General features: G+C 52.6%; 6 protein-coding genes and 1 pseudogene across 13 annotated transcripts in view; 3 read left to right on the top strand and 4 right to left on the bottom strand.

Annotated features, from left to right (window-relative positions):
* The window catches only part of SF3B2 (splicing factor 3b subunit 2), a 17,408-nt gene extending 12,736 nt beyond the window's left edge, over positions 1 to 4,672 (bottom strand). The window contains exons 1-5 of one of the 3 annotated variants that reach the window (XM_058438950.1): positions 4,447 to 4,672; positions 4,245 to 4,291; positions 3,858 to 3,935; positions 1,472 to 1,711; positions 1,202 to 1,249 (exon numbers count right to left, since the gene is read on the bottom strand). In XM_058438950.1, coding sequence (XP_058294933.1) covers positions 1,202 to 1,249; positions 1,472 to 1,711; positions 3,858 to 3,935; positions 4,245 to 4,291; positions 4,447 to 4,579 — 546 coding nt within the window. In that variant the 5' untranslated portion in view covers positions 4,580 to 4,672. Of the gene's footprint in view, positions 1 to 1,201; positions 1,253 to 1,471; positions 1,712 to 3,857; positions 3,936 to 4,244; positions 4,292 to 4,446 lie in introns of all 3 variants that reach the window. The other 2 variants (XM_032153505.2, XM_032153506.2) reach the window with 2 other exon arrangements.
* LOC116470109 (small nucleolar RNA U13) lies at positions 3,734 to 3,818 on the bottom strand (annotated as a pseudogene).
* A 3,096-nt stretch (positions 4,673 to 7,768) lies between the features above and the next one.
* GAL3ST3 (galactose-3-O-sulfotransferase 3) lies at positions 7,769 to 16,180 on the top strand. Its single transcript, XM_032153500.2, has 3 exons — positions 7,769 to 7,955; positions 11,406 to 11,642; positions 13,267 to 16,180. The coding sequence occupies exons 2-3, from the start codon at positions 11,518 to 11,520 to the stop codon at positions 14,435 to 14,437; spliced, it is 1,296 nt and encodes a 431-aa protein (XP_032009391.1). The 5' UTR covers positions 7,769 to 7,955; positions 11,406 to 11,517; the 3' UTR covers positions 14,438 to 16,180.
* Positions 16,181 to 31,431: 15,251 nt separating this feature from the next.
* Positions 31,432 to 41,038, top strand: CATSPER1 (cation channel sperm associated 1). Of its 2 annotated transcripts, none has more exons than XM_032153498.2 (12): positions 31,432 to 32,703; positions 34,813 to 35,025; positions 35,986 to 36,099; positions 36,222 to 36,369; positions 36,680 to 36,771; positions 36,911 to 37,054; positions 37,238 to 37,301; positions 37,475 to 37,547; positions 37,664 to 37,724; positions 38,884 to 38,959; positions 40,617 to 40,731; positions 40,875 to 41,038. In XM_032153498.2, exons 1-12 carry the CDS (start codon positions 31,506 to 31,508, stop codon positions 40,899 to 40,901), a joined length of 2,325 nt encoding a protein of 774 aa, XP_032009389.1. In that variant the 5' UTR covers positions 31,432 to 31,505; the 3' UTR covers positions 40,902 to 41,038. The 2 variants fall into 2 exon arrangements, with proteins under 2 accessions (XP_032009389.1, XP_058295763.1); XM_058439780.1 differs by having other exon boundaries at positions 38,851 to 38,959.
* Positions 41,039 to 44,408: 3,370 nt separating this feature from the next.
* Positions 44,409 to 45,976, bottom strand: CST6 (cystatin E/M). Its single transcript, XM_032153497.2, has 3 exons — positions 45,556 to 45,976; positions 44,913 to 45,038; positions 44,409 to 44,547 (listed from the first exon to the last, which is right to left on the bottom strand). Exons 1-3 carry the CDS (start codon positions 45,817 to 45,819, stop codon positions 44,464 to 44,466), a joined length of 474 nt encoding a protein of 157 aa, XP_032009388.1. The 5' UTR covers positions 45,820 to 45,976; the 3' UTR covers positions 44,409 to 44,463.
* A 7,780-nt stretch (positions 45,977 to 53,756) lies between these two features.
* On the bottom strand, positions 53,757 to 55,470 carry BANF1 (BAF nuclear assembly factor 1). 2 transcript variants are annotated; one of them, XM_032153496.2, is made up of 3 exons: positions 55,386 to 55,470; positions 54,526 to 54,664; positions 53,757 to 54,275 (listed from the first exon to the last, which is right to left on the bottom strand). In XM_032153496.2, the coding sequence occupies exons 2-3, from the start codon at positions 54,646 to 54,648 to the stop codon at positions 54,129 to 54,131; spliced, it is 270 nt and encodes an 89-aa protein (XP_032009387.1). In that variant the 5' UTR covers positions 54,649 to 54,664; positions 55,386 to 55,470; the 3' UTR covers positions 53,757 to 54,128. The 2 variants fall into 2 exon arrangements, with proteins under 2 accessions (XP_032009387.1, XP_032009386.1); XM_032153495.2 differs by having other exon boundaries at positions 55,329 to 55,435.
* A 254-nt stretch (positions 55,471 to 55,724) lies between these two features.
* On the top strand, positions 55,725 to 66,010 carry EIF1AD (eukaryotic translation initiation factor 1A domain containing). Of its 4 annotated transcripts, none has more exons than XM_032153493.2 (6): positions 55,725 to 55,869; positions 57,226 to 57,404; positions 57,546 to 57,654; positions 58,032 to 58,140; positions 58,306 to 58,356; positions 58,963 to 66,010. In XM_032153493.2, the coding sequence occupies exons 2-6, from the start codon at positions 57,318 to 57,320 to the stop codon at positions 59,105 to 59,107; spliced, it is 501 nt and encodes a 166-aa protein (XP_032009384.1). In that variant the 5' UTR covers positions 55,725 to 55,869; positions 57,226 to 57,317; the 3' UTR covers positions 59,108 to 66,010. The 4 variants fall into 4 exon arrangements, with proteins under 4 accessions (XP_032009384.1, XP_032009385.1, XP_032009382.1 ...); XM_032153494.2 differs by having other exon boundaries at positions 57,202 to 57,404; XM_032153491.2 differs by having other exon boundaries at positions 55,725 to 55,999.
* Positions 66,011 to 67,208: the final 1,198 nt, after the last annotated feature.

The raw sequence follows: 67,208 nt of genomic DNA, 5'->3' as shown, positions 1-67,208 counted from the left end.
TTGGCAGGCAGCCCCTGGCAAATGCATTCTTTCAGCCGGGTAACGGGCCCAAGGAGAACAATTACGAACCACTTGGGTGCTGACATCCCCTCCACCCCCACACTTCCAGGCTACTAATCCAAATGGAGGAGCCCTCTCATCACAACGGAAAATCCCTAGAAATAACACCAAGGAAAACCCCAGGAAACTTCTGGTTCCTAGCAGAGAATTTCATATTCAGCCAAACAGTGCCTTCTACTTTTCAGAGAGTTTTCTTCCCCAAAAGATTAAATTATACAGAAGAAACTTTTGAGCTCTTTTATCTACCCCTCAAGATCCAACACAATCTGGGCAAAGACAGTACTTTATCCACAGGTCCAGACTTGTGGCTTTTTTTTTTTTTTTTGAGACAGGGTCTGGCTCTGTTGCCTAGGCTGGAGTGCAGTGGCATGATCTCAGCTCACTGCAACCTCTGCCTCCCCGGCTCAAGCCATCATCCCACCTCAGCCTCCCAAGTAGTTGGGACTACAGGCATGTGCCGCCACACCTGGCTAATTTTTCTGTTTCTGAGAGAGACAGGATTTCATAATGTTGGCCAAGCTGGTCTCGAACTCCTGAGCTCAAGCGATCCGCCCACCTCAGCCTCCCAAAGTGCTAGGATTACAGGTGTGAGCCACGGCACCCAGCTCATACTTGTTGCTTTTTAACACTTACTTTTTAATACTCCTGAGTAACCCCCTGGGTAATGACTGATGCAATGCACCTCTGGGGCCAAACATCTTATATAACATTCCCAGACTTATAGTCCTATTCTGTCTAAATCCAATACAAATAACTCAATTACCCAGAGTCCTATCTAGAATGATGTCATGTAAGGCGAGCAGAGGTCAGCACGGTCTTTTTGTAATAGGTCAGAAGGTAAATATTTTAGGCTTTATGGGTTGCTGTACAGACTCTGGTACATATTTTTGGTCTGGGTTTTCTTATAACCCTTAAAAAATTTTGGAGTTATTTTTAGTTCACAGGCCATATACATGCAGGCCACAGGTCACAGTTTGTCAATTCCTGAACTTCAAGAAAAACTGAAAGCTTTGGAAGATGCTAGAACTTAGTTGAGAACAAAGTAGCCTCCAGGGAAAACTTGAATGGTGCACTCTAAGCACTATAAATGACAGCCAACAGATTGGACCACGAGGTCAAAGGTTAGGGGGAGGGGTATTACCCGCTTCTGCTGCTCCAAGAGCTCATGTTCCTTCAGCGAATGATCTCCCTGCTTAAAAAAGAAAAGAAGTTCATACCGGCGCCAATACCCAACAGGCCAATCTGTCACAACTCTTGTTTCTTGACATCTGCTTCCAGTCAAGGGCCCATGTTCCAATCTTTAGTCCCGACCTTCCCAGAAGCCTTAGTTCTAGGACCCAGCTTTCTCTAAGACTCCACTGCCCCTTCAGGGATGTAATGAGGCCAAGGCCAGGGCTTCCACCTGCCCTACCTGCTTGGCACGCTCCTCCTGCTGCATCAGCAATGCCGCCTGCTGCTGAGCCAACTTCAGTCGCTCCTCCTCTGACAGTGCCACTGGCTCACCCACACGGAGAGGAGGCGGGGGCCCCAAATTTGGTGGGTGGGCCATAGGAAAGCCAAGGCCAAGGCCTGGTGGAGGTGGTGGGGGTGGCGGAGGAGGCTGCAGAGGGGGGAGTCCCAAAGGTGGTGGTGGCATGGGAATTCCGGGGAGCTGTGGAGAAAATATGATCATAAAACTAGGAAGCATTTATCTACTCATTCTGCAAATATCTGGGGGATCTACTTTGAGTCAGGAGCTGGAATTCTAAGTCAAATGAAACATAGTTACCACTCCGTGAGAGAGAATGCTCCACAGCCCTATAAAGATATGAGAATGTTAACTTCTGGCACCAACCAAAGGAAGCTATCCACTCTCTCCAGAAAGATATCCTGAATACAGATTCTGCATACAATTCTAGCAGACTCAAAGACGCCTCTGAGGCCATCTAGGGACTCCTCATCCTACACACAGAGATCAGTAGATGCCAGGTCAGAGCCACCGCTTTAGAGAAAATGAGGCAAATCCTGGATCAGAAGGAACATGGGAATTGAGAGGACTTAAATAAACAGGAACCACTGTATCACGGCAATGCAAACCCCAATGACTACTAAACGCAAGGGGTATGAAATCAAATCAGGGAGCCCTCAATGTCACACAAAAGAACATGGGAACTGTGCCTGGGGCAGGCAAAGAAGAGGGTGATTGCTTCCAGCTGGGTAGGGACAAGTCAGGCTTCCTTGTATTCAAGCTGCATTTTTTTTTTTTTTTTGAGACAAGAGTCTCGCTCTGTCACCCAGGCTGGAGTGCAATGGCGCAATCTCAGCTCACTGCAACCTCTGCTTTCCACGTGCAAGCAATTCTTGTGCCTCAGCCTCCCAAGTAGCTGGGATTACAGGCACCTGCCACCACGCCTGGCTAATTTTTGTATTTTTAATAGAGACAAGGTTTCTTTTTTTTTTTTTTTTGAGACGGAGTCTCGCTCTGTCGCCCAGGCTAGAGTGCAGTGGCGCAATCTCGGCTCACTGCAAGCTCCGCCTCCCGGGTACACGCCATTCTCCTGCCTCAGCCTCTCCGAGTAGCTGGGACTACAGGCGCCCGCCACCGCGCCCGGCTAATTTTTTGTATTTTTAGTAGAGACGGGGTTTCACCGTGGTCTCGATCTCCTGACCTCGTGATCCGCCCGCCTCGGCCTCCCAAAGTGCTGGGATTACAAGCGTGAGCCACCGCGCCCGGCCAGTAGAGACAAGGTTTCACCATGTTGGCCAGGTTGGTCTCGAACTCATGACCTCAAGTGATCGCCCGCCTCAGCCTCGCAAAGTGCTGGGATTACAGGCATGAGCCACCATGCCCTGCCCCTTTCTCTCTCTTTTTTTTTTTTTTTTTTTTCTGAGACGGTCTCGCTTTATTGCCCAGGCTGGAGTGCAGTGGCTTGATCTCGGCTCACTGCACCATCTGCCTCCTGGGTTCAAATGATTCTCCTGCCTCAGCCTCCCAAGTAGCTGAGATTACAGACATGAGCCACCACGTCCTGCCTCTTTTTTTTTCCCCTATTTTTTTGTTTAACTTTATTTTATTGTAAGTTCTGGGTATGTGCAGGTTTGTCACATAGGTAAATGTGTGCCATGGTGGTTTGCTGCACCTATCAACCCACTGCCTAAGTATTAAGCCTGGCATGCATTAGCTATTTTTTCTGACACTCTCCCAGCCCCTGCCCCATCACTCCCTCTTTTATTTTTTTAAAGAAGCAAAGTCTTATTCTGTCACCCAGGATGGAGTACATGGAGTACAGTGGCACAACCAGAGCTCACTGCAGCCTCGAACCCCAGGGTTCAAGCAATCCTCGAGCCTCTTTATAGGGACTTTATAGGCGCGTGCCACCGTGCCCAGCTAATTTTTTAAATCTTTTTGTAGTAACAGAGTCTCACTATGTTGCCCAGGCTGGTCTCGAACTCCTGGCTTCAAGCAATCCTCCCATCTAAGCATCCCGAAGTGGTGGGATTACAGGCATGCGCCACTGCACCTGGCCACAAGCTGCTTTTGGAGAAGCAGACAGTGGAAAAGGAGGCAAGTATCAGCATCAAAGAGAGAACTGAAGAGCTCACAATTCTGTCGTGGCAGTACCTCCCTGCCCAACACTGCAAGTGAGAGGAAGGGCTACCCTGAACGTATGGAATCTTTTTTTTTCCCCACTCAGGTCAGGCGAGTAATGTGCAAGGGTGTCACATCTCACACATGCACGTGAACACCCAATCATCATGCTCATGAACTACAAAAGGATCAGCAGATGGAATCTTAAAAAATGGAAGAACCTCCCTACCTGTGCTGACATGGGAGGTGGAGCGGCTTTGTCCCCATCTTCCCCTCTCAAAACCGGCCGATTCAGCACGATGCCAGTCTGCAAAAGAGAAAGGACTCTAGGTCAGTCCAAAACTAGCTGTTTCACTAAACGACGTTCGCTCCCAATTCATTCAACAAAACGTACCCAGTGTCTGTCTGCCAGCGCTCTGGCTGGGCACTGAAGAGGACCAAGATGGATACAAGAAATTACAACTAAGCTGGCAAACGCAAGAACAAGCCAAAAAGGGCAAGCCTCCGCCTTGCTGTGCCGAGATAAAGAAAGAATGAAGACCGAGCCGTGATGGGGTATATAAGGTCTCCTGGAGAGAAACTCGGCCTATCCTGACGTCCCGCCGCCAACACCTACCTGGCGGGTGTAGGTCTGCAGCCGCTCCACCAGCTCCTCGCGATTACCTGCAGGGCAAAGTACATGATCAATGGGGCAGGCCAGCCCGGCCAGGTCAGGCCCCAGCGGCCCGCCTCCGCCCCTCGCGCCCGGGTCTCCCGGGTAACCAGGCTCCGCTTCTCCGCAGGCCCGTAAAGGCCCCTCGACTTCCCGTGTTCCTCACCCTGGATCGGAGCTCCGATCTCTGCCAACTTGGCCTGAAGCTCCTGGGCAGCCCAGGCACCATAGTGGCCTGGAGGTGGCGGCGGCGGCAGCTGCAATTCCGCTTTGGGAGGCTCGGGATGCTCCGTCGCCATCTTAGCCGCAGGAAGGCGCGCGACCAACCCGGAAGCTCGGGCCAGCCTCAAGTCCCACTTTCCGGAACTTCCGGCGGCGCCGTAAGCCACGTCCTCTCTGGCTGGGAGGCGACGCTCACTGAGGCCCACCCGCTGCCGTGCGCTGGGCGACGAGATTCGCCGCAGACGCACCTTTCTCCAGTGGCCCCTCGGCGGTCTGGTCGCGAGGCCTCCTGGTAGTTGTAGTGCGCAGGTCTCGGTCTCTGCGGGCCCTGCGCCCGGCGACGGCCCCGAAGGCCGGCGGCGGGCCGGAGGGCGGGGCTACGAGGAGGGCTGGCACTGCCCCGAGGGAGTGTTTTCTGCTCCTCACCTGCGGGAGCGAACGCTCTCAAGCTTTCCGACCCGGCTCCCCGGTCAGAGCCTCGGACGTTTACGCTCCCAGGGAGTCCCGAGAGACTCATTTCCCCGGCGGCCCCGCGTTGCGGGCGCCAAGCGGGAGGCTGGAGCCGATGCCTGGGATAAAACAGTGTCTGATTGTCTGCCCGCCCACCCCCGGGCCAGGCCCGGATGAATGGGCTGAAAGGGGATCCGAGCCGGGAGAGCAGCGGGCCTTCCCGGGCTGAGCTCCAGCTGCCGACCTGGGGGAAGGGCGACACTAAAGCCCCCTTTTCCACCTTCCAGGCCGGCTCAAATGTCGTCTTCTCCACTAAGCCTCCTCCCGCTTTCCTTTCCTTTCTTAGAGCTCCCATAATACATTCGAATCTCCACGGTTTAAGTCTTTCTTGCCCTTTCTTCCTACCTCCATCCCAAAAATGCGAGCGGGGACTTGATCTGTTTCAGTCTCGCATCGCCTGGCGTTCAAGAGGCGCCCAATAAATGATTACTGGAAAAAAAGGAACAATGTTTCTGGTGACAGCATTTGTGTCTTTTTTAGTCTCGAAAATAAACTCAGGCCCTTTTCCCTTGGCCGCACCTGCACTGGGGGCCCCACCTTGCCTCCCACTCCCCACCCCAAAAACCCGTGGCCTTTGGAGACAGAGGCAGAGACTGGCATGGATTCTTGCCTGCCTAGCTTCCACCTCTCCCTGTCCCACACCATCAATTCAGTTTCTCTCCCCACCTCTGCCACTAGCTCTGCCCTCTCACTGACAGCTAGGCTCACTGTGTTTTTATGTGTGTTGAGAAAGGGAGTGGGGAGACTCAAGTGAAATGGTCACATTTTCCCCCTACACATCCCCTTCAGATCTTTTCTCCAGCTCCATTTTGCCAACTTCCCCCAGTGGAGAAGCTAGGAACAGGGAAAAAAAAGAATGGGGCACCAGGTCCGGGGAAGGTGAGGTTTGGGAGAGACAGGGAAAAGGACCGGGTTGAGAAAGGTTGGCTCACATCCTAGCACTGGGTGGGAAGTCCTCTTCCTCCTACCCAAACCTTGACCTTTCCCCTTTCCATCAATATCACTATGGCAGGCTCCTGCAGCCACTCCCAGAGGAGAAGCCAAACCCGGAAAGGACAGTAACGAAGACAGAACAACGGCGCCCTTCCCTCCAGCTTGTCAGCCCGCTCAGGCAGAACCTTTCTAGCCCAAGGAAGGCTCTTCTGCTCCCTATAACTGGAGAGCCCAGGGAAGGTCATCTGAGGCTGAAGGCCCCAAGGCACATGCCTTGTGTAGGTGCTAGGGAAGGGGTCGGGGTCTCTGAGGCAGGATAAACTAAAGGCTGATGGTGGAGTCTCATTTTATTTATTTATTTTTTATTTTTTTATTTTTTTATTTTTTGAGACAGAGTCTCGCTCAGTTGCCCAGGCTGGAGTGCAGTGGCTCTATCTCTGCTCACTGCAAGCTCCGCCTCCTGGGTTCACACCATTCTCCTGCCTCAGCCTCCCAAGTAGCTGGGACTACAGGTACCTGCCACCACGCCCAGCTAATTTTTTTGAACTTTTTTTAGTAGAGACGAGGTTTCACCGTGTTAGCCAGGATGGTCTCAATCTCCTGACCTCATGATCCGCCCGCCTCGGCCTTCCAAAGTGCTGGGATTACAGGTGTGAGCCACCGCAACCGGCCTGGAGTCTCATTTTATAACAGCCCTGGGAAGGAGGCAAGGTCTCAAGATCCCCCTCCCCCACGATTTTGTACACAGTGGAAGATTGATGGGCAGAGAAGGTGACATGCCCAAGGGGCCGAACTGGGGCCACCAGCAGTCCTTCTGACTCTGAGAGTCCCTATTTCCTCCTCCTCAACCATAACAAGGACCCTCACACTATTTCCTATGTGGTCCTAGAAGGGCATATCCAGCCCCTTCCAGTCCCACCTTTGGGTGGCTACCCAGCTCCAGGATCCTTGCTTTACCAGGCCCAGAGCAAAATAGAAAGCAGGTGTGCAGGCCAGCCACAGAACCCAGTGTGGGGCTCATGATGTCTGGCAAGGCTTTGGGAGGTGCTGCTGCCCAGCTCCCAGGTGATGGGAACTGAGGACTAAGAAGTTCACATGGAGCCTTCGTGTGTATTATCTCTGCTACCTCAGAACAGCTTCCCATTTTAGAGCTGGAAGCAATAGGGCTCAGGGAGTTGCCTCTTGACTCTGGGATTTAAGAGCAAACCAGGATTGAACTTGGGTTCTTTGATGCCTGGTGGCAGGTGCCTAGGCAGGGGTCCCAGCCTCACTATAGCTCTGGTCAGGAGTGAGTGGGTCTGGAGTCCTAGTGAGGAAGAATGGGTGAGCAGCCAGAAGCTACATCAGAGGGTACGGGGGACACACTGGAAGGGAAGGGGGTGTGTGGGCAGAGATGGGACCAGACAAGGCTGGAGCACTGCTTCTCTGCTGGAGGAGGACAGAGAGGATGTGGGTACCTGCAAGTGTACCTGCGTCTCGCTCACCCAGAAGCCCAAGTATGACCGGTGGTGCCCCAGAATATCCAGCAATGCAGGAGTATCCAGACACCTTCCCGGCCTCGGTTTCCCTGCCTGAGTGAGAAAAGGGAGCTGGCCACATTAGTGTCCAACTCTGCAAGGTTGCCAGAGTAAGACAACTGCATCTGAAGATGCCACCCAGAGACTGTTCACGGCAGCCAGCGGGCAAGCCAGGGAACCCCCCCCCACCCAGCCCGTCCCCCTTCCTTTCCCCTCTCTCCTCTCTCCCCTACTTGCTCGAGGCCTGGCCCCGCCCCTCGCCTTCCCCCGGTGTGCGATGGGGGGCGGGGGGCGGGGGGCGGGCAGAGCCGGGAGGAGCGAGCCTAGCGGACGCCGCCACCTGATCCCATCCAGGCGCTGAGAGGCAAGCCACGGGCACTCGGCGCGCAGGGCCCCGGGCACCCTCGGACCCCGTGCGGATTTCGAGACAAGGGTCCAGAGATAGCGGCGGCCGCCCCCAACCCGGGCGAGAGGCAAAGCCCAGGCGCGCGGTGTGAGTACTGCAGTGGCCAGCATGGGGTTGGGGGGGTGGGAGTGGACCAGACCAGGATGGGGGCCGAGAGGCGGGCGGACGAGTGTCTTGGGGGCCTAGTGCCTGGAAAGCATGAGGAGGGGGGCGCTCTACCCCTGGAAAGTGGGAGAAGATAGGGTGAGCGGGCCAATCTGGCCTAGCCCCTATGGTGATCAGATCCCACTGGCAGGATCCCTGGGGGATGCTGGGATGAAATTGAGGGAGTGGGAGGTATGGTGCGGGTGGGCAGTAATGGAGATAGGAGGATGGAGGGATTTCCGAGGCAGGGATGACGCGGGGGTGGACGAGAGAGAGAGGAGGCTGGGGGGGCCAGGGGCAGACCTGGTGCAAGCTGGTGGGTGGGGGAGGAGGAAAAAGAGGGAGGTGGAAAGATTTGCTCTCCTGGGCCAGTACTTTACAGACCCCCTCAGCCCTTCGCCCCTTCCTCTGGAGCACCCTGGGTCAGGGTCCCTCAACACTGGGCTGTCCCATCACTCAAGTCAGGACAGGATGGAGTCTCCAGGCCATCCAGCAGTCAGGTCCAAGTGGTCCAGTCCAGGACACCCCTTGCTCTGAGTGCATCGGTTTCAGCTCTAGAGCTCAGAGACAGAGGAGAAAGGGCTCCTTTAGGAGGGTGGGCACCCAGGCCCATTTTCAAAGCTCTGGTCGGCTCTACTATTTCTTTGGTTCCCTGGAGAAAAGCTAGCAATTTGCAAAACTGGGCAGCAGCGTGAGGTAGATTGTTCTGACTAAAATTAGCACTGACATTCTGATGAGTCTGGGCATCCTGACCTGCCTGGGATAGCTGGGAGAACTCTCTCTCCATGGAGAAGACACCAGGCACAATGGGGAGTTGTGTGAAGCATCTGAGGGCAGGAGCCAGGGCCACTGCTCTAAAGCATGGCTCCAGCGGCACCACCATGCACCCCACACAAGCCAGAAAATCCGATGGAAACCCAGCCCAGCGGCCCCCTTCCTGAGAGGCACTGCCTTGGCCCCATCTCCAAAACAGGCATCTTGGAGTCATATTGCCAAAGGAAGGCAGGCCTCCCACAATGTCCAAGCAGCACCCTCTCTCAGGACCTGGAATGTTTAGCCTGGCCAAGTGCCCACCCAGAGGAGACAGGGTTACTGCTTCCAAATACCTGAAGGTCTGTCATGGAGAAAAATGTTCTGTGTACTCTAGGAGGGCAGCAATACCAAGAGTGCAGAATGGGAGGTGGAAGGGGCAGGCCGAAGCAGGTGCTACCACTGGCAGTCCCGGAAAGAACCTGAACAGCTCTAAGTTGCTCGGAAATGGACCAGGCTGTATCGGGAGGTGATGAACACTCTGTCATTGACAGTGGCCATACAGAAGCTGGTGCCCACCTTCAGGGGCTGGTGTCCAGGGAATTCCTGCACTGAGGATGCCCTGTCCCCTGTCCTTAAGCAGGCCTCAGACTGGGGCCTGGCTAGCTCCCCAGAGCTCAGCCATGTGGGGAAGTGGGGAAAGGCCCAGGAGTGGGACGGAGGGGGATACCAGGCACCTGTCACTCTCTCTGTGCGGCCAGTAGAAGCTCTGCCCCCGGGAAAGGTCCCCCATAGCTAGGCTTGACTTCCTTGGCTGACCCTGAATCCTCTGAGAAACAGGGTGGTTTCTGCAAGTTTAGCAAAAGTGGATGTAGACTCCCCTCTTCCCATCTTGGGACACTTCTGTCTAACCACCAAGTTCTCTAAGCAGCAGGAGTGACAGAGGAAAAAGGTGTGTATCCTTAGAGGGCCAAGGGCTCTCACTTCCTCCTGCAAGCAGCCCCAGCCAGGCAAGGCCAGCCCTTCTCTGCACCAGCAATCCTTGAAGAGACAGGGAGGGCCTTAGACTTCCTCTGTTGTGCCCTTGGTTGCCCTCTGTGGCTGGACCCTTTACCCTTGGCTCCAGCCGGATTAAGTCTGTCTGCAGGCAGGTGGAGGGAAGCAGCGATAAGGCCTAGAGAGAATGGGAGGCATAAGCAGAACATCTTTCCACCCAAACAGGTTTAAATGTAATCCAGGATTAAGGGAGCAGGGTCAAGAAGAGAGACTGGAAGCCAAGCCCAGGGCTCCCAGAAAAGGTGATGATCAAAAGGTTTTTCACATTACCTCACCCCTCCTGGGACCCAGGTGTCCTAGTTCCACATGCACATGCCCATCAGGTTCCAGGCTCCCCCTCCCCCGTGGAGAAGGATATGTGTGAGGGCTGAAGCTAGAACCTGGAGACTGAGGCCCCACCCTAGCTTGGGGACAGGCATCACTGCTGAAGTGGAGCTGCCCAGGATTGGGCTGCCCTTAAGCCAAGGCATTACTGTGGGGAAAGGAGACTTGTGCGAGACCAGGCCCTCCTCCCTTCTCTTACTCCTGGGCTTACCTGGGATGGAAGCGCACCTTCTCCTGGAGATCCTCAGCAGGGCAACGAGCAGGAGCCACCTCTTACCCGACCCACACCCCGCCCAGGCTGCCATCCCATTGCTTTGGTCAGGCACTTTTCCCTTCAGTCAGCTGATGGGGCCGCCTGGGTTTCAGGTGTCTGGGGATGGAATCCAGATAGGGCTCCAGGATTTCAAGACCTTCCTTTCCCTCATGAATTTCTCAGTCTTGGGCCCTCAGGGCAGGAGCCCAAATAGGAGCGCTCAGGACTCAGAAGCATGCAGAATTGCCAGAGTCTAGGGCAAGGTTGGGGAAATCAGTTCTCTACAGAAATAGCATATACAGTGTCTAAGGGCATGAACTTTGGAGCCAGAAACAGCAGGTATGAATCTCATTTCTACTGTTACCAGCTGTGTAGCTATGGACAAGTGATATAATCTCTTAGAGCCTCAGTTTCCTTATCTGTACAGTGGGAATAATACCTAGGTCAGGGCTGTGGTGAGGACTAAATGGGATTAAGTATGTAATAATATAGTACATAGAGTAAGCCTGCAGTGTCGACTCAAAGCCATATCGATCCAAGGAGGTGAAGGCCTGATCAGTGTTTCTGAGGAGCTCGGTTTCTCTGGGGAGTCAGGACCAACCCTGGGCTAAAGCAATTGGGCAAGGAGTCCTGGGGGAGAGGAAACTTTGAGTTGAGACCTCTATGTTCTGAGCCAAGCCCTGGCGCTGAAGCCACTCCACTGGGGAGACATGTACAAATGACCATGAGACAAAGACGAGTTAGGAGCAGGCAGACAGACAGAGACAGGGCTGAGGGGTGGGAGTGGCTACAGCCTGAAGGGCTGGCTACACCCCAGACCCTGTAATTCCACCCAAGACTAGGTTATCTGGAGCAGCGAGGAGATAGGGTCTTGGTAACGGGAGGTAGGAATCCGATCTGCCCTGGCCTCTCTGCTTACCCCACCTCTTGGAGCTCTTTGCATCAGACCTGCTGGGGGCCAGATCCCATCTCCTCTGCCCACTGCAAACCCGTCTGCCTTCTTCTGCCAGGCTTCTCAGGAACACTGGCCCTGCTACCAGAGCCGCAGGATCCCCCATGAGTGCCTGTGAAGGGAGTCCTGGATAGTGAGGCCCTGGCTGGTCCAGGGGTAGGTACTCCGCCATGCCACCCATCCTCCAGCGCCTGCAGCAGGCCACCAAGATGATGAGCCGCCGGAAAATCCTGCTGCTGGTGCTAGGGTGCAGCACCGTAAGCCTTCTCATCCACCAGGGAGCGCAGCAAAGCTGGTAAGGGGGCGTGGCGCCGGCGAGGGGGCGGGGCCCCAGGGGGGCCAGAGCTCCCCTCCCCATTCTTCCATCTGTCAGAAGGGTCCCGCTAGGCTTTGCTCCTTCCCTCTATTCTGAAAGTGCTTTCCCTTTAGGGCCACACGGCCTCCCTGGACAGGGACTGCTCTTCAATGAAAGGATTGAGTGACTTGCTCAAAGTTACAGAATCAGCTGAGATCCGAATCCAGCTCAACTCCCCACAGCATGCAGCTAAGCATTTCCCCAGTGGAAACAACTTCTCAGGACTTCCCTAGTGCTGGGCAAGGCCAAGTCCCCTCACTTCTCTGACGCCCAGTTTTCTCATCTATAAAGTGAGACATGATATGTGTGACACAGCCAGTCACCCTCATACAGGACACCATGTGATTCATGGGAACCCCGAACCTATTCCTGACTCACTGTGTGAACCCAACAAATCCCTGCACCTCTCGGGGACTTCATGTTCCCATTTTCTACACTGTCTTCCCCTGAGAATGGTGTGAATGCGCCCAGCCCCCCTTGCCAGATAATTTGGTCTGAAATCCCAAACACCCATGTTTTAAGAATGAAGCAACACAAATGAAAGCTTCACGAGGGCTAGGATTGTTTTTGTATATTACTGTATTTCTTGAACCTAGCATAACCTGGCACATAGTGGACACCCAAAAAATATTTGATGACTGAATGAATGAGGCTTTAGAGGCCTCAAGAGAAACATAACAATGGGTTGCTGCAAAGCCCAGTGCCAACCATCTACAAAGTGAGAGCCAGTTAAAGAGTAAAAATGAGAAAGAGTAAAAGGATTTAGTGACTATGTGAGTCATCTCCAGACTTTGTGTAAGTGATTGTTCTCCTTTTGGCCCTCAGTTTCTACATATACAAAGTGGGATTCCTCAAAGATCTCCAGGGGTCTTTGTCCCTTATTTATTACTGCATAAACAAATTATCTTAAAGCTTAGCAGCTGAAAACACAAACATCTGTTATTGTGGGTCAGGAAGCCAGGTGTGGCTTACTGGTAACTTCTGGACCAAGGTCTTTCATGGGGTTGCAACCAAGGTGTTTGCTGGTGATGCAGCCTCATCCCAAGGCTTGATTGGAAGGGATCAGCTTCCAAGCTCACTCACGTGGTTTTAACACGCTTCAGGTCTTCAAGCGGGCTGGTGGACTGAGGGCCTTAGGTCCTTGTGGGCTTTTCCCACTTAGTGGTAGCTCCCTATAGGGCTGCCCACCATATGGCAGCTTGCTTCCCCCAGCATCTGTCATCCCGGATTGAGTGAAAGACACCAAGATACTAGCCAGCCAGTCTTTCTATGATGAAATTTAAGAAGTGACATCCCATCATTTCTGCCCTCTTCTCTTCTTTAGATGCAATGATATGTCCAGCCTAACTCAGGTGAGGGGAATACTTAAGGGCGTGACTATCAGGAGGCCAGCAGGGATCACAGGGGGCATCTTAGAGGCTACCAAGAATCGCCCTCGACCTTTCCATGAGTGCAGCCCAAGCGAGGCCGCGCTGTGGGGCATCCCACAGTCCTTGGGTAAGGGCAGGGGTCAAGCGGCAGCCCCCTCACACCCTCCTCTCCGCACACCCCCTGGGCCCGGCAGGTACCCCAAGCTGTTCCCCCTGAGCTGCCCTCCTCTGCGGAACTCACCGCCACGCCCCAAGCACATGACCGTGGCCTTCCTGAAGACTCACAAGACGGCAGGCACGACGGTGCAGAACATCCTGTTCCGCTTCGCCGAGCGCCACAACCTGACGGTGGCCCTGCCTCACCCGAGCTGCGAGCACCAGTTCTGCTACCCACGCAACTTCTCGGCGCACTTCGTGCACCCGGCCACGAGGCCGCCGCACGTGCTGGCCAGCCACCTGCGCTTCGACCGTGCGGAGCTGGAGCGCCTCATGCCGCCCGGCACCGTCTATGTCACCATCCTGCGCGAGCCGGCCGCCATGTTCGAGTCGCTATTCAGCTACTACAACCAGTACTGCCCGGCCTTTCGGCGCGTGCCCAACGCCTCCCTCGAGGCCTTCCTGCGCGCGCCCGAGGCCTACTACCGCGCCGGCGAGCACTTCGCCATGTTCGCACACAACACGCTGGCCTACGACCTGGGCGGAGACAATGAGCGTAGCCCGCGCGACGACGCCGCCTACCTGGCGGGCCTCATCCGCCAGGTGGAGGAGGTTTTCTCGCTCGTCATGATCGCCGAGTACTTCGACGAGTCGCTAGTGCTGCTGCGGCGCCTGCTGGCCTGGGACCTGGACGACGTGCTCTACGCCAAGCTCAACGCGCGCGCCGCCAGCTCGCGCCTGGCTGCCATCCCCGCGGCAATGGCGCGGGCGGCGCGCACCTGGAACGCCCTGGACGCCGGCCTCTACGACCACTTCAACGCCACCTTCTGGCGCCGCGTAGCGCGCGCGGGCCGCGCGTGCGTGGAGCGCGAGGCGCGCGAGCTGCGCGAGGCCCGCCAGCGCCTATTGCGGCGCTGCTTCGGGGACGAGCCAGTGCTGCGGCCTGCCGCGCAGATCCGCACCAAGCAGCTGCAGCCGTGGCAGCCCAGCCTCAAGGTGGACATTATGGGCTACGACCTGCCCGGCGGCGGCGCCGGCCCGGCCACCGAGGCCTGCCTCAAGCTGGCCATGCCCGAGGTCCAGTACTCGAACTACCTGCTGCGCAAGCAGAAGCGCCGGGGCGGTGCGCGCGCTCGGCCCGAGCCCGTCCTGGACAATCCCCCGCCTCGGCCCATCCGAGTGCTGCCTCGCGGCCCTCAAGGTCCCTGAGCTCTGCAGGCCTCCAGGAGTATGGGTCCTGCCCTGCCCTCCCAGGAGTCCAGCCAGGGGCTGCCTCCATGTCCCGTCCCATGAGAGCCCTTTCTTTTCAAGGGGCTTGAGTCCCTCGCTGAACTTTGGGGTACGCCTCCCCACCTGAGCCCCCGTTCCCGATCGTGGGCTGAACCCCGCCTTCGGGCACGGCGCTGATAGGCTGGATCCAGCGCTGGGCCACCCTCTCCTTCCCAGCTGGTTGGTGATTTTGACGAGAGGCCTGAGGGCTGTCCAAAACTGCTCACCCTGCCTTTTTCTGGGGGCTGAGTCCCCCCAGCCTGTGTTTTCCAAGTGGATAAGCCCAGGCCCCGCGGAGAGAGGCTGAGCCCTAGGGAAAGGCTGCTGCTCTTGCTCTCCCTCCCAGGGCTTGAGGTTCCCTATACTTTTCTGTCTTCCAGGTTCTACTCTCCCCACAGACCTAAGCTGCCCCCAGTATTTCAGAACCAAGAGTTCTTGGGTTGGGATTTTTGTTTGTTTGGTTTTTCTTTTTTTAATAAAACATCTTTAAAATGTGCGAGTTGTATGTCAGTCATAGAAGCCGGATTCCCCACATTTGAGGATGAAACGGATGCCCAGGCGGAGCTGTGGCTGGAGCCATGAGAATGGGGGCCTGGACTCAAGGTCCCCCCCCCCACCTGGCATAGGCCCACAACCCTCCTCAACCGCTTGACTGACTGGGCCACCAACACAGACTGGCCACCTCAGCCCCACTCACTTTCCACATCGTTCTTTTTCACAAAATTCTGCGACATTTACTGAGCATCATTTCTGTAACTTGGGGATACAGGTGAACCAGATAGATAGGGCTTTATTTTCGTGGAGCTTATGGGGAAACATTGGAACAGGAGCAAGGCAGGTAAGCAAAGAGGAAGGACTGGAGGGGTTAGAGCAAAACACCTCCTTGGGTGGAAGGAGTATCATTTTCAGTTAAGAGCTGCCTAACTCAGAATTTGACCTCCCCCTGTGAATCAGTGACTTCGCTAATCGCCTGCTTTCTTCACAAGAAGACAACTTGGACTCAGATGAAGACCAGTCCCTTTCTGCAATTTCCTTTAACACAGCAAGATAGCCAGCACTTCCAGGTGAAATCTCCCTTAAGACTAGCAGAGAATCGGAACTTTTCTGTTGCTTTCTTCAGAGCTATATCGACATATCTGGACAAGTGATAAAAACAATAGCTATTATGCTCTACGGTGTGCCAGCCACCGTTTAAGGGCTTTATGTATATTAACTTTGGAGATGGGTGCCGTTTTCCAGGCGAGGGAACTGAAACTTGGGGGAAATTAAGTCAGGGTTACACAGCCAGAAAGTGGCCACTAGGATCTCAACCAAGACAGTGCGGCTTCAGAGTCCGTGCTCACAAGTGCTATCTGTAGCGCCATTCAAATAAAAAAGGTCACATGCCACAAGCTAGGCTGATTCCCAGCACCTTCCCCCAAAAGAATGTAAAGGGAAGAACCAGGACACTGCTATCAGCAACTCTTTATCCAGTTTTTCATGGAGACAACGGTTGACCTGTTTGGACAATGGACATTACAGTGATTGATTGGCAGGATGCATGACACACTGGGCTTGAAAGGGGACTGTTTGTATGGCACCCCACTTTTTACCAGCAGAGCTCTGAAAAAGGCAAATAATTAGAATCATGCAAAAGCATAATTAAGTTTATGACATTAAGCAACAGTAAAGAATTGTACCAGACTCAAAGTGATCTATCCAAAAACAGGTGTCCTCTGGCCCCCAGCCAATAAGGTGCTTGCCATTGTCTCCATCTGCACCCCCAGCCCTAGCCTCTGGTCATACCTCTGCCAGGAACATCCTTCACCTTGCCCTCAGTTGGCCTGGAAAATTCAGAAGTGCCTTTAATTCTACTTTTTTTTTTTTTTTCTGGACAGTCTCACTCTGTCACCCAGTCTGGAGTGCAGTGGTGCAATCTCGGCTCACTGCAACGTCCACCTCCTGGGTTCAAGTGATTCTTCTGCCTCAGCCTCCTAAGTAGCTGGGATTACAGGTGTCTGCCACCACGCCCGGCTAATTTTTAGTAGAGACGGGGATTGGCCATGTTGGACAGGCTGGTCTCGAACTCCTGACCTCAGGTGATCTGCCCACCTCGGCCTCCTAAAGTGCTGGAATTACAGGCGTGAGCCACCATTCCCGGCCAAGTCTACTTTGATAAGTGTCCTAGTTCATTATGTGTTGCCATAAAGGAGTGACTGAGGCTGGGTAAAGAAAAAGGTTTATTTGACTCAATCCTGATGACTAGCAAGTTCAGGATTGGTATCTGTATCTGGCAAGGGTCTCAGGCTGCTTCCGCTTGGGAGCCCAAGTATGCAGAGACCACAGGGTGAGAGAGGAAGCAAGGGGGTCAGAGGAGGTGCCAGGTCTTTTTAACAACCAGCTCTTGGAACTAAGAGTGAAAAAACTCACTTATCCCCCAGGAAGGTCATTAATCTTTTCGTGAGGAATCCATACCCATGAGCCAAACACCTCCCCCCATTAGGCCCATCTCCAATATTGGGGATCAAATGTCAACATGAGGTTTAAGGGACAAACAGCCAAACCACTGCAATAGGCCTCCCCTGGCCTCCCTGGCTCTCAGGCAGGCGGGCCCTCCTTTAAAAACCTTGCCCCGCTTCAGCAGAGAGCACAGCTCTGGCCTCAGAAAAATCTGGAATCAGGGGCAAATGGAATCATCAGGCACTAGGAGAGGGTTCTCTGTTTGACTCAGGGGCAAGGGCAAATCCTAAAGCTGAGCAAGGGCTCTGGAACTCTTTGGTGGGAATATCTCCAGCTTCAGCCACAACCCAGAGGAACAGGCCTCAGCCCCTAGGACTCCTGCAAAGAGTCTCCTTCCACCAACAAACACTTGGTGCTGCCTACCTCTGTGCCTATTCCGAACAGTCCCAGAGCTTTGGCAGTGAGTGAAACGTGGTCCCTGCCTTGAGGAGCTCACTCTAAGGTCTAGAGAAGATGTGGAGGCAGCAAACCTGGCCAACAATGACTCGATGGGGATGATCTTGCCTAATGATTAAACACTGGGGCTCTGGAGTTCAAACCCTGGCTCTGCCATCTACCAGTTACATACTTTGAACTTAGCCTTTGAGCCTCACTTTCCACACCTGTGAAATAAACAGGCCCCTAGTACAGAGCCTGGCACACAGAGGTTCTCCCAAGATGGCATCTCTGGTTTCATCAGGACTCCTCCGGAGTCAACACCTTTCATGTTACAGATGTTATAGTTTGACACATCTATTACAAGAGTTTTTCAGCAGATGGAAGAAAGAATTTTGAGGAAGGAGTGACTTCTTCTGCTTTCCCCACAGCCATGGTATGGGCTATGAGCAGCCTTGATTTTTTTTTTTTTTTTGAGACAGGATCTCACTCTGTTGCCCAGGCTGGAGTGCAGTGGCATGATCATAGCTCACAGCAGCCTCAAACTCAAGCGATCCTCCCATCTCAGTCTCCCAAGTAGCTGGGACTATAGGCTCATGCCACCATACCCAGCTAATTGTTTACTTTTTTTGTAGAGACAGGGTTCTCAGTATGTTGCTCAGGCTGGTCTCAAACTACTGGACTCAAGTGATCCTCCTGCCTTGGCCTCCCAAAGTGCAGAGATTGCAGGTGTGACCTATCGCACTCAGTCCAGCCTTGATTTTCATGAATGTAGGAAGCATAAAGTGTGTAAGGAGCAAAGAGGAGGACAGGAATGCCTGCCTGAGGTCAAGAGAGGCTCTCTGGAGAAGAGATGTCCCAAATGAGAACAGGGATGGAGGAAGGGGCTCCAGACAGAGGGAACAATACATATTTTAATATGAGAAAGCCTGGGCCCCGTGAGACAGGGATGCTGGGGCATCTGGTTGGGGAGAAATATGCCAGTGCCAGATTATGAAAGGCCTTGAATGTCAGGCTTAGAAGTTCAGATTGAGGCCAGGCACGGTGGCTCATGCCTGTAATCCCAGCACTTTGGGAGGCCGAGGCGGGCAGATCATTTGAGATCAGATCACTGCTCAGGGCTGAGGAGCAGCAGGAGGTGGGAGGGAAGGGAGCTGAGGGATGGACATCTTGTCAGTTTTTTCTTTTTTTCTCTCTTTCCTTTTTTTTTTTTTTTTTTGGAGACCTAGTCTTGCTGTGTCATCCAGGCTGGCGTGCAGTAGTGAGATCTCACCTCACTGCAACCTCTACCTCCCAGGTTCAAGTGATTCTCCTGCCTCAGCCACCCGAGTAACTGGGATTACAGGTGTGAGCCACCATGCCTGGCTAATTTTTGTATTTTTAGTAGAGACGGGAGTTTCACCATGTTGGCCAGGCTGGTCTCAAACTCCTGACCTCAAGTGATCCTCCCGCCTCAGCCTCCCAAATTGCTAGGATTACAGGCGTGAGCCACTGCACTCAGCCTTGTCATTCTTTTCTTTGAATAAATGTGACTTTTGAGGCAAAAAAAAAAAAAAAAGGAACAATGAACATTTAAGACACTTTTTCTCTTTGGGTGGGGGTGGGCTCTTGCCCCAGATGCCATCTGTTATCTCAAAAAAACATTTATCCATTTCTCCTGATCCCAGTTGAATTCCTCTGAGAATGATTCAAAAGGCCATACTATGTCAGTCAGTCTTATTTGCTGGGCCAAATCAGGAGGGAGATTTAAAAATAATTTTTCTAAAAGTTGGGATTGTTTTGCATGGGATGCTGGCATAAGTGGAATGGCCAGAGACGACCAGCAGGGGAGGCCAGGCTGTCCCCAGAGCTGAGGAAGTCACTGTCTCTGTCCATCTGCAGCCGTGGCATGTAAGGACAGCTCTCTTGTAGGTGATGGGGAGCCACTGAAGTAAGCAGGAGAAAGGCCTTTAGTAACAAGCTGCATGGCCAGGTGCAGTGGCTCATGCCTGTAATCCCAGCACTTTGGGAGGTCAAGTAGGGGTGGATCCCTTGAAATCAGGAGTTTGAGACCAGGCTGGCCAACATGGTGAAACCCCATCTCTACTAAAACACAAAATTAGCTGGGTGTGGTTGCACGCACCTGTAATCCCAGCTACTCAGGCGGCTAAGGCAGGAGAATGCCTTGAACCCAGGAAGCAGAGGTTGCAGAGAGCCGAGATCGCGCCACTGCACTCCAGCCTGGGTGACAGAGTGAGACTCCATCCAAAAAAAAAAGCTGCAAATGCCACTGAGAGAAGGCACGTTAATAAGAACAATGATACTAACTTTTACTGAGCACTTACTCTATTAGGCTGTTTTTGCATTGCTATGAAGAAATACCTGAGTCTGGGTAATTAAAGAAAATAGGTTTTATTGGGGCTGGGTGCAGTGGCTCACGCCTGTGATCCCAGCACTTTGGGAGGCCGAGGCGGGTGTATCACGAGGTCAGGAGATCGAGACCATCCTGGCTAACATGGTGAAACCCCGTCTCTGTTAAAAATACAAAAAAATTAGCCAGGCGTGGTGGCAGGCACCTGTAGTCCCAGCTACTCGGGAGGCTGAGGCAGGAGAATGCCGTGAACCCAGGAGGCGGACCTTGCAGTGAGCTGAGATCAGCCACTGTACTCCAGCCTGGGCTACAAAGTGGAAAAAAAAAAAAAGAAAATAGTTTTGATTGGCTCCCAGTTCTGCAGGCTGTACAGGCATGGTGCTGGCATCTGCTCAGCTTCTGGGGAGGCCTCAGTAAGCTTACAATTGTGGTGAAAGGTGAAGTGGAAGCAAGCTTATCACATGACAAGAGCAGGAACAAGGTCAATGCCCTCTGAGGGGAGGTGCCACACACTTTCAAACAACCAGATCACTGTGAACTCACAGCAAGAACTCGCTGATCACCAAGGGGATGGCACCAAGCCATTAATGAGGGATCCACCCCATGATCCAAACATCTCCCACCAGGCCCCACCTCCAGCACTGGAGATCACATTTCAACATGAGATCTGGGCAGGTGAGGGGACACACAGCTAAACCATATCACTTACTATATGCTAGGTCAGTGGTCCCCAATCTTTTTGGCACCAGGGACTGGCTTTGTGGAAGAGAATTTGTCCATGGTGGGAGGGGTTAAGGGGGATGGTTTCGGGATGAAACTGTTCCACCTCAGATCATCAGGCATTAGATTTTCATAAGGTGTGCGGAACCTAAATCCCCCGCACATGCAGTTCACAATAGAGGGTTCACGCTCCTAAGAGAATCTAATGGTGATCTGACAGGGGGCAGAGCTCAGGTGGTAATGTCCATGGCCTGGGGGTTGGGGACCCCTGTGCTAGGTGCTCTTCTCTACACTTTATGCATTTTAACTTATTTGATTTTTTTTTTTTTTTTTGAGATGGATTTTCGCTTTGCCGCCCAGGCTGGAGTGCAGTGGCGTGATCTTGGCTCACTGCAACTTCTGCCGCTCAGGTTCAAGTGATTCTCCTGCCTGAGCCTCCCGAATAGCTGGGATTACAGGCACCCACCACCACACCTGGCTAATTTTTGCATTTTTAGTAGACACAGGGTTTCACCATATTGGCCAGGCTGGTCTCAAACTCCTGGCCTCAAGCGATCCACCTACCTTGGCCCCTCAAAGTGCTGGGATTACAGACATGAGCCACCAGGCCCAGCCAACTTACTTGATTTTTACAACACCCTAAGAGGTAGCTGTTACTCTTCTCTCCCTGTTTTATTTATTTTAGAGACAAGGTCTCACTTGTCACCCACGTGACAAGTCTCAGCTACTCGGAGGGGACAGTGGTGCAGTTGTGGCTCACTGCAGCCGTAAACTCCCAGGCTCAAGCAATCCTCCCTCAGACTCCTGAGTAGCTGAGATTACAGGCAGGTACCACTAAACACCCAGCTATATCCCCTCTTGTAGAAGAGGAAACTGAGATACAAAAAGTTGAAGTGCCCAGGCTCATACAGCCGGGAGAAGCTGAGCTAGGACAGAAACCACACTGCTCAGGCTCCAAAACCCAGGTCCTCCCACCACAATACGTTACCCGACCCGGTGAAACACACTCCCAGCCATCCCTGCAGCCTCCTTATTAAAGAGCCTCATTATAAAAGCCTCCTGGGAGCAGGTTTGAGTGGGAGGGAGAGGCAGAGAGCCCAAGTTCTTTGGGAGCCCAAGGTGAGGTGGGGCAAAGAGAGAGAAGCTGGTGCTCTGCCAACACCACCGGGCAGCTTCCCAGAATGGGCCAGAGGCGTGGAGAGGGGCTGTGGGGCAGAGGTGCCTGAAGAAAGGGGCTAGACAGTCAGTTCCAGCCAGAGAAGGGCATAGAGAAGAGGAAGGGGAGCCCCTTTCTCAACCTCGTCGATTCTAGATTAGCTCCTCTGGCCCAGGAGGGCTACAGAAATCTGAGGATCTCTGCCAGCCAATCTTCTTCTCCCCAGCAAGAGTTCCCCTGGTGCCCTCCAGTGGGCAAAGGACAGGACAGGATCACCCTCTGCCACCCCCATCCTCCACCTTCATCCTGATCTCCTGGGATTGCTACAACACCCAGGCAACAGAGGGCGAAGGAGTCGGGCTGTCATACCCCATTACAAATGGGAAGACTCAGGCCGGGCATGGTGGCTCACGCCTGTAATCTCAGAACTTTGGGAGGCCGAGGCAGGTGGATCACTTCAAGTCAGGAGTTTGAGACCAGCCTGGCCAACGTGGTGAAACCCTGTCACTGCTAAAAATACAAAAATTAGCTGGGCATGGTGGTGCACGCCTGTAATCCCAGCTATTCGCAAGGCTGGAGCAGGATTGTTTGAACCTGGGAGGCAGAAGTTGCAGTGAGGTGAGATCGTGCCACTGCACTCCAGTGCACTCCAGCCTGGGCAACAGAGTGAGACTCCATCTCAATAAGAAAAAAAAAAGCAAAAACAAAAACAAAAACAAATGGGAACACTGAGACCTAGAGAGGGAATGTGGCTCCCAGAGGTGGCCCAGAGCCAGGGCAGAGCCCTGAGAGTGAGGACACCCCCATGAGCTGGGGCCACAGGGGCAGGACCCTGAGTCCTGTATCCCAACTCTGTCTCCAGCCCAGGGCTCCCTGCTTGGGTGTCCCCCAGCTTGATCAAACCCACTATTCTCACAACAAAACATCTCATCTTCTACACAAACTGGCTCCATCTCCAGTTTGTCAGTTTCCATGACTGAAACCCCCCAGTCAAGTTGATGCTTGAGCCCAAACCTTGGCACCTCCCAATGCCTCCTTCCCCCTTCCCCCAGTGCCACCTGTCACCATGTCTGTAGATTCTGACTCCTGCATTACTGTGACTCTGCACACCTCTTTCCCTACAACATCTGCCTTAGTCCAACAATTTGCCTCAGAGTTTCCCCACACCAAACATGCTTCCCACACCAAACATGCTTCCCACTCTATATTCAGGGTGATCCTTGTTAAAGCAATATGATCCTTTCACTCCCCTGTTTGAAACCACCTCTCCCCACACCAACCTAATCTGACCCCCAAAACCTTCCACCTACATCTCCCATTGCCCCCTACACCATCATATTCCAGCCACACTGGATTACATTCCATTCCCTGAACACAGGGATGGTATGCCAGGTCAGCCTCTTATTGGCTCTTGAAAGCTGAACTGTGGCCGGGGGGCGCAGTGGCTCACGCCTGTAATCCCAGCACTTTGGGAGGTGGGGGTGGGCGGATCACAAGGTCAGGAGATCGAGACCATCCTGGCTAACACAATGAAACCCCGTCTCTACTAAAAATACAAAAAATTAGCCAGGTGCGGTGGCGGGCACCTGGAGTCCCAGCTACTGGGGAGGCTGAGGCGGGAGAATGGCGTGAACCTAGGAGGTGGAGCTTGCAGTGAGCCGAGATCACACCACTGCACTCCACTGCACTCCAGCCTGGGCGGCAAAGCGAGATTCCATCTCAGAAAAAAAAAAAAAAAATAGAAAGCTGAATTGTGCAAGCCAGTTTTTGGACACAACCATTATTAAAAATTAAATTGTAGGCCGGGCACGGTGGCTCACACCTGTAATCCCAGCACTTTGGGAGGCCGAGGCGGGCGGATCACGAGGTCAGGAGATCAAGACCATCCTGGCTAACACAGTGAAACCCCGTCTCTACTAAAAAAAATACAAAAAATTAGCCGGGCAAGGTGGTGGGCGCCTGTAGTCCCAGCTACTCGGGAGGCTGAGGCAGGAGAATGGCGTGAACCCCGGGTGGGGCGGAGCCTGCAGTGAGCCGAGATCGCGCCACTGCACTCCAGCCTGGGCGACAGCGAGACTCTGTCTCAAAAAAAAAAAAAAAAAAAAAATTAAATTGTAATTGGGCACGGTGTGGCTCACGCCTGTAATCCCAGCATTTTGGGAGGTCGAGGCAGGTGGATCACTTGAGGTCAGGAGTTTGAGACTAGCCTGGCCAACATGGTGAAATCCCATCTCTACTAAAAATAGAAAACTTAGCTGGGCGTGGTGGCATGTGCCTGTAATCACAGCTACTCAGGAGGCTGAGGCAGGAGAATTGCCTGAACCCGGGAAGTGGAGGTTACAGCAAGCCGAGATTGTACCACTGCACGCCAGGCTGGGCGACAGAGCAAGACTCTGGCGCAAAAAGAAAAAAAAAATTAAATCGTATAAGATTACAATTAAATAAATTGTATTAATAATAAAGACATTAGGCCGGGCTCAGTGGCTCACACATGTAATTCCAGCACTTTAGGAGGCTGAGGTGGGCAGATCACAAGGTCAGGAGTTCGAGACCAGCCTCACCAACATGATGAAGCCCTGTCTCTACTGAAAATACAAAAATTAGCCAGGCATGGTGGTGTGCACCTATAATACCAGCTACTCAGGAGGCTGAGGCAGGAGAATCACTTGAATCCAGGAGGCGGAGGTTGCAGTGAGTCAAGATCGCACCACTGCACTACAGCCTGGGTGACAGAGTGAGACTGCATCTCAAAAAAAAAATAATAAATAATAAAGACAATAAATACTCAAAACTCATCACTTACTAATTAGTTTACTACAATTTACTTTTTTTTTTTTTGAGACAGGGTTTCACTTCTGTTGCCCAGATGACTACAGTGGTGCGATCTTCGCTCACTGCAGCCTTGACCTCCCTGGGCTCAGGTGATCCTCCCACCTCAGCCTGGCACCCCTGGTGCCACTGTGTCAGGCTAATTTTTTTTTTTTTAATAGACAGAGTCTTACTATGTTACCCAGGCTAGTGTCAAACTCCTGAGCTCAAGCGATCTGCTGGCGTTGGCCTCCCAAAGAGCTGGGATTACAGGTGTGAGCCACTGCGCCCAGCCAGTGGTGTGCTATTTACTGCCTATCTCTCCCAGGACAGCACTTGGTGGTGTTACATTGGTAGCCTGAAATCAGCCATCGTGAGAGTATTTATACTACAAATCAACAAACATTATACATCAGAGGTTTTATTGATTTGTTGACTGTCTAGACTAGGGATGAGCAAACTACAAGCAAATCTGGCCTACTACCTGTTTTTGTAAATAAAGTTTTATTGGAACACAGCCACACTCATGCATTTACTTCTTGTCTAAGGCTGTTTATGCACTACACTGGCAGAGTTGAGTAACCGCAATAATATCACATGGCTCCCAAAGCCTAAGACATTTACCACTTCATGGAAGGAGTTTGCTGACCTCTAGCCTGGATTTAAGAAAACACTGGAGGGGCCAGGCACGGTGGCTCATGCCTGTAATCCCAGCACTTTGGGAGGCCAAGGCAGGCAGATCACTTGAGGTCAGGAGTTCGAGACCAGCCTGGCCAACATGGTGAAATCCCATCTCTAGCAAAAATACAAAGATTTGCTGGGCGTCGGGGCAGGTGCCTGTAATCCCAGCTACTTGGGAGGCTGAGGCAGGAGAATTGCTTGAACCTGGGAGGCAGAGGTTGCAGCAAGCCAAGATTGTGCCACTGCACTCTAGCCTGGGCAACACGATGAGACTCAGTTTTTTAAAAAAAAAAAGAAAAGAGGCTGGGCTTGGTGGTTCACGCCTGTAATCTCAGCACTTTGGGAGCACAAGGCAGGTGGATCACCTGAGGTCAGGAGTTTGAGACCAGCCCAGCCAACATGGCGAAACCCCAACTCTACTACAAATACAAAAATTAGCCGGGCGTGGTGGTGGGCACCTGTAATCCCAGCTACTTGAGAGGGTGAGGCAGGAGAATTGCTTGAACCCGGGAGGTGGAGGTTGCAACAAGCTGAGATTGTGTCATTGCACTCCAGCCTGGGTAACAAGAGCAAAACTCCATCAAAAAAAAAAGAAAAAAAGAAAAGGAAGGAAGGAAGAAGGAAGGAAGGAAGAAGGAAGGATGGACAGACAGACAAGACAAGAGCGCCAGGCATGGTCACTTATGCCTGTAATCCCAGCATCCTGGGAGGCTGAGATGAGAGGATCGCTTGAGCCCAGGAGTTTCACACCAGCCTGGTCAACATAGTGAGACCCAGTCTTTACAAAAACAAGGTTTAAAAATTAGCCAGGTGTGATGGTGCATACCTGTAGTACCAGCTACTTGGGAAGCTAAAGGGGGAGGGAGGATTGCTTGAGCCCAGGAGTTTGAGGTTACAGACAGTGGTGAAGGAAAATTCTCCCAGTGGATGGAACTTTGGGGCAATACATCTATGGATGCTTTCTGTGGAGGAAAGGTGGCCTAAGGTACAGATTTACGTGGACTGGTGAGCAGCATCTGATAGGCTGGCCAGCTGCAGAGACTTGGAAAGAGCACAACTGGCAATCTGATGGCCTAGGAGACAGGACTGTGGCCAGCTTCTCAAAATAGTCACAGGGTGGGAAGATTCCCATATGAAATGCCCATCAGAGAGCAATCGGTGGAGGAGCCCTCAGTGATGAGATAGGATGACTCATGCTGTAGATTGTGTCAGCCTCTTTACCCGGCCAGAGCCATGCTTTCCCAATGGTCCCATACAGAGTGCTCCACCACCAGATGTCTGCGTGTGCTAGAAAATGGCTGTGCTCAATTGGCCGGGCACGGTGGCTCACTTCTGTAATCCCAGCACTTTGGGAGGCCAAGGCAGACGGATCACTTGAGGTCAGGAGATGGAGACCATCTTGGCTAACACGGTGAAATCCCGTCTCTACCAAAAAAATACAAAAAATTAGCCGGGCGTGGTGGTGGGCGCCTGTAGTCCCAGCTACTCGGGAGGCTGAGGCAGCAGAATCCCTTGAACCTAGGAGGTGGAGGTTGCAGTGAGCTGAGATCGTGTCACTGCACTCTAGCCTGGGTGACAGAACGAAACTGCGTCTCAAAAAAAAAAAAGAAAGAAAGAAAAGAAAAGAAAATGGCTGTGCTCAGGCCAGGCGCAGCAGCTCATGCCTGTAATCCCAGCTACTCGGGAGGCTGAGGCAGGAGAACCACTTGAACCCGGGAGGCAGAGGTTGCAGTGAGCCAAGATCGCATCATTGCATTCCAGCCTGGGCAACAAAAGTGAAACTCTATCTCAAAAAAAAAAAAAAAAAGAATGCGTTTGTCTATGTTTTTATACAGTGCTTTTAATTCGTTTCAGTTTTCCTAAGTTTTTTTTTTTTTTTTCCAAAACAGAGTCTTGCTCTGTCACCCAGGCTGGAGTGCAGTGGCACGATCTTGGCTTACTATAACCTCCAGCTTCTGGGATCAACCAGTTCTCAGGTCTCAGCCTCCTGAGTAGCTGGGACTACAGGCTCCCACCACCATGCCCAGCTGCATTGTTTTTGTTTTCATATTTTTAGTAGAGCTAGGGTTTTGCTATGTTGGCTGGGCTGGTCTCAAATTACTAGCCTCAAGTGATTCACCTGCCTCTGCCTCCCAAAGTTCTAGGATTACAGGCGTGAGCCACCATGCCAGCTTTTCTTTTAGTTTTTAAAATTAAAAACAAATATATTGCCACGCTTGGTGGCTCACGCCTGTAATCCCAGCACTGTTGCCCAGGCTGGAGTGCAGTGGAACCATCTCGGCTCACTGCAACCTCCGCCTCCCGGGTTCAAGCGATTCTCCCACCTTGGCCTCCCAAGTAGCTGGGATTAGAGGCGCCCGCCACCACACCCAGCTAATTTTTGTATTTTTAGTAGAGATGGGGTTTCACCATGTTGGCCAACTGGTCTCGAACTCCTGACCTCAGGTGATCCGCCTGCCTCGGCCTCCCAAAGTTCTGGGATTACAGTCGTGAGCCACCACGCCCAGCCTGCCTGGCCACATTTTTTAAATTTTATTTTATATATATTTTTGAGACGGAGTCTCGCTTGGTCACCCAGGCTGGAGTGCAGTGGCGCCATCTCGACTCACCGCAAGCTCCACCTCACGGATTCATGCCATTCTCCTGCCTCAGCCTCCGGAGTAGCTGGGACTACAGGTGCGTGCCACCACGCCCGGCTAATTTTTTGCATTTTTAGTAGAGACGGGGTTTCACCGTGTTAGCCACGATGGTCTTGATCTCCTGACCTCCTGATCTGCCCGCCTCAGCCTCCCAAAGTGCTGGGATTACAGGCGTGAGCCACTGCGCCCAACCTGCCTGGCCAGTTTTTAAAATATTTTCAAGTGAGCTAGTCTTTGTCGAATAAAGGCAAACATTTTGCTCCATCATTACTTTTCATCTCCAAGAGTTTCTGACACCAGTGCCTTTCTGTGAAGAAAGCAGTGTGCTGTGACAACATCAAGTTTTTGTTTGTTGGTTTTGTTTTTTTCCAAGAACAGTAAAAATTCTTATGGAGCTAACCATTGATTTGAACCATCAGTATAAATGCCAAGGTAGTTCTTCCAAGACAGACTTTTCGGTGATTCCTGATATGAAATGACATTAAATCTATCTTGACTTTTTGTTTGTTTGGGAAAGCTGAAACATTTTTTTGATGATCATGCTGACCATTTACAGATCTTACTAGTGCTATAGCGTGGTAAGCATTCACCATTTTATTGGTGAAATCAGTTGATTCATCAGCCAGGATAAAGATCAAGTTGTGGCCGGGCACAGTGGCTCACGCCTGTAATCCCAGCACTTTGGGAGGCCGAGGCGGGCGGATCACAAGGTCAGGAGATCGGGACCATCCTGGCTAACATGGTGAAACCCCGTCTCTACTAAAAATACAAAAAAAAAATTAGCCAGGTGTGGTGGCGGGCACCTGTAGTCCCAGCTACTCCAGAGGCTGAGGCAGGAGAATGGCGTGAACCCGGGAGGCGGAGCTTGCAGTGAGCCAAGATCGCGCCACTGCACTCCAGCCTGGGCGACAGAGCAAGACTCCGTCTCAAAAAAAAAAAGAGCAAGTTGTTTTTCAGTTTATTATCAAGAAAACAAAAACGAAAACCTGTTCAGTATCAGAGATCATGTCATCAACATGTGAGGTTGTTGTTCTCTCTCAGGGTTTTTTTTTTTTTTTTTTAGACGGATCTCCCTGTCCCCGAAGGATCATAGACTCGGCTCACTGCAACTCCCTCCGGTTCACCCATTCTCTGCCTCACTCGAACTGGACTACAGGCCCCCACCACCCCGGGTAATTTTTGTATTTTAGAGATTGGGTTTCACCTGGTCTCGACTCTGACCTCTGATCCCCCTCCCTCGCCAAATCTGGATTACAACGGCTGACCCCGGCCCACTTTTTTTTTTTTCTTTTTTTTTTTTTTGAGACAGTTTTGCTCTTGTTGGAATGGTGTGATCTCGGCTCACTGCAACCTCCGCCTCCTGGGCTCAAGCAATTCTTGTGCCTCAGCCTCCCAAGTTCCCAAGCAGCCGGGACTACAGGCGCACACCACCACATCCAGCTAATTTTTTGTATTTTAGTAGAGACAGGGTTTCGCCATGTTGCCCAGGCTGGTCTCCTGAGCTCAGGTGATCCACCCACCTTGGCCTCCCAAAGTGCTGGGATTACAGGTGTGAGCCACCATGCCTGGCCCACACAAATTGTCTGCTACTGGCAACAGATGGTGAGCTCCTTAAAACAGGAGCCATGTCTCTTTCATCACTGGGAACCCAGTAGCCACCATGGACATGGCTCTGACCAAGCACTCAAGAAGCTGAGACCCATAAGCTTCCAGAAGAGCTGCGCTGTGCGCAAATGAATTCAGCATACAGGGCAAGCTCTGCAGTGGATTCCAGGAGGAAGACATGACAGCATGAAGGTTACAGATACAGACTTGGAGTGAGATAGCACTGACGGTAAGTTTTCATTCATCAAGCAACTCATTTATGTTCTCTGAGCCACAGCACCTTTGTCTGTCAAATGGGGATAAACAATATCTACCATGTGGGGCTATTGTGAGGATTAAATTAAATGTGTATGGGCCGGGCACGGTGGCGCACGCCTGTAATCCCAGCACTTTGGGATGCCAAGGCAGGCAGATTGTTTGAGGTCAGGAGTTCAAGACCAGCCTGACCAACAGGGTGAAACCCCGTCTCTACTAAAAATACAAAAGAAATTAGCTGGGAGTAGTGGTGCATGCCTGCACTTTCAGCTACTTGGGAGACTGAGGCAGGAGAATTGCTTGAATTCAGGAGGTGGAGGTTGCTGTGAGCTGAGACCATGCCACTGCACTCCACCCTAGGCGACAGAGCAAGACTCTGTCTCAAAAAAAGAAAGAAAACAAAATGTGTATGAAGCAGTCTTCAATAAATGATGGCTGATAGTTTTATTTTGGTAATAACCCTAAAAGGGAGTTTCCACGATCAAGAAGAGAATAATAATGCCAATTAACATGTATTGGCCAGGCATGGTGGCTCACACCTGAAATCCCAGCACTTAGGGAGCATGAGGTGGGTGGATCATTTGAGGTCAGGAGTTCGAGAGCAGCCTCGTCAACATGATGAAACCCCGTCTCTACTAAAAATACAAAAATTAGCTGGGTGTGGTGCGCACCTGTAGTCCCAGCTACTAGGAAAGCTGAGGCAGAAGAATTGCCTGAACCTGGGAGGCAGAGATTGCAGTGAGCCGAGATTGCGCCCCTGCACTCCAGCCTAGTGACAGAGTGAGACTCTGTCTCAAAAAAAAAAAAAAAAAAAAAAAATTAGCCAGGGTAGGGTATGGTGGTGGGTGCCTGTAATCCCAGCTACTCAGGGGGCTAAGGCACGAGGATCACTTGAACCCGGGAGGCAGAGATTGCTGTGAGTGGAGATCGTGCCGCTGCACTCCAGCCTGGGTGAGAGTGAGACTGTCTCAAAAAAAAAAAACAAAAAAAACATAGGCCGGGAGCGGTGGCTCATGCCTGTAATCTCAGCACTTTGGAAGGGCGAGGTGGGCGGATCACAAGGTCAGGAGATCAAGACCGTCCTAGCTAACACGTCTCTACTAAAAATAGAAAAAGTTAGCCGGGCATGGTGGCGGGTGCCTGTAGTCCCAGCTACTTGGGAGGCCGAGCCAGGAAAATGGCGTGAACCTGGGAGGCGGAGGTTGAAGTCATTCGAGATCATGCCATTGCACTCCAGCCTGGGTGACAGAGCAAGACTGCATCTCAAAAACAAACAAAGACACAAACAAACAAACAACAACAACAACAACAAAAACCATGTATTATGCTGTTAATATAAGGCTTACATATCTTAACTTTTTTGATCCTGTGGGCTAGGTGTTATTATTCCCATTTTACAGAGGAAGAAACTGAGGCATGGGAAAGTTCAGCAACAAGCCCAAGGTCACACACCTACTTATGAGGGAGTCAGGCAGTCTTCACCCCAGAGCCAGCTGATCTCTAGATGGGACTGGAGACTGGACCACTTGGATCATTTTCTTTCCAACAACAGGGCTAAAGTAGCTGATGAAGCCATGGCGCCCCCATGGACTTCTTTGTCCAGCTTTGCCAGTGACCTGTGGGGTCACCTTGGTCCAGTCCTTCCCTTTTCTTGACTTCGGTTTCCTCATTTACAATGAAGGAGTTTGACACAATAATTCTTGATTCCGAACTGTAGCCCAGGAAGAGGCATTTGGGAATGAGGCCCTGGCCTGCTGGTGACATCATAGAGGGGAGAGTTCCACAAGAGTAGTTAGGCCTTTCTGGAAGCCCAGTGCCACAGTCTGCACTGAGCTCGGCTCAGGAAAGAAGGGAAATCCAGGCGGGACCTGTTGGGCCCAGGTCTTGAGCTCTGTTCGCTCCAGAGTTCCCAGCACAGTCATGGATCAAAACTCAGTGCCTGAAAAGGCTCAGAATGAGGCAGACACCAATAACGCAGATAGGTTCTCTTGCTCTCACTCATCACCCCCACACCACAGGCCAGGCCACAGCAGAGCTCTCCACCATCACGAGTTGCACCATCATGGCGTGCCCCACCAACGTGGTGAATCTCGCCACCCTCCGGAGTTCCAAGACTTCCACGACCAAGCCTTGTCCTCCCCTGTCCACCAATCTCACCACCACAGCGAGGCACGGAATCATGGCAGAGCCCATGGCCCCACAGGCTTTGGCCTGGCTCCCTCTCAAGGCGCCGTCCCCTCCCACCATTCCTACGGTGAGGACTACCATGATGAGCTCCAACGTGATGGCAGGAGGCATCATGATGGGTCCCAATACAGTGCGTTCCATCAGCAGAGTGACTCCCATTACCATAGGGGGTCTCACCATGGCAGACCCCAATATCTCGGTGAGAATTTATCCCACTATTCCTCTGGCGTGCCCCACCACAGCGAAGCTTCCCACCATGGTGGGTCCTACCTGCCCCATGGACCCAATCCCTACAGTGAGTCCTTCCACCACAGTGAGGCTTCCCACCTTAGCGGGCTCCAACATGATGAGTCCCAGCATCGCCAAGTCCCCCACCATGGCAGGTCCCGTCATCATGAAGCCCACCAGCATGGAAGGTCTCCTCATCACGGAGAGACACTTTCCCCTCATTCCTCCGTGGGGTCCTACCAGCGTGAGATATCTGACTATCACAGCGAGTACCACCAAGGTGATCACCACCCCAGTGAGTACCACCATGGCGAGCATCCCCACCACACACAGCACCACTACCACCGGGCCCACCGGCACCGAGACTACCATCAGCACCGAGACCACCACGGCGCGCATCATTCCAGTTACCTCCATGGTGACTACCAGTACAGGGACTACGTCCAGAGCACTTCCCAGCTCTCTGTCCCACACACGTCCCGGAGCCTGATTCACGATGCCCCCGGCCCTGCTGCTTCTCGTACAGGAGCCTTACCCTCTCACGTGACACACCCACGGGGCTCGGCTCCCAGCATGACTCAGTTCGCAAGCACAATCCGCTCACGTGTCACCCAGATGTCCAAAAAAGTCCATGCCCAGGATATTTCCACCAAAGATTCAGAAGACTGGGGCAAAGAAGAGGGGCAATTTCGGAAACGCAAAAGTGAGTCTTTGCTGGGGCCCCCATGCCAACTTCTGCTGCCTGGCGCAGGATCCAGACCTGATCTCAGCCCCTCACTGACCTTCCGCAGATCGTAAGGCCCAACCCTCCTGCACAGGTCCCCCACTGGCTATTCACTCTCCTGAATGTTCATGGTCCCATCTTTTATTCCTTGAATTATGCACCTCTTTAGGCCATGAGGTGTTTGTTCATTCAGTCACTGCCTTATTTATTCATATGTCCACCAGTCAAACATTGATACTCATCCAATGTGGGTGCGTGGCCTGCCTGGGCCATGGCAGCACAGGGAAAAATTCAACACAGTCGCTGCCCTCGAGGGACCCAAGACTAGGGGTGGTCACTTAGCTGACCACAGATCATCCTGTGCTCGGGGCCTGCCTTCCTCAGAACATTTACCACAGTGGATCCTATCTGTCCAGATTTCTTCCACTCACCTGTGAGCTGCTTGAGGACAGAGATTAGGAACTAATGCCTGAATGAGGGCCTTATTGGAGGGCAAGGAGGGACCATGGCCTTTAGCTCATACTCCACCAAACTTTCTTCCTAGTAGTTCAATAAACATGACAACAGGCCAGGCGCGGTGACTCACGCCTGTAATCTCAGCACTTTGGGAGGCCGAGATGGGCGGATTGCTTGAGGTCAGGAGTTCGAGACCAGCCTGGCCAACATGGTGAGATCCCGTCTCTATCAAAAAAATACAAAAATTAGCTGGGCGTGGTGGTGCGCACCTGTAATCCCAGCTACTCGGGAGGCTGAGGCAGGAGAATTGCTTGAACCCAGGAGGCAGAAGTTGCAGTGAGCCAAGATCCTGCCACTGTACTCCAGCCGGGGTGACAGAGCAAGACTCCGTAGAAAAAAAACAAAAAACAAACAAACAAACAAAACAAATAGGCCAGGTGCAATGGCTCACATCTGTAATCCCAACACTTTGGGAGTCCAAGGTGGGTAGATTGCTTGAGGTCAGGAGTTGGAGACCAGCCTGGCCAATATGGCGAAACCCTGTCTCTACCAAAAAAATACAAAAATTAGCTGGGTGTGGTGGTGCGTGCCTGTAATCCCAGCCACACAGGAGGGTGAGGCAGAAGAATCACTTGAAGTTGGGAGGCGGAGGTTGTAGTGAGCTGAGATCGCAATACCGCACTCCAGCCTGGGCGACAGAGCGAGACTCCATCTCAGAAAACAACAACAACAAACAAAATATGACAACAGTCTCAGGAACAAGCAGAGAGGAGCAAGTGTGTTACTGAATGGGGACAGGAAAGGCAGCCCAGAGGAGGGAACATTTCATCAGGACCTAAAAGGGAGAGGATAAGTTTACCAAGAGGATGGGATGATGAGGAGGGTGGGTTTTCCATGTGTAAGTTACCACGTGAGCAAAGAAAGGCATGGAGGCATAGGAGTGGGAGCCCTCAGGATCCCCAGAAGCCAACTCCAAATCCCCAACAGGCTGGCCTCTGCCACAGAAGGCACAGGATCAGCCTGTTGGGGATTTGTTGGCCAGGCTGGTCTCGAACTCCTGGCCTCCAGTGATCCGCCCACCTCAACCTCCCAAAGTGCTGGGATTACAGGTGTGAGCCATTGCTTCCGGCCACAGTTATCCCCATTTTAAAGACAAGAAAACTGAGACACAGAGCAGTAGTGAAGTCGCACAGCTGCTTACGCAGAGCCAGGGAGAGCCTGGGAATACGGGCTTGTGTGAGGCTCATGCTGGGGAGAGAGAGGGCACTGGGTGCTGGGGACAGCCCTAAGCGCACCCCTGTGTCCCTGCAGAGTGGTACTTTGTGGCCTTGGACTCCATATTCTTCTGCACCTATGTGGTGGAAGCTCTGGAGGCCAGGAGTTTGAGACCAGCCTGGCCAGCGTGGTGAAACCCTGTTTCTACCAAAAATACAAAAATTAGCCGGGTGTGGTGGCAGGCACCTGTAGTCCCAGCTACTTGGGAGGCTGAGGCACGAGAGTTGCTTGAACCCGGGAGGCAGAGGGCCGGCAAGAAGGCAGGAGTGACCGTGGACGCTGAGCCAGGCTGAGGGGTGCCTAGGACCTCGTGTCCCCCCTTGCACACACTTGACTTTCTGGCCCTGTTCCTTTCAGCCGGCCGGCTCCAGCGGACCCACAAGAAGGGACACTCTACCAATCTCTTCCAGTGGCTGTGGGAAAAGCTAACCTTCCTCATTCAGGGCTTCCGGGAAATGATCCGGAACCTGACCCAATCCCTGGCCTTTGAAACTTTCATCTTCTTCGTCGTCTGCCTCAACACCATCATGCTGGTGACCCAGACCTTCGCTGAAGTCGAGATCCGGGGCGGTAAGAGCCAGGGAGTCCTGTTCCCATGGAGAAGCCATCGATGCTGTTCCAGGACCTTCGTGGGCCTGATCCAGTGCCAGGCGGTTTATAGGACTCAGCTCACTTGATCCTCACCCCTAGGAAGTAGATGGCCTTGCCCAGTGTTAGAGAGCGTCTCAGAAACACCCCGCTGAGGTCTGCCGGCCCGAGACAGAAGGACCAGCTAGGCGGGAGGCGGTGCTGTTCGCGCCGCAGCCACTAGGGGGCGCATCTGCTCCAAATGTGCGGCTGAGGGCGGGCGGGCACCTGGAGCCCGAGCCAGGAGCCCGAGTAAGCCCCGGAGGGGCGAGGGTGGAAGGCCAGGGAAGGCTGGTCCCTCCAACGCCATGGAGCAGGGTGAAGGACAGGAGCTGCCCGGCTCGCTGTCTCAGGCTCCATTCTAAGCACTTCGCTTGTGTTCATGCATTTAATGCTCACAACTCTATTGAGTGGACTTCAATTATCCCCATTTTATTGTATTTTATTTTAGACGGAGTCTCGCTCTGTCGCCCAGGCTGGAGTGCAGTGGCGCGATCTCACTGCAACCTCCACCTCCCAGGTTCAAGTGATTCTCCTGCCTCAGCCTCCCAAGTAGCTGGGACTACAGGTGCCCACCACCATGCCCAGCTAATTTTTGTATTTTTGGTAGAAACAGGGTTTCACCATGTTGGCCAGGCAGGTCTCAAACTCCTGGCCTCCAGTGATGCGCCCGCCTCAACCTCCCAGTGTGCTGGGATTACAGGTGTGAGCCACTGCTCCCGGACACAATTATCCCCATTTTAAAGACAAGAAAACTGAGACACAGCAGTAGTGAAGTCGCGCAGCTGCTTACGCAGAGCCGGGGAGAGCCTGGGAATCCGGGCTTGTGTGAGGCTCATGCTGAGGAGAGAGAGGTTACTGGGTGCTGGGGACAGCTCTGAGCGCACCCCTGTGTCCCTGCAGAGTGGTACTTCATGGCCTTGGACTCCATATTCTTCTGCATCTACGTGGTGGAAGCCGTGCTCAAGATCATCGCCCTGGGCCTCTCGTACTTCTATGACTTCTGGAACAATTTGGGTGGGTGGGGCCAGGGCCAGGCTGTGTGTGTATAGTCTGGGGGAGGCTCGGGAGGAGAGAAGGATGGTGAAGGGGGCGCTGGCGTTGGGAGCCCGCCAGGCTCAGGCACCCCGTGCCCTCAGACTTCTTCATTATGGCCATGGCCATGCTGGACTTCTTGCTGATGCAGACCCACTCCTTCGCCATCTACCACCAAAGCCTCTTCCGGATCCTCAAGGTCTTCAAGAGCCTGCGGGCCCTGAGGGCATTCCGGGTCCTGCGGAGGCTCAGGTAGGTGGCCACGGCTCCCACCTGGGGTGGGGACTCCAAAGGAAGAGGGGACACAGACAGGGGCCCCCAAGAAATCCACTGTGACCTGCTCAAGGGATGGGGGCGCAGGGGGCTGCTGACCCCAGCCTGCTTCTGCCTCCTGCCATGCGCTGGAATCAGCCCCTTCATTTTTCCAGAGAGGGGCCAGGACTCACCCAAGTCACCAACAAGTCAGGAGCCTCCTGCCTTCAGCACCAGCTGTGGCTGCTGGGCACAGACACACACCCCCGCCCCCCACTGATGACTCAGTCCCCACTCCTTCTGCCCACAGCTTCCTGACCAGCGTCCAGGAAGTGACAGGGACCCTGGGCCAGTCGTTGCCGTCCATCGCAGCCATCCTCATCCTCATGTTTACCTGCCTCTGTATCCTGGTGCCGCAGGGGCTGGGGTGGGGGCCTGGGGGGCTGCGGTGAGAGGGGTGCGGGGAGCAGGGATGGGGCAGGACGACGGGCCCTGGGGCGGGGATAGCACCCGAGAGCTGAGTTTGGCCCTGAACAGCCAGTCCTCTTCTCCGCGGTCCTCCGGGCACTATTCCACAAATCTGACCCCAAGCGCTTCCAGAACATCTTCACCACCATCTTCACCCTCTTCACCTTGCTCACGCTGGATGACTGGTCCCTCATCTACATGGACAGCCGTGCCCAGGGTAGGGCAGGCCCCAGGCTGCAGGGAGGGCTGGGGATTGGCGGGGTGGACCGGCCAGGGCTCAGTGACCCCATCGGCAAAGTGGGGCTTCTGATGCCTGCATGTCGGGGTGTGGGAAGGGAGCAGGTCGTGGTTGGGGGTGGCGAGCACAGCCTGACTGTGCCCTCTGGCCTGCTTCCCCTAGGCGCCTGGTACATCATTCCCATCCTCATAATTTACATCATCATCCAGTACTTCATCTTCCTCAAGTGAGGACACGCCCCTGCTCTGCTGCCCAGCACCACCCGCGCTTCCTCCTCCCCCGGGGACCCTTACCCCAGCCCTCTCACCCTGGTCATGCCATGCTGAACCCACAGGAAGTACAGGGTGCCCCTCTCCTCTGGCCTCCTTGCTGAGGGCACACCCCTGTCCCCCTCCCCAGCCTGGTGATTACCGTCCTGGTGGATAGCTTCCAGACGGCGCTGTTCAAAGGCCTCGAGAAAGCGAAGCAGGAGGTACCAAGCGGGGTGGGACAGGTGGACCAGATCAGGAAGCTGGAGGAGCGAGGCCAGGGGGCTCCAGGGTTGAGCAGGCCTGGGACTCTGGCAGATCTGAGGCCTCTTCTTCCCAGAGGGCCGCCCAGATCCAAGAGAAGCTGCTGGAAGACTCACTGACGGAGCTCAGAGCTGCAGGTATGGGCCTGGCCCGCCCTGGCCCCACCTGCCGGTCCTCAGTGGGGACCAGTCTCTCCATCCCCCTAACCTCCTTCCACAGTCACAGAATTCCAGACTCAGTTTTAGAGTTTTAGAACTTGAGACTCAGGAGGACTTTAGTCCAGAGGACTCTAGAACAATCCTCCCAAAGCCAAAGCCATTTAAACTGCTTGTCAAATCTTTTTTTTTTTTTGAGATGGAGTCTTGCTCTGTCGCACAGGCTGGAGTGCGGTGCTGCCATCTCTGCTCACTGCAACCTATGCTTCCCAGGCTCAAGTAATCCTTCCATCTCAGCCTCCTGAGTAGCTGAGACTGCAGGCGTGCGCCAGCACACTCGCCTACTTTTTTTTTTGTTTGTATTTTTTAGTAGAGATGGGGTTTCACCATGTTGGCCAGGTTGATTTCAAACGAACTCCTGACCTCAGATGATCCTCCCACCTCAGCCTCCCAAAGTGCTGAGATTACAGGCGTGAGCCACCACGCCTGACTGTGCTTGTCAAATCTTAAAAGACCTACTTGGGGCCAGGCACGGTGGCTTATGCCTGTAATCCCAGCACTTTGGGAGGCCAAGGAGGGCGGATCACCTGAGGTCAGTAGTTCGAGACCAGCCTGGCCAACATGGTGAAACGCTGTCTCTACTAAAAATACAACAATTAGCTGGGCATGGTGGTGGGCACCTGTAATCACAGCTACTCGGGAGGCTGAGGCAGGAGAATCACTTGAACCTGGGAGGCAGAGGTTGCAGTGAGCCGAGGTTGCGCCACGGCACTCCAGCCTGGGCGGCAGAGTGAGACTCCTTCAAAAAAAAAAAAAAAGAAAAAAAAATGTTCTAATTGGCCAGGCCTAAGTTACCTGTCCTTGAAGCTGGGGGTGGGGCTAACCTCAGCCAAAGGACATGGACTGAAAGGGGATAGAAGTGATTTGTTCCTCAGGAAAACTGGGGCACTTCTTCCAGAAGTGGGGTGGGTGCTGGACGGGCAAACAAAGGGAACTGCATCGTGCTGCACGCCTGGAGAAGCAACCTCCTGGAGCAGCCTGGCCAGAAACTCCTTTAGCCCTTATCGTCCTGACACATGGGGTTCCTCTGCCTCCTCTCCAAATCCAGGCCTTGACCTCACCCTTCATTCTCTACATCCAGAGCCCAAAGAGGCGGCGAGTGAAGGCACCATGCTGAAGCAGCTCATCGAGAAAAAGTTTGGGACCATGACTGAGAAGTGAGGAGACAGGAAGGGAGCGAGGCCTGGGGTCTAAGGGTGAGGCCTAGGGGCCTGGCTGGAGGGCTGGGAGAGAAAGAGACATTGCCTGCCCCTCTAGAAGGGGATGGAGCGCTGATGCTTGTGGATGAATTTGTGGGTGCAACGAGGAGACCCTGGGTGGCTTCTGCACATCCAGAGGTGTGTGTGCCACCTGGCTAATCCCAGCAGCAGGGATTCCACCCATTCCTTCATCCCAGAACCATCCCCAACCTTTGTCAGGTCTGGGCCCTGTGAGGGCTCCAGGGACCCAAAGAGGACACAGATTCAGCCCCTGCCCATGAGGACCCCACCTCTAAAGACCTGTGTTGGGCCATGGAGAATGAGTAGACTTCAGCCAAGTGGAGGGATAATGAGGCTGTTGGAGGAACAGCTTAGATCAAGGCCTGGAAGTCAGATGCTCAACCTCCATTCCTGTCCACTTGAGTGGCTAGCTGGGCCAGAACATCTGGGGACTCATGCTGTCCCCATGAGAAGGATCTCTGGGGAGCCAGGCCTTGGAGCACCAGGCGCCCTGCCCGAGCCTGGTAAACCCTCATGCATCTTTCTCTTTCTTTTCTTTTTTTTTTTTTTTTTTTGAGACAGGGTCTCACTCTGTCACCCAGGCTGGAGTGCAGTGGCACAATCTAGGCTCACTGCAACCTCCGCTTCCTGGGTTCAAGCGATTCTCCCACCTCACCCTCCCGAGTAGCTGGGATTACAGGTACATGTCACCACACCCAGCTATTTGTGTGTGTGTGTGTGTGTGTGTGTATTTTTTTAGTAGAGACAGGGTTTCACCATGTTGGCCAGGCTGGTCTCGAACTCCTGACCTCAAATGATCCACCTGCCTCGACCTCCCAAAGTGTTGGGATTACAGGCTGAGCCACCGTGCCTGGCCTCTCACTTATCTTTCAAACTCAGCTCATTGCTGCTGCCTCTGGAAATCTTTCCAGGCCCGCAGCACCGGGCAAGGTTTCCCTCCTCTGGGCCCCTCAGAACCCAACTTCACGACTCAAAGTGTCAGCAGCTGTCTGGCTCTGAGGGCAAGCTGTCTCTCGTTCATCTCCGTCTCCTTGGAGCCCCTTGCTGTGTTCATTGTTTCCAGTGTTCTTTGATGAATGGGTTGACAAGATGGTGGGGAGGGTGTGAATGGGACAATGGGTAATGTGGTGGGCAGATGAGTGGGTGGAGGGACAGGTGGATGACTGACTACACAGCACGGGTGAAGGTGTCAATGGGTGGGCGGGGGGTGGCTACAGGGAAGAGCAGGTGGATGGAGGGGGAGGTGAGTTGTGAGTGGCTGGAGGGCCAGTTGGGTGAGTGACTGGATAAGGAGGTGGGTGGATGGATAGGCGGATGGTAGAGTGGGCGTATGGGGAGGAATGGAGCAGACAAATGGGTGGGTGGAGGGATGGGTGGTTAGGAAGATAAAGCCAGAAGCCCCTGCACTACAGGCAGACTTGGGCGCTTTCTCGTATCTGGAAAAGGAGACCTCCTGGAAATGGAGGTCTGCAGTCATATAAATTTTGTGGGGAGGAGGTAGGCAAGAAGAGCCTCTGGGTGGTTCTGGGGTCCAGTAGGCCCAGCCAGCAGGTCAGCCCAGCCCCTATCTCTGTGACCCTCCCTCCACCCACAGGCAGCAGGAGCTCCTGTTCCATTACCTGCAGCTGGTGGCAAGCGTGGAGCAGGAGCAGCAGAAGTTCCGCTCTCAGGCAGCCGTCATCGATGAGATTGTGGACACCACATTTGAGGTGAACCAGGCAGGAGCGAGAAGGGGCCGGTGAGGGGAACCCCAGGGGCTTGTAGCCAGAAATGTCTCCGAGTAACTCCCATGGGGATTGGGGAGGGCAGAGTCTGGCTCATTCACCCACCCGTGCCCCACTAACCCCTGCAGGCTGGAGAAGAGGACTTCAGGAATTGACCCCAGGAGAACAACAGATACAGACTTCAGCCCCTGGCAGTCTGCCCACCTGGGTGCACTGGGACAGGTCCCCAGATCTGCTGTAATGATTTCCGGGCCCTGCAGAGCAGGGGCCCCAACAGAGTTTTTAAACCCCAGGAGGCTCCACGTCCTCACTGGATAGGCCAAGGCGCAGGGAAGGGAATTGGTGCACACGCACGAACGAGTGTGTGCCAGTGTTGCATGTCAAAGGGGCTGCTCTTGAATCCCCTCCAGTCCTACCAATGCTAGCTCAGCCCAGCAGGGCATTAGCAGCAGCTGGAGGGATGAGGCAGAACGTGGGCTGAGCTCAGGTGCCGGCGGTGCTGGGAGGGCTGAGGAGGCAGTAACCCTGCTTTGGGGAGGAAGGCCCATCTTGCCCAAGTGTCAGGAGAAAAAGAATAGGCCTGAACACCCCAGGGTTACCAGGGCCTGGGGGCCCAATGGGCTCTAGGAATGGGGACTCAGAGCCCAGGAACTCAATCCTGCCAGGACCCTCAGCTCCAGTAGAAGAGCACCAACCGGATGGGGATATCATGAACCCAGAGGTCGGAGGTCATTGCCATATCCTGCCCTTTCTGGGGTCAGACTCTAGAGCCCCACTGAGGGGAGGTGGAGTCGGGGCTGCTCAAGTCCTTCTGGCCTCAGGGCAAGGGGCGGGCAGGGATGTGTGGAGGACCCTGCTGCTGGGAGAGGGAAGCAGGGAATGAGGCTGAAGGCTGTGCCCCACTGCCTGCTCTAGGACTTAGATGACCTCCCCGACTGATAGCCTGAGCCTAGGCTGGATGTCCAGAGCCCCTGTCCCCATGACTGGGGGTGACAGTAGGACACTGGCCTATGCTGGGTGCTGGAGACCTAGCACTGAGTCAAGTTCAAGCCTCACCCTGGCCCCAGGGGTCTCTCGTTGAGTGGAGGGTTTTCCATGATCTGCAACAGCCATCTCCCCTCTAGTAGAGGCAATCCAAGGTGCAGTTCAGGCCGGAGGGAGTCAGGAGCGGGAGCTGAAGGGCCATAGTTTTTTGCCAACCCTCCCATCTCTGGGCCAGACCAGTCAGTGCTGGAGCTTCCAGGGTCCCAGGACAGAAGAAGCACCTCCCCTCCCTGGTCTGGCGGAAGGCACTGGCTGGCCCAGGGCCCAGGAAGAGACTATGCAGAGGAAATGCCATCTGGGATTCGGGCACAGATTCCAGGGGCGGAGAGGTCACCGGGCAGGCGTCTCTGGGCCTTGCTTCTCTCCACCACCTCACACATTCATTCAGCAGGCATTTCCTGCCACCCACCCTGTGCCTGCCCCATGCTGGGAGCCCCTGCTTGGTGGCACATGGGAGCCCTTCCAAGCAGCAGGCCCCACACACACCCTCGGCTGTCTGAGCTGCCACATCTGACAAGCTTGAGCAGAAGCAGGGCTGGATGTCATCTCCTGGGTCCCCAGCTCCTGTCAAATGCCACCCCTCAGCTTCTCACTCCCAGGTGGGACCCAGGATCTACTTCCCGTTTCCCTGTCTCTACCCCAATCTGGCCTCCGAAGGCCGACGGCAGGGCCTGGGAGCTGGGGCTGCTGCTTATTAGGCCCCAGCCTTGGGCAGGGGACCAGGCAGGCACAAGCAGGGTGTGAGGCCTTGTCAGAAAGGAAGGGCCATGGGATGCTCTCCGCAGCCACTGCGGTGCTGCCTGCCTGGGCCTGATGGTGCCGACACCTAGCGCCCCCAAGGCCCATATCCCAAGTGTGGGTGTGTGCTTGTGCATCTGAGGAAACTCTGGGTGTGGCATGTGGGTCCTTGGGTTGTGTTTGAGTTTTGTATGTACATCTCCAGGTTGTTTCTCTAGGGTGTGTGGCTTCTGTGCTTGTGAGTTGCTAGGCTGTGTTTCTCTGGGTATGCATGTGATATCTGCCAGCACCTGAGTGTGTGCTGTGGGTGTCTGTGTGTGTATGTCTGGCGTGTTGTGCTTTGGGTGTGTGCGTGTGTATATGTATGGGGGGGTATGAATTGCAGCCACAAATTCAAATGTGCAAAAGTTGCGATGCTGTTTTCTTCTTCTTTTTTTATTTTTATTTTTATTTTTTGAGATGGAGTCTCACTCTGTCTCCCAGACTGGAGTTCAGTGGTGCGATCTCAGCTCACCGTAACCTCTGCCTCCTGAATTCAAGCAATTCTCCTACCTCAGCCTCCCAAGTAGCTGAGATTACAGGCACCCGCCACCACACCCAGATAATTTTTGTATTCTTAGTTGAGATGGGGTTTCACCATGTTGGCCAGGCTGGTCTTTTTTTTTTTTTTTTTTTTTTTGAGACAGAGTCTGGCTCTGTCGCCCAGGCTGGAGTGCAGTGGCACAATCTCAGCTCACTGCAAGCTCTGCCTCCCGGGTTCACGCCATTCTCCTGTCTCAGCCTCCCGAGTAGCTGGGACTACAGGTGCCCACCGCTATGCCCAGCTAATTTTTTGTATTTTTAGTAGAGACGAGGTTTCACTGTGTTATCCAGGATGGTCTCGATCTCCTGACCTTGTGATCCGCCCACCTCAGCCTCCCAAAGTGCTGGGATTACAGGCGTGAGCCACCACGCCCAGCCACCAGGCTGGTCTTGAACCCCGACCTCAGGTGATCCATCCACCTCAGCCTCCCAAAGTGCTGGGATTGCAGGCGTGAGCCACTGCACCCGGCCTCAATGCTGTTTTCTTTAAATGACATTACGTTGAATCTGTCCCCTCACCCCTCCTGTGGGCTGTAGACAAGCTCTGTCCCTCCAGGGCTCCCAGTCTAGCCCCTTTCAGGCGTCTTGCCCAGGGCAAGGCATGAGAGGCATCCTTGTGGTGTGGAGCCCACAGCGTGGACTGAGAGGCACTGTCCTAGCCCTCACGGTCTCTTGGCCTGCAGGGACTCTGCCATCGTTGGGCCACATGCAGGTGGAGGAATCTTTATAGGCTGGGAGCTCAGTGTCCTGGGTGAGGACACTGCCTGGTTGAAGCCCCACATGCCACCCATGAGCTCCTCCTGGGGCTGAGCGGGAGCAGAGCACAGACTCCTCCTCAGAGTGCTCCCAGGCAGCCGGCCCTGTTCTTATCTCAGGCCATCACCCCTCCTCTGTGAGTCTGCCCCCAGCCCTGACCTCTGAGAATATTGGGAGTCTCTGGCTATGTCGGGGGGCTCTAAGGTTTGTTCCTCTATGCCTGTGATGCTGGGGTGTTTGGGGGGCTCCACATTTGGAGGCTCAGTCCTGCACCTTCAGCACTGTCTGGGCTGGGACAGCAGCAGCTCTGCTGCAGGTGGCAGGGTGACCTCTCAGCTTGGGCTGGGGAGCTGGGAGCTGCCAGAAGTGGGAGTGGGGGATGGGGGCGGAAGCGAAGCACTTAGAAGAAACCAATGCAAGAAGCAGCACTGGCCATTTATTGTGACAGATATGGCCCATGGACCTGAAGTGCCCTCCACCATGGCCCCAAACCCAATGGCCTTCACCCTTGGGGACTTATCACATCTGCACACAGTTGTGCTTTATCACATCTGCACACAGTTGTGCTTTATCACATCTGCACACAGTTGTGCTTTATCACATCTGCACACAGTTGTGCTTTAGGAGCTGAGAGGAGTTCTGCCAGGGAACCACAAGGACCTCAAAGTCACAGCGCAGCTTCTGTAGAGAGAATATGGGAGAGAAGGAGGGGTGAGCCCAGCCTCGACCTGTCTCCTCCCAGCAGCCAGCCCTCTGCCTGCCAGGCCGCTCCAGGTCAAGAGAGGGACAATCACTGACCCAACGGATGTCAAGCCACATGTCTAGGGCTAGACTCCAGATCTTGGTAGCCAACTTCCCCATTCCTGAGGGAAGCCCCAGCTTCCTTTCTGCACCCCATCTTGGCCCAGAGGCTGACTCATCCAGAAGGACGACAGGTTCAGCCAGACATCTAGACATCTACGTGTCCAGCCAAACCAGTTCAGGATGGACAACCTGAGTGCTTGAGGCTCTGGGGAGGGCTAGGGCTGGAGGAGCCCAGCTGTTACCTCCTGCTGCGCCCCTGCCGCCAGGGGGCAAGTTGTGAGGTCGACGTGGTCTCCAGTGACCCTGGTCTTGCGGCAGTCTGTGCTACCCATCTCCATTGTCAGGAAGTACTTGATGCCGGCCACCAGCTGGGGACATAGGGTAGGGGCAGGTCAGGGGTCTTGACCCTTGATCCTCATTTCTCACCTCCTGACATACTCTCCTGTTGCCCCCAGGCACTCAGGTGGGGAGAGAGGGAGAGGGGATGACTCAGACCCGGGGTGGGGGGTGGGGGAAGTTCTGGTGGGGATGGAGGGTGGAGAGGCCTGGAGGCTGAGCCCCACCAGCAGCCTTGGCAGACATCAGACATGCCCCATCTAGGCAGCTGCCCACTGTCCCCACCTGCCTTCCCTCCTCCCCGATCCACCCCAACAGGGCAGAGACTAGGACCAGGCAAGCCAGGAGGGCAGGTAGTGCAGTACAGGGTTTAATTATGTCTTTCCTTGAAATTTAGATGGTTGTCCATGGTGGAGTTTTAGCATTAATTCGATTTTTAAAATATTGCATGAAAATATCCCGATTGCGCTTTCAGGCCCCCTTCATGCACGCCCGGGCAGCGCCTGTGGCCTCCCCCGGTGTCCCCTCCCAGCACCCCGCCCGCCGCACCTGGCTCTGCGCCTTGATGATGTGCGTGTCTCGGAAGTAGTAGAGGCTGTTGCTGCCCATGTTGTAGCTGGCCACAGCCGCCTGCGCCGCCTTCTGCACCTGCGGGTCGTCGGGCGACAGGTCCCGGAGTTCTCCGACCATGCGCTCCTGCGGCCGGGCCCGGGCGTCGCGGGGCAGCGCCAGGAGGCAGAATGCGACCAGGGCCAGGCCCAGCGCCAGCGAGAGGTTCGAACGCGCCATGGCCGTCAGTGCCATCGGAGCCATCAAAGCCGTGAGTGCCGAGCCCGCGGCCGCGCAGCTTTTACCTGCTGGGCCGCCCCGCCCGACGCCCGCGGTGTGCCCCCGCGGCCCGGAGCTGGGGCGGGGCTTCCGGGGTCCTGCGAGGTTCAGGGAGCCCAGGAGACCGAGGGGGCGGCGCGCACCCGCGTGCCAAGACACTTCCCTGCCCTCCAGGACACACCTGGCCCGGGGAGGAAGAGGACAGCGACGGTCCCCAGCAACAAGTGCCAGTACAGGGACGGTTCACGAGAGGGCTGTCCAGAATGAACTACCAACCACAGCTCTTCGTGGGCTCTTACTGTTGCCACCATTTCCTAGCTATGTGAACTTGGAGAATTCACTTAACCACTCGCTGCCTTAGTTTCCTCTTCTGTACAATGGCTGTTGTGAGGATTCAGTGAGCTGAAACAGGTAAGGTTCTTAGAAGAGGCCTGGTGCTGCATAAACAGCAGGTGAGTAGGACACATTACTGCTCAGCGCTGCCTGACAACCTTCCTGGAGCGCGAGTGACTAATGTTTCTACCTGGCCAGGTGCCTAGGCATGCTTGTAATTCCAGCACTTTGAGAGGCCAAGATGGGAGGACCACTTGAGCAAAGGAGTTCAAGGCAGTGAATCGTGATCTCAGCACTGCACTCCAGCCTGGGCGACAGAGCTAGACGCTGACTCAGAAAAAAAAAAAAAAAAAAGGCCGGTCGTGAGGGCTCACACTTGTAATCCCAGCACTTTGGGAGGCCTAGACGGGCAGATCACTTGAGGTCAGGAGTTCAAGACCAGCCTGGCCAACATGGTGAAACCCCGTCTCTACCAAAAATACAAAAATTAGCCAGGCATGGTGGCGCGCACCTGAATTCCCAGCTACTCAGAAGGCTGAGGCAGGAGAATTGCTTGAACTTGGGAGGTGGAGGTTGCAGTGAGCCAAAAGGGCACCACTGCGCTCTAGCCTGGGTGACAGAGACTCTGTCTCAAAAAAAAAAAAGAAAAAAAAGTCTCCACTTTACAGAGAAGGGAAAATGGATTTGCCCAAAGACACTGGCGGGAAATAAATGGTGACACTGGCTTGTGTGTGCTGGCAGTCTAAGTCAAATCTGTGGTTTTAAACTAGACTGAGCCCACAGGACACAAACTGCCCAGAAGGAGGGGGTGTCAGTCATGTCAGCTCTGCCATCTTACTGATGGCACGGCTTTGGGCAAGTCCCTCAACCTCCCAGACAGAGCCTCCGTGCCCTCGTCTGAAGGACACCTTATCTCCTAAGTTTGTTCTGATATTGATGTTTCGAATCTGGCTCTCCCGTGGGTACAGTGAGCATGTGCTGGAGGTACCAGCAAACAAGGCCCATGACTGTTTTTAAAGACTCCAATAATTGCCAGGCACGGTGGCTCATGCCTGTAATCCCAGCACTTTGGGAGGCCGAGGTGGGCAGATCATTTGAGGCCAGGAGTTCGAGACCAGCCTCGCCAACATGGTGAAACCCCGTTGTAGCCCGCACGGACCTAGTGGGACTGAACAAAGCCGGGCAAACGCGGGAATAAAAGACAAGAGACAAAAGAGTATATTTGGAAGAAGAGGTCGGGGGCACCTTGCCTCTAGTGGACAAGGGCCCTGAGCTTTACACAGCCCTCTATATTTATTAGGCAAAAGAGATAGCGAGAAAGGGGGGGTGATTGTCGGGTATGTCACATAATTGTCAGTCAGCAGTTTGGTCAAAGCAGGCTTGTGAGACCGCATCCTTTCAACAATAGGCACTAATTTTCTCAGTAGATAACTTCGGGGAGCCCAGTGCCAAGGAGTGAGGCCCTCAGCAAACCTTTTGGTGGCGGGGCAGTGGGAGTTTGCCCACATCCTGCATTTGTGATAAACAGGTGGCTGTTTGATCACATAGCCTTCAGCGGAATGCTGAGTTGGTCACAATCCCTTTGGCCCTTTCAGCTCCCAACACCCTATCTCTACTAAAAATACAAAAATTAGCTGGGCGTGGTGGCGCACACCTGTAGTCTCAGCTACTTGGGAGGCTGAGGTGGGTGAATCACTTGAACCTGGGAGGCAGAGGTTGCAGTGAGCTGAGATGGCACCCACTGCATTCCAGCCTGAGTGACAGAGCAAGACTCTATCTTAAAAAAAAGACTCTAATAATTAATAATAGATTATTAATTAGTAATCTATTATTAATTATTAATAGGTGGTGATCTATTAATCACATGGTAGCTCACACCTGTAATCCCAGGACTTTGGGAGTCGGAAGCAGGAGGATCACTTGAGGCCAGGAGTTTGAGACCAGTCTGGGCAACATAGAGAGCCCTCGTCTCTACCAAAAAATCTAAAATAAATTAGCTGTGCATGGTGGTGCACGCCTACCCAGCTACTCAGGAGGCTGAGGTGGGAGGATTACTAGAGTCTGGGAGGTCGAGGCTGCAGTGAGCAGTGATGGTGCCACTGCACTTTACCTGGGTGACATAGCAAGACCCTGTCTCAAAAAAAAAAAAAAAAAAGGAACAGACGAAAAGCAGTGTTGAAGTAGTCAATGCGAGAAAAGTCTGGATTTTGTTGAATTTTTTTTTTTTTTTTTTTTTTTTTTGTGACAGAGCTCTGTCAGCCAGGCTAGAGTGCAGTGGTACTATCATAGCTCATACCTTGACTTCCTGGCTTCAAGCTATCCTCCCATCTGAGCCTCCCAAGTAGCTGGGACCACAGGCACATGCCCCCATGCCTGGTTAATTTTTTTTCACACCTGGCTAATTCTTAAATTTTTTTGTAGAGATGGGATCTCACTGTAGTGCCCAGGTGGGTCTCAAATGCCTGGCCTCAAGAGATCACAAGATCCTCCCACCTCAGCTTCCCAAAGCGCTGGGATTACAGGCAGGCCTTGGAATTATTTGTCTGCATTTTAGAGTTCAGTGTAGTTTGTATTTGTAATTCCATGTTGCTGGCGGGGCAGGGGCTTATTGTCCCTGGGGCACTAAGATGTTGCAGTGCTTAGAGCCTCCAGGGGCTTCACTGGGGCTTGGAAGAGGTGCCAGGTCACAGTACGTAAAGAGCAGCTGGCAGCCGTCACTGTGATGGATATTGTTTGTAGGCATCCAGAGTGTCACCGTGATGGATATTGTATGTGGGCATCCAGCGTGTCACTGTGATGGATATTGTATGTAGACATCCAGCGTGTCACCCTCCCTTCCTGATTCTGGGTCTTAGAATCCCAGGACCACAAAAGGAAGTGATTTCCCACACAGGGACCTAGACCAGAGCAGTCACTCACTGCCCAGGGCAGCTGGCAGCCTGCTACCCACATCACTTCCTCAGCCCAGCTGTGGAAAACCAACTCTGCCATCTTCCTGGGATTCCAAGGAACCGTCACAAGTTCCTGGAGGCCTCAGGGGTCTGGCTTAAAGGGACAGACTCCAGTTTGTGGAAGTGCTGGCCGAGCTTGAGTTGATCAGGAGGGTGACGCCTGGCCAGGACTCTGAGCTGAAAGCCTGGGAGGGGTAGAGGAAGAGGCCCAGGATTGTGCCACAAGGGCGAGGTGGGAGAGGCAGCTCCCCTGGGCCTGCTGTCTCATCACTTGGAGCTTAGCCATGGCCACAGGTACCTCCAACAGCTCTCTCAAAAACTAGCCAAGGCCTGTCTGCAACTCACCAAGGGCGCTCACTCCACCTGCCACTGCTTCGTGCTGATGCCAAGGACTCTTTTGCAGTACAACCTAGCAATTTCTGAGCACTTTTCACCCACTGATTCTCACAAGCACCCTAAGGGAGTACACATTATCCTCACTTGGCAGATGAAAAAGTTAATCAGAGAGGTCAGGACACTTGTCTAAGGTCACATAGCTAGAAGTGGTATCTTGGTGAGAAAAGGTGGGGGGGAATAACAATGGTAAGAGCTCTTGCTGTGTGCCAGGCCTTGTGCCAGGGATTCAATATATGTTCTTTCATTCCCATAGCAGCTCTGCACAATGATTATTACCTCTTCCTACAAGGAGGAAATGGGAGGTCAAAGGGGAAGGGTTAGTTGTGGGTCCCAGTGCATGAGTCTTGGGCTGCCCCACAGGGGTATGAGGTCTGCTGTTCATGGTGGGGTTGTTCCTTGCAGGTGGGGTGTCCCTGAGCAGACTTTCCCAGCGCCTGACTCCATCCCGTCTGGACCACTCTGGCTTCCAGGAGGTTCGGGCCAAGCATGAGCTTGAGGTCAGTCAAATGTACTGGCCACAGGGCAGAGCCTCCAGTTTTGCAGTGGCCCAGACATCCCACCCCAGGTTGTCCACAGCACCCCTCTCTTGCCCCTGGCCCGATGGGTGGAGATGACCAGGGCAGGTTCTTGACATCTCCTTTCCTCTGGGATCAGGCTCTCCAAGGCATTGATGCTTCCCCCAGAACCCTCTTCCTTGAACCTTCAGTTGGGCAGAGGATATTGCCCTCCGCCCAGGGCTCTGTAGCCCCATATCCTGGAAAGGAGATCTTTTGGCAAGGAAACCTGTAATCCTACAGGGATTAAAGCTCCCCTCTGGGGAGGAGCGCTCCTAAGTGCTGCTGATTCACTGGTTGAATCTTCACAACCCTGCACCAGCTGGCAGACGAGGCTGTAGCTCAGAGGAGTGAAGCAACTTGCTCCAGATCGCATGGGGAGCAAAGGCCCAGAATTGGGCCTGGCTGGCTCTTCAAGGCTGCCACCAGTCAAGGTTGGGAGTGACAGGAAACAGCCCTGGTCCCCACAGGGAGGGGCCAACCTGGAAAGGGATCAACAGTCACAAGCACCTGCTGGGAGCCTTCCATGCTCAGCAGGCTGCCGCGGGGCAGGGCTTGTGGTGGTCCAGGTAGCCTCCCCCTCTTCCTTTCTGGGGGCAGCAGGAGCCCTTCGGGGCCCCGGAATGCATGGGCTGGGTTCACACCAAGTTCTAGGTTGGCTCTGAGCACTCATAACTAGACCGGCTGAGAGGGTCAAGCTCTGGCTGGGTGTGATGGGGGGATGGGGTCAGTATTTGCTGATTTCCGGGCCCACCCATGTCCCAGGCTAGTGGGTGGCCAGGCATGTCCTGTTGGACACCACAGGCTGACACTTAGACAACCTGACTCCTACCCCTCACCAGCCAGGTCTGCTTTCTGCGCCAGCATTCCAAGCCGTGGTCCCTTTGTCCTGCTGGCTGAGTCGGGCTGGATCCGAGAGGCCACATTGTCACAAGGTACATTCTAGATGCCCTTTGTCTACTGCTGTCCCAGGACAGAGCCAAGAACTTGTGTGGGATGCAATATGGAGTCCTGATAAAGGGTTTGTGGCCTGCCACCTGGTATATGCACTGCCTGCGCCCCAAGGGAGAGGTGAGAAGGCAGGTTCCAGCCCCTTCTATGGCAAAGCCTGTGGGCGAGCCGGGAAAGGCAGATGACAAGGAAATAAAGCAGAGAGCATGAGCCACAGGCTTCCAGCAGGGTCCCAGTGCCAGAGCCAGGCGAGGCCAAACCAGGAGGCCAGCATGGGCAGGAGCCCAGGGAAGGGCTTCGTGAAGGAGGAGGGAGTCTCCATGACTTCACAGAGCACCAGCAACAATCTGGCAGCATCAGGGCTGAGGTGTGGTGAGGCTGGAGCCCTGCAAAGCCCCCACCTAAGCACACCAGGCCTGCGACAGCATCACAGCATGAGGGTCAAGGGTGAGGGGACTTATCCAGGAAGACATCAGAAACAGTCTGAAACTCAAGAGAGAGCCCTTGTGACCACCTCAGCCGGGCCTCAGACCAGCAGCCTCCCAGGAAGCGGCTTGAAGCACAAGCTGGGCCCTGCTGCAGCCAGCCGGTGTCCCTTTCAGGCTGTGCACTTCCCGGTCCCAGCCTTGCCCAGAACTCTCATCCCTACAAATAACAATTTAGTTTCTGACCTTTCACACAATCGTTCCAGCCTCATGTCTTTATTTTTGGTTTTCCTTTTATCTTTCTTTTGTTCTGAGATGTAGCTAATACATAGAAAAGGGCACATAACATACACTTTTGGTCAATGCCTGAATCACCACCCCATAGGTCAGAAACACAGGTCAGGGTAGGCAAAGCCTACCCTTAAGCCCTTCCACACCCTACCCCAAAGATAATCCCTGTAGACTTTTTTCCTTTACTATTTACCATAATCATTTCCCTTGTTTTCCTTCTAGTTTTACCATCTATGTAGGAATTCCTAAGAATTTGTTTGGCTTCATTTGCTATTGAGATTCGTGTTGTACACAACTATCATTTGTTCATTTTCACCTCCGTCCAGTGTCCGGTGGCACGAATGCCTATTTATCTACTCTAGTATTGACAGCCGCTAGTGTTGCTCCCAACAATGCAGCTTCAAACTCATCTAGGTCCTGCTGCAGGTGTTCGGGACTTTCTTCAAGGCACAGTCCTGAGAGTGGAACTGCTTGGTCACAGGGCGTGTCAGTTTTACTAAATAACACCCAACTGTCTTCCCAAATTGTTTAGACCAATTTATACTCCCACCAGCTGGGTATCAGTTCCTGTTGCTTCATTATCTCATCAATACTTGGTATTGTCCAACTTGAAAGTGTTTGCCAGTCAGGTGGGTGTTAATGGCATGTGATGTCTTATTACTAGCAATATGCAGCACCTTTCCTGTGTTTATTTACTGGGAGGGAACCTTCTTCTGTGGCTGTCTTAGGTCTTTTACCCATTTTTCTGTTGTGCTTTTTTTTTTTGAGACAGCGTTTCTTTGTCACCCTGGCTGGAGTGCAATGGCATGATCTCGGCTCACTGCAACCTCTGCCTCCCAAGTTCAATTCTCTTGCCTTAGCCTCCTGAGTAGCTGGATTACAGGCGTGCACCACCACACCCAGCTAATTTTTGTATTTTTAGTAGAGATGGGGTTTCACCATGTTGGCCAGGCTGGTCTTGAACTCCTGACCTCAGGTGATCCACCCACCTCAGCCTCTGAAAGTGCTGGGATTACAGACGTGAGCCATCGCGCCCAACCAGTCCGCCTTTTTCTTGATTGCAATTCTGTATGTGCTATGGAAATAGTCCTTTGTTGTTTATACTGCTGCAAATATCCTTTCCCTACAACCACCTCATTTTCCAAGTGGGGAAACTGAGGTTCAGAGAGGCTAAGCCACATGACCAAGGAACACATGGCCGGGTCCATGGGTTTCCAAGCTAGTTTGAGTTCCAGTCTGACTACTTCCCAGGAGCAAGTCCATGGGCAAATTAGCCTCTCTGAGCCTCAAGTTTCCTCACCTGTAAAAGAGAGAATTATTATTTATTATTATGAAAGAAAAAAATGTTTGCAAAGATCTTAGCTTTAGGCCTGGTTCATACTAAGTGTGCAAGAAATAATAGGGCTGGCCGGGTATGGTGGCTCACACCTATAGTCATAGCGCTTTGGGAGGCTTAAGGATCGCTTAAGGCCAGCCTGGGCAACACAGCAGGGCCCTGTCTCTATTAAGTTAAACAGTAAACAAAAAGAACAGGACTAAAATGTAATGAGGTGTACTCCCCTCATATCCTTCCAGCTGTGATGCCTGTGCTCCTTCTCCTCCCTAAGAGATCACGGAAGATGGCAAGCACCCTACCCTTGCAGAGGCTGGGAGAGCAGATGATACGATAACTGGCAGGTGAACTCTCACCCACATCCGGCCCACCCTGTCTGGTACCTCTGACTCCCACTGACTTTTCCACCAGGTGCTGCCTAGCCCAGCTGTTGACTTAACTGACATCTGGAGCACAGTCCATCTGGCTCCCAGGAAAAGATCCACCCACACCCTCTCCCACATCACTTGGGGATTGAGACACAAGTCACCTGCCTGAGGCCTACATGGCTAGGGTGGCTGCCCTCTGGGAGTGGAAGGGAAGCTGCCAGTTTCGGTCTCTACTGATAAGGAGTGAGGCAAACATGGTCAGTCCCTGGAGGAGAGGCAACTCCCAGTCCACTTGCTTTTCAGTGCACAAAGCCCAGTCATGAAAGCCACTGACTTTATTGATCTAAAAAACTTTACAAGAACAGTGACTGTTCTGCCAAAAAAGGAGCCAAATGGTATCAAACGGACTGAAAGTGAGGGTGGGGGTGAGGGACGGGGCCAGGAATCCATTCAGGAAAGCTGGTAACTGTCACCAGGGAACTGGCAAGGGAAAAAGGACGGGGGAGGCATGCAAGAGCGAGAATCCAAAAAAGTTGAAATGGTTAGGGGAGAAAACTCCCAAAAGACCCCGGAGTACGTCGGAGGTGAGTACGACAATAGCAATCTTTTCCTTCGTAGAGGACAGGGGAGGAGTCCCTACTCAGCTGCAAACTCTGGATGAGGGCTGGGGATTGAGAGCTTCCCAGAGAGCATCACAAGAAGGCGTCGCACCACTCTCGAAGACATCCGAAGCAGTCCCGGGACTGCTTGGCGTTGGCACCACAAGTGTCCTTCAGCCATTCCCGGAAGAGGTCTTCATCTTTCTTTAGCACCAGAAACTGGCCAAGGACAACATAGGCCTGCAAAACAGGGAAAAGGAAAGGGTGTGCTGCTCAGTGCTCAGTGAGGGATAAGAGCAAGACAGCCATTCCTGTGCCATTCAGGGCACACAAGCCCAGGAAGCAGCGCGGGTTTTGCCCCCTCTCCTCTCCACCAGGTGCCCAAGCTCTGGCAGCCTCTTCAGATTATACCCCACTGTCCATCCCCCAGCAGATGGACTCACTTTCCTCCCACCCCCACCTGCACCAGGAACACGCAGCCACCCCACACCTTGTCAAAGCCCCTTTCCTCCAACTTTTTGCCCAGGACTTCACCAATCCCAGCCAGGCTCCCCACTGGCTTCTCCCCCATGGGCTCTGCCACGAAGTCTCGGTGCTTTTGGGAGGTTGTCATCTTGATCAGGCTTAATCTAGGAATCCCAAAAAAAAGGTAGATTAGGGCTGAAGACCTGGAACTCCTAAGGGCCCACTAGCAATCTCGTAGTAAGAGGAAGCCAAGCCAGAGGTTACGGTGGCTTGCTCGATCCCCCTCATCCTGAAAGGAAAAAACAGGTCCAGGGAGACTCTTCCCCACTATTCTAAGAGGAGTTTCTTCCTGCAGGACCTGGATTTTGATATTGCCCCAGAGGAAACACGATCCTGCCTAACAGGTGGCGCAAGCGGGGCAGTGGGAAGATTCCCAGAGTCAGTAGCCAGGGCTGCGCGGAAGCTGTCACTCCCTCTGTGACCTTGGCTGAACCAAGAAGACACTGACTCTGCCTGGAAGGGCCACTTGGCGTGGAAAGCTAACCAAAGGGTCTCTCTACCTACAAGGCGAAGCGCACACCCAGCGCTGCGCACACCCGCTCCCCGCCCGCGGGGTTCACGCCGCGCCCCAGCTCCGCCCCCACCGCGCGCCACTGCGGCCCGCCCCTTCCCGCGGCCCGGCTCCACGCGCGGCACCCCGCCCCCTCCCCGCAGCGCGGACAAGCTCTCCCCCAGGGCTCGCCACAGCGCCTGCGACCCCTCTCCTCCCCTTCTCCCCGCACCCCCTCTGGCCTCCAGCCAGGGCCCTGCTCCGCGGCTCGCGCTCACCGCCAACTTCAGTTCCCGTAACGGTTCCTCCCGCCACCCCGCCGCTCCTGCGGATACCTCAAGCCACTAGAACTTTCTTCCACTTCCGCTTCCGGGTCGCTTCAAGAGCCGCCTTTAAAAAAAAAAAAAAAGGAAACCTTCCACGTTGGGCACTTCTAGCCAGTTAAGAGCTATAGAGTTGAGGCGCCCCGGACCTCGACGGCGTCCTTAGGAGGCGCTCCTTTCCGGTCCTTCGCGGGAAGCCCTGCCTTCTAAGGTCTCGCTTCTCGCGCAGTTCTGCGGGAGAGAGGCCTCCAGGGAGAGGACTTCCTTTCTCTGCTGCCCAGACCCGGAACTCAAGGACTTAGCTTGACCGACCTGGCGTGGGGAAGAGTTAGAAGACGGACAAGGGAGGGGACGGGAGGCCTCCGAGACAGCGCCGGAAGTACGGTTTTCGGAGGGATCGGACTCAGACTCATGTCGCACTCCTCGCAGTTGGACTGGTGGGAACTGGGAACACTGGAGACCTGATTTCGAGCTGACGCTACCGTCGCGGCCGCCGGCAAGTTCCTTTACTGTGTTTTCTTGGTTCAGCCTTGAAGTGAGTCGTGGACGATCCTCTCTCAGCGTCCAGCCTAGACGGCGGGGTTGCTCCGGCAGCGTTCCTGGGAGCCGAGGGCCAGAGACTAAGTGTGGGTGTTTTTCTGAGGGTCTTTTCTTTTCTTTTTTTTTTTTTTGAGACGGAGTCTGGCTCTGTCGCCCGGGCTGGAGTGCAGTGGCGCGATCTCGGCTCACTGCAAGCTCCGCCTCCCGGGTTCACGTCATTCTCCTGCCTCAGCCTCTCCGAGTAGCTGGGACTACAGGCGCCCGCCACCACGCCCGGCTAATTTTTTTTTGTATTTTTAGTAGAGACGGGGTCTCGATCTCCTGACCTCGCGATCCGCCCGCCTCCGCCTCCCAAAGTGCTGGGATTACAAGCGTGAGCCACCGCGCCCGGCCTCTCTGAGGGTCTTTTCTCCGGGATAGACAGGGAGGAGGAAGGAGGGCAGCAACTAGAGATGACAGTGTTTCCTTCGGAAACCATCAGTCTTAAGGGTACTGGCCTTCGTCTTCTTAAGTACGCAAGTCAGAAATATGCAAATATCCCAGACAAGCCTGCTCACCTCAACCTTTAATTAACTAGTTCCTGGCTTGGACCATCACGGTGGCCACCTAATTTGTATCCGGCTGTAGTGTGTTGCCAGACTGAACTTCTCTGTTGTGTGACTATGCTAGACTTGGGGTGTACAAGCGTGTTGAGAAAGATACGGTTTATTTCAGACTTCTTCCGGAGAGGTTGCCAGGATGACTTCTCTGGAGCATGCGTATAGTTTTATATTACACCAGTACTTAAGATTGTAGGAGTTACTTTTTTTTTTTTTTTTTTTTTTTTGAGACGGAGTCTTGCTCTGTCGCCCAGGCTGGAGTGCAGTGGCGCGATCTCGGCTCACTGCAAGCTCCGCCTCCCGGGTTCACGCCATTCTCCTGCCTCAGCCTCTCGAGTAGCTGGGACTACAGGCGCCCGCCATCACACCCGGTTAATTTTTTGTATTTTTGTACAGACGGGGTTTCACCGTATTAGCCAGGATGGTCTCGATCTCCTGACATCGTGATCCGCCCACCTCGACTTCCCAAAGTGCTGGGATTACAGGCGTGATCCACCGCGCCCGGCTGGAGTTGCTTTTACATGACATGCACCGTATTGTCCCATTCTGTAACAGTGCTGAGTTAGTTGTTATTTTTCTGGGACCTAGAGAAGTTGAATAGTTAGGAAATAAACCAAGGTAGGATTTGAATCCAGGCAGTTAGACTTCAGAGCCCATGTTCTTAACCAAGACACCGTGTCACCCCTCAGTAAAAGGCCCCTCCCCATCTTCAGAACAGTCCTGGGTTCTGAGCCTGCCATCCAAGGAACTCGGGAGGAGGAGTTGACAGTCTCTTCGTTCCTAACCACCCTGGGACAACTTCAGCATGTCTCAGGCCACCAAGAGGAAGCATGTGGTGAAGGAGGTGCTAGGGGAGCACATAGTGCCCTCCGACCAGCAGCAGATTGTCAGGGTGAGTGGCTGTGGGCACAAGCTGTTCTGCTCCCCACCCCCGCACCCTTGGAGGGCCCCTGGGATGGGGGTAGGGTGCAGCGTGTCTGAGAGGGTGTTTGATCTGACTGATGAGACTGATTCTTGGTCTCTCCTGAACCAGGTACTCAGGACCCCAGGGAACAATCTGCATGAGGTGGAGACAGCCCAAGGGCAGCGCTTCCTGGTGAGCATGCCCTCCAAATACCGCAAGAACATCTGGATCAAGAGAGGTGAGAGGATTACTCCTGTAATCCCAGCACTTTGAGAGGCTGAGGTGGGAGGATCGCTTGAGACCAGCCTGGGCAGCATAATGAGGCCTTGTCTCTACAAAAAGAAAAAAAGTTGGGCACGTGCTTGTGATCCTAGCTACTCAGGAGGCTGAGGCCTGAGAATCACTTGAGCCTGGGAGGTGGAGGCTGCAGTCAGCTATGATCATGCTATTGCATTCCAGCCTGGGCAACAGAGCAAGACCCTGTCTCAAAAAAAAGAAAAAAAAAAAGAGAGAGGTGAGAGAGGCAGCCCTCTCTAGGAGATAGAACCACTTCCTATGGCTTTGGCTTTCCTTATTGCAAGCAGGCCTGCCTGCCTTTTCTCTTCTTACCTACAGGGGACTTTCTCATTGTTGACCCTATTGAAGAGGGAGAAAAGGTGAAGGCTGAAATCTCGTTTGTGCTCTGCAAGGACCACGTGCGCTCTCTGCAGAAGGAGGGGTTTTGGTAGGTGGTCCCCTTGATCATTGGCCCTCTGGCTTCTGGAGGCATTGCCTTCCTAGCTTGGGAATTAGGGGAGGGAAGGTCATGGCATCCCAGGCAGAGACAGCTGGAAGCAGCTCTTTCATGAGAAATTTATTTGTCCTGACTTTGGCTCATCTCTTGGCATAGGCCTGAAGGCTTCTCTGAAGTGGCTGAGAAACACAACAACAACAGGAACAGGTGAGGAACAAGCCTTGGGGTGGGGTACATGGAAAATAAGGGGTTCATGCTTTGGTGCCTTGAGGGAAAAATAGAGCCTTCTTTGCTCCTTACATAGGATATCTGTTGAGAGCTCCTAAGCATGTGGTATAACATAGTTATGAATGTGGCTTGAAGGTCAGATGCTCTGGGTTAAAATCCTGGCTTTGCCACTTAAAGCTGAATGACTTTAAGCACATTATTTAATTCCTTCAAACTCTATTTTCCTTATATATAAAATGGGAGCTTTGTGAGGATTAAAGAAGTGGATGGCTTGTAAAATTGCTTAGTGCAGTATCTGGTATGTGATATGGGTCCATTAAGTGTTAGTTGGTGGTCGTAGAATCATTATTTCTAACTAAAACAAATGGCTGTGGCACACATTTGGGGAGTGGGGTCAGTCTTTAGCCTGTTTCTTTGGCCACGTTTCCCCACTGTTTGCCTCTGTCCCTTGTTTTAGTCTTTAAAGGGTGCTATAGGGCCCTGCCTGCTGGGCTGGATGGTCCTCCTTTTTTTGGAACTCCTTGATTGTAGATCTGATTGTCCCAGAAGGTGCTGGGCTAACTCTGCTTTCTTCCCTTCGTGCAGACAAACTCAACCAGAACTCCCAGCTGAGCCACAGTTATCAGGAGAGGAGTCCAGCTCAGAAGATGATTCTGACTTGTTTGTTAACACAAACCGCAGACAGTATCATGAGAGTGAGGAGGAGAGCGAAGAGGAAGAGGCAGCCTGAGACCCCAGCACCCACTTCTCCACTTGCTCAGGGACTGGCCCCTGGCTCTTCTGGGATTGGACATTCCCAGGGTGCTCTGCAGATCTTCACCCCTGGATGAGGACAAAGCAGGGCTCCTCTCTGAACTGATCTTTTGATTAGGAGAATTAAACCCCTGGTGGGTTGGCGACTTGTTCTGGTGTCTAAGTGGCTCTCTCGGGGGAGGGAGACTTGTGATGAAGTGAAAAACTGCTCCCTATTTAATTAGAGACCTTATGGGTGGGTGGGCTGAATGGGAAGGAAATGGGAAATGGCTGGAGTCTTTCCCAGGTGGTTTGTTCTTTCTTACTGGGCACTTAGAAAGTGCCAGGCCCTGCTCTGGGCCTCCTTGCATCTGTTTAACAGCTGGGAGCACTCCTGCTTCCTTGCCTGCTTGCAGTTCATACCGATTCAAGCGTTCAGGATGACAGCCCTAGGACCTAATACCCACCTGCCTCTAAGAGACGCTCAGGAGCCCATGGTGCCTCGTGCTGTTCTCCCTGCCCTTCTAGTCACCCTATGTACGGGAGTGCTCACCTCCAGCTACTGTGTTCATCCCCACATGTGACTGCATCTCTCTCACTTCATCATCTATCACTTCCAGAAGGTGGCTGGCAAATCTCTCTATCCTTAACTTTGTTTTGAATGGTCCGTCCATCTCCTGACTTTATTTGAAACCTGATTATTCCCTGAGGACATTGATTGTCTTATAACCTTTTAAATAGAGGCTGCTTTTCCACCTTCAACCTTCATTCTAACCAGCCCTGACATTCTCATGATTAACCTTCTGCCTTCACTTCCCTCTTGTGTAGCATCAATTCCATGGTCCACCCTACACCCCCCTGTCTCCCTCCATTCTGTTCAGCTAGTAAAACCCTAACCCTGGATAAACCCAATCATTCACCGCCGTGCCCAAAGTCACCATCATTAGGTGAGAAAACAGCCAGCCTGGCCACCAGTTGTACCTTAAGTTTATCGTTACAAACCTCAGATGGACACTAAGCACTGCCCAGCAGATCTACTCTGGGACATCTATTTCAAAGCTTCTGTCTTATCTATCAATTCCCCCTTCTTGTGGTAGTTACCACAACACATGCCTCATTAAGAAACAGCAGCCATCAGAGGGAACGCCTGCCTCCCCGTTACCAGCTTTGCAGATGTGCTCACATATCTTCCTGTCGTAAGCCAGTGGGACTTAAACCTTACCTCTTGTGCTTTGGAGCCTATCTCTTTTTGTTTGTTTGTTTTGAGAGGGAGTCTCCCTGTGTTGCTCAGGCTGGAGTGCAGTGGTGCGATCTTGGCTCACTGTAACCTTCACCTACTGGGTTCAAGTAATTCTCTTGCCTCAGCCTCCCGGCTAGCTTGGACTACAGGCGTGCAGCACCACACCTGGCTAACTTTTTGTATTTTTAATAGAGATGGGGTTTTGCCATGTTGCCCAGGCTGGTCTCAAACTCCTGACCTTAAATCAGCCTCCTGCCTCAGCCTCCCAAACTGCTGGGATTACAGGCGCACGCCACCATGCCTGGCTAATTTTTGTATTTTCAGTAGAGACGAGGTTTCGCCATGTTGGCCAGGCTGGTCTCGAACTCCTGACCTCAAGTGGTCCATCCACCTCAGCCTCCTAGAGTGCTGGGATTACAGGTGTGAGCCACTGTGCCCGGCCTCTTGCTTTCTTAAAGACTATGGTCGGGTATTTGTGTTGTTGGGTATTGTTATGTTTGGGTTTGGGTATTTGATTCTTTTGTTTTTTTGTTTTGTGTTTTTGGCTGTCCTGTCTATTGGATGTGATATGTTATGGATGTGATGTGTTAGTGTCGAGCGTGCTGTAGAATCTCCCATTTCTGAAACAGGTGTGAAAACCTGTACTGATTCCTACATCCTCCAGCTACCACTTCATTTATCTGTTTCTCATTTACTTCCTCTTATAGTGTGGCTTTAAACATACATACATCTGTCTATATGTATGTATGACTATACATGTATAAAATGTATGTAGCTGTATATACAAAAAATAAACGAGATGGGTTAAAGATATGTATGTGTGTGTATCTATCTAATTCATCTGAAGTTTGTTCTTTCTGAGAGGTAGCAAACTTTTCCTAAAGGGAAAGTCACTTGTGCCTGTACTATTTCTTGAAAGGTTCATTCTTTGCTCACTGGAAATACCTTTGTTTTTTGAGGGGCGGGGGGGACGGAGTCTCGCTCTGTCGCCCAGGCTGGAGTTCAGTGGCGCCATCGTGGCTCACTGCAAGCTCTGCCTTCCGGGTTCACGCCATTCTCCCTCAGCCTCCTGAGTAGCTGGGACTACAGGCACCCGCCACCATGCCTGGCTAATTTTTTGTATTTTTAGTAGAGATGGGGTTTCACCGTGTTAGCCAGGATGGTCTCAATCTCCTGACCTCGTGATCCGCCCACCTCGGCCTCCCAAAGTGCTGGGATTACAGGCGTGAGCCACCGCGCCCGGCCAGAAATATCTTTTAAAATATAAATTCCTGCATATATATGGATCTTTTTTGGAATTTCTAATCTGTCCTATTGATCCGTGTGCCCATACTGCATTTTTTTTTTTGAGACAGTCTTGCTTTGTCGCCCAGGCTGGAGTGCAGTGGCATGATCTCAGCTCGCTGTAACCTCCACCTCCCAGGTTCAAGCAATTCTCCTGCCTCAGCCTCCCCATTGCTGGGATTACAGACACTTGCTATTATGCCCAGCTAATTTTTATATTTTTAGTAGAGACGGAGTTTCAACATTTATTTTTTTGAGACAGGGTTTCACTCCTGTCACCCAGGCTGGAACACAGTGGTGCAATCACTGCTCATTGCAGCCTCTACCTCCTGGGCTCAAGTGATCCTTCTACCTCAGCCTACTGAGTAGCTGGGACCACAGGTGTGCACCACTACATCGGGCTAATTTTTCTTTTTCTTTCTTTTTTTTTTTTTTTTTTTGTAGAGCCAGTCTTACTATGTTGCCCAGGCTGGTTTTAAACTCCTGGGCAAGACATCCTCCTGCCTCAGCCTCCCAAAGGGCTGGGATTCCAGGCGTGAGCCACTATGTCCACCCAAGAAGTGGTATCTTAACAGTTTCTTTATTTTTTATTTTTTTAAAATAAATATTGTAGAAAACAGTTTTTCATCTTCCTATCCAGAAACGAGGTATGTTCTTTGGTAAGGTGGTGTGGTCTTCAAATGGGCCTTTACTTCTAATTTGGTTTAGTCTTAGGAATTTTACTGGTAGCGAAGGATCTGTGGAAATCACCTTTCCCCATCCCTGGCATCCACCTGTGCGTCCATCTTTGTGTTGCCCACCTTGTCGAATGTGCAGTTCTTCAGTTGATCTTGTGGCTTTCTAGATAGCCAAATCGTATCCCACTAATGGCAGTTTTATCTCCTCCTTTACACTCTTGTCTATTTCTTGTAAATCTCAGAGGCCAGGACCTCCAGCATGGTTGCATGGCACCCTTGATTGACACTTTCTCAGTGGGAATGGTTCTCACGTTGTGTCCTGAGGTAGGACGCTTGCTCTGGGCTTCCGGTAGACGATCTTCATTAGACTGAAGATGTTTTCTTTGTTCTATCTTACTGTTTTTTTTTTGTCTCCTTCCCTTTTGTTTAACAGCGATGAATGTTGACATCTATGGAGAAAATCAAAAGATTTTATTGTATGATTGTACTGAGTTACAGTAATAGGGTTCCTGATGTTGGACACACCTTGCATTCTGATATAAACCTTGCTTAGTTTTAGAGTATATTATGTATTTACTTAGGAGTTTTATCTCTCTCCCTGGGCCAATCCCCTCCCTCTTTTTAAAAAATGACCTTCCTGTTCTATTTCGAGATTAGCTTTATGCTAGCCTTGCAAATGGGTTTGGAGACGTCTTTTTCTTCAGGCTTGAATAGTCATAGGCCAGGCATTTGTTTCTTCAACGTTTTGTAGAACTTGTTTACAAAAACATCTGTGCTGGGTACCCTTTTCAGGGGTTGATCTTTGACTGCCTTTTAGTTTATTCAGTTGTGTTCTGTCTACAGTTTTCTATCCTTGAGTCAATTTTGATAATTCATATCATTCTAGGATCATATTTCATATATATTTAAGCTTTTTGGGCAAAAGTTCATGCATAATATTTGTATTATTTGGAACTTTCTTTTTTTGTTTGTTTTTGAGGCAGAGTTTCACTGTGTCGCCCAGGCTGGAGTGCAGTGGTGCAGTATCGGCTCACTGCAACCTCCACCTCCCGGGTTCAAGTGATTCTCCTGCCTCAGCTTCCGGAGTAGCTGGTATTACAGGCACTCGCCACCACGCCCAGCTAATTTTTGTATTTTTAGTAGAGATGGGGTTTCACCATGTTGACCAGGCTGGTCTCAAAGTCCTGACCTCAGGTGATTGGCCTCCCTTGGCCTCACAAAGTGCTGGGATTACAAGGGTGAGCCACTGCACCTGGTAATTTATTTTTTTTTTGAGACAGCCTCTCACTCTGTTGCCCAGGCTATCATGGCACCACTGCAGCCTTGACCTCCCAGGCCCAAGTGATTCTCCCACCTCAGCCTCCTGAGTAGCTGGAACCACAGGTGCGTGCCACCACACCTGGCTAATTTTTTTTATTTTTAGTAGAGACAGGCTCTCCCTATGTTGCCCAGGCTGGTCTCAGACGCCCGGGCTCAAGTGATGCTCCTGCCCTGGGCTCTCAAAGTGCTGGGATTACAGGTGAGAGCCACTATGACTGGCCTATGTGGGACTTTCTTATAAATGACAAAATTGAACTCAAATGAGGAGAAGTAAACAAGGCTCATTGACCTGAGGTCTCTGAGTGGTACGCATCGAGCAGGGATGAACCAATGCCAGCAGCACGAATTCCTCAGGCTCTCTCGTTTATCTCTGTCATCTCTGCTCCCGGCTGATTAATTTCTTTCCCTCCTACAAATGTTTTCTGTAGGAAGCTCAAGTTTTTTTTTTTTTTTTTTTGAGACGGAGTCTCGCTGTTGCCCAGGCTGGAGTGCAGTGGCGTGATCTCGGCTCACTGCAGGCTCTGCTCCCCGGGGTTCACACCATTCTCCTGCCTCAGCCTCCCGAGTAGCTGGGACTACAGGCGCCCGCCACCCCGCCCGGCTAATTTTTTTGTATTTTTAGTAGAGACAGGGTTTCACCGTGTTAGCCAGGATGGTCTTGATCTCCTGACCTTGTGATCCGCCTGCCTCGGCCTCCCAAAATGCTGGGATTACAGGCGTGAGCCACCGCGCCCGGCCAGGAAGCTCAAGTCTATACACAGTCCTTGTAGACAGAGCCCCTTCTTGAGGATCCCTGTATTTCCATGAAGGGCAATAGGTCTTCCTCAGGTCACTTGCTGTGCTTGAGCAGTCACTATGGCCAGGGCTGGGGGTGGGGGAGTGTGGAGGACTGGGGTGGGGCAGGATTAGTCACAAGTAATTCTTATATATTTCCCATGGAATAGAGAGGTTCTATTACCAGAAAAAGTGGGGCAAGGGGTGAGGGCAGGTGAAATCAACAAAATCTGTTTCTATTCTGTGTATTTGATTTGGCTTTGCAAGAGGTCTTCCTTACTGGACTTTTCCTTCATTTCTTTCGGTTTATTTGCTCATTCTGGGTTCTTGAGATGTGTGCTTAGCTAATTTAATTTCAATTTGTTTTCTAATATATTCAGGGCTATACATTTTCTTCTAAATAGTCCTTTGACTGTTCCCCACTTTGTGTGTGTTTTTTTGGCGTTTTATCTGTAAGCTTGGTCTTAGTTCTTCTCCACTCTCTGAGTGATACTGTGATATACCTAGTAACATCTTTTTTTCCCCAAGACCTTTTCGTTTCCACTTCTTCACCTCTTACCAGCCATTCAGCTTCTGTGGGCTGTAGCTGAGGGTCCCGATGGAGGTAGGGTCCTTGTATTCTGCACACTACTTTCCTATGTCATTCTCTGAAGCTGGATTCCACCTCTTTTCTCCCAACTGAATGGTGGGATCCAACCATGTATGAATAGATCTCCCAGAGTGAGCTAAGATCTGATGTAAGAGCCCCTTGTCCCATGTCATGGCCAGTCCCTGTGACTGGCTGCCTAATAGTACTTACTGGCTTCTCTTGCAGTTATGCTTGAGACTTCGTGGCCCTTCAGAATCTGCACCTCTGTCACTTCAGGACTAACCTCTACAGCCAGGTCATTCCCACCAGGGCTTCCCCGTGTGGCCCAGTGCGCTTTCCTCCCTTGCCACCCAGCCACCCCTGTGTGTGCCAGGGAGCACAGATGGCAGTCTGAGCTCACCACATGGTTTTCCTCCTCTAATCTGTAAATGTGGTGGAATATCATAACATTCTCTCACGTTAAGATATCCTTGCATTCCTGGAAGAAGATAGTCACGATGGATTTGTTATTATACTGCCGGATTTGGTTCTCTGGTATTTTGGCATCCAGGTGTATAGGTGAAATGGTTGAAGCTTTTCCTTTTCCATACTGCCCCCACCCTTTGTTTTGTATCAAGGTTATACCAGCTTCATAAAATAAGTTGGAAAGTGTTTTCCCTTTATTTTCATTACGAGAGTTTGTATAAGATTGTAATTTTGCATTTCTAAAATTTTTGGTAAAGCTTGCTGTAAAACCAACCATGCCTGGTGATTTTTTGGGTGGGTGGGTAGGTAGGTTTGGAATTAGATTGTCAGTGGTAATAGATTACTCAGGTGTTCTGTTCTTCATATTTTCAAGGAAAAATATTTTCATATTATTTATTTATTTATTTTTGAGACAGGATCTTGCTCTGTCGCCCGGGCTGGAGGGCAGTGGCACCATCTCGGCTCACTGCAACCTCCGCCTCCCAGGTTCAAGTGATTCTCATGCCTCAGCCTCCCGAATAGCTGGGATTACAGGTATATGCCACCATGCCATGCTAATTTTTGTATTTTTAGTAGAGATGGGGTTTCACCATGTTGGCCAGGCTGGTCTCAAACTCCCGATCTCAGGTGCTCTGTCCACCTCAGCCTCCCAAATTGCTGGGGTTACAGGCGTGAGCCACCGCGCCCAGCCCCCGTATTTTCTCATGTTTGCTATGGCTTCAAATTTACTGGCACAAAGTTATTTGTATGATTGCCTTATGTTTGTAATCTTGGCTTTATCCGAAGTTATGTCCCCCTTTTTATATGTAATACTGTTTATTTGTGCCTTCTGTTATAGCTGGTCAATCTTGGCAGAAGGTCATTATTAGTCTTTTCTAAGCACCAGCTTTTTGTTGTCATTCTTTGTATTGGTATTTCATTAATTGCTGCTCTTACCGTATTTCCCACTTATACTCCCTCTGTTTTTTGTTTTTTTTCTCATAACCAATGGGAAACAAACCAATCCCTCTGGGTTTATCCTGTGGTTCTTTTTCTTTTTCCTTTCTTTGTTTTGTTTTATTTTGTTTCTGAGATGGAATCTTGCTCTGTCACCCAGGCTGGAGTGCAGTGATGCAATCTCAGCTCACTGCAACCCCTGCTTCCCAAGTTCAAGGGATTCTCCTGCCTCAGCCTCCGGACTAGCTGGGATTACAGGTGTCTGCCACCACACCAGCTAATTTTTGTATTTTTAGTAGGTACAGGGTTTCACCATGTTGGCCAGGCTGGTCTCGAACTCCCGACCTCAGGTGATCTGCCCACCTCGGACTCCCAAAGTGCTGGGATTACAGGCATGAGCCACTCTGCCTAACCCCTGTAGTTCTTTTTCTAACCCTTTTGGTTACTTTTCAGCTTTACCTCCCCCTCACCCCAAACTATTTAGAGAATTTTCAAACGTAAAGAAAAGGTGAAAGAATTGTAAAATAAGTGCTTGTTTGCCTTTCAACAGCGTTGCCAATTTAACATTTGCCATGTTCTATTTCTCTACACATGCACACACGCATACAGTTTTTACTTTTTTTTTCTTTTTTTTTTTGAGATGGAGTTTTGCTCTTGTTGCCCAGGCTGGAGTACAGTGGTGCAATCTCAGCTCGCTGCAAACTCTGCCTCCCGGGTTCAAGTGATTCTGCTTCCTCAGCCTCCCGTTTAGCTGGGATTACAGGCGCCTGCCACCATGCCTGGCTAATTTTTTGTATTTTTAGTAGAGACAGGC

Source organism: Hylobates moloch, unplaced genomic scaffold (genome assembly GCF_009828535.3).
Source record: "Hylobates moloch isolate HMO894 unplaced genomic scaffold, HMol_V3 SCAFFOLD_5, whole genome shotgun sequence".
Lineage (NCBI taxonomy): Eukaryota > Metazoa > Chordata > Mammalia > Primates > Hylobatidae > Hylobates > Hylobates moloch.
Note: the sequence above shows the minus strand (reverse complement) of the source record. Positions and strands in the feature narration are given on the sequence as shown.

Bases quoted from the DNA above. Each gene is read 5' to 3' on its own strand.
- GAL3ST3 (XM_032153500.2), top strand. From the start codon at position 11,518: ATGCCACCCATCCTCCAGCGCCTGCAGCAGGCCACCAAGATGATGAGC. The intron at 11,643-13,266 runs GTAAGGGGGCGT...TGGGCCCGGCAG, and splicing joins CAGGGAGCGCAGCAAAGCTG to GTACCCCAAGCTGTTCCCCC.
- CATSPER1 (XM_058439780.1), top strand. From the start codon at position 31,506: ATGGATCAAAACTCAGTGCCTGAAAAGGCTCAGAATGAGGCAGACACC. The intron at 37,548-37,663 runs GTACCAAGCGGG...TCTTCTTCCCAG, and splicing joins TCGAGAAAGCGAAGCAGGAG to AGGGCCGCCCAGATCCAAGA. The intron at 37,725-38,850 runs GTATGGGCCTGG...CTCCAAATCCAG, and splicing joins GACGGAGCTCAGAGCTGCAG to GCCTTGACCTCACCCTTCAT.
- BANF1 (XM_032153496.2), bottom strand. From the start codon at position 54,648: ATGACAACCTCCCAAAAGCACCGAGACTTCGTGGCAGAGCCCATGGGG. The intron at 54,276-54,525 runs GTGTGGGGTGGC...CCTGTTTTGCAG, and splicing joins AGGAAAGGGGCTTTGACAAG to GCCTATGTTGTCCTTGGCCA.
- EIF1AD (XM_032153493.2), top strand. From the start codon at position 57,318: ATGTCTCAGGCCACCAAGAGGAAGCATGTGGTGAAGGAGGTGCTAGGG. The intron at 57,655-58,031 runs GTGAGAGGATTA...TCTTACCTACAG, and splicing joins GAACATCTGGATCAAGAGAG to GGGACTTTCTCATTGTTGAC. The intron at 58,357-58,962 runs GTGAGGAACAAG...CCCTTCGTGCAG, and splicing joins CACAACAACAACAGGAACAG to ACAAACTCAACCAGAACTCC.
- CST6 (XM_032153497.2), bottom strand. From the start codon at position 45,819: ATGGCTCCGATGGCACTGACGGCCATGGCGCGTTCGAACCTCTCGCTG. The intron at 45,039-45,555 runs GTGCGGCGGGCG...CTATGTCCCCAG, and splicing joins TCATCAAGGCGCAGAGCCAG to CTGGTGGCCGGCATCAAGTA. The intron at 44,548-44,912 runs GTAACAGCTGGG...TTCTCTCTACAG, and splicing joins CGGCAGGGGCGCAGCAGGAG to AAGCTGCGCTGTGACTTTGA.